General features: G+C 42.1%; 4 protein-coding genes across 14 annotated transcripts in view; 3 read left to right on the top strand and 1 right to left on the bottom strand.

Moving 5' to 3' along the window:
* The first annotated feature begins 29,884 nt into the window (after positions 1-29,884).
* On the top strand, positions 29,885-42,570 carry sgsm3 (small G protein signaling modulator 3). 4 transcript variants are annotated; one of them, XM_068579574.1, is made up of 22 exons: positions 29,885-30,080; positions 33,029-33,119; positions 33,410-33,495; positions 33,723-33,786; positions 34,974-35,185; positions 35,380-35,487; positions 35,615-35,758; positions 35,934-36,129; positions 36,368-36,513; positions 36,916-37,149; positions 37,273-37,455; positions 37,624-37,779; positions 38,064-38,118; positions 38,222-38,271; positions 38,435-38,587; positions 38,683-38,753; positions 39,566-39,614; positions 39,849-39,934; positions 40,061-40,183; positions 40,487-40,547; positions 40,647-40,726; positions 41,015-42,570. In XM_068579574.1, exons 2-21 carry the CDS (start codon positions 33,113-33,115, stop codon positions 40,716-40,718), a joined length of 2,256 nt encoding a protein of 751 aa, XP_068435675.1. In that variant the 5' UTR covers positions 29,885-30,080; positions 33,029-33,112; the 3' UTR covers positions 40,719-40,726; positions 41,015-42,570. The 4 variants fall into 4 exon arrangements, 3 of the variants coding, with proteins under 3 accessions (XP_068435675.1, XP_068435676.1, XP_068435674.1); XM_068579575.1 differs by having other exon boundaries at positions 40,647-40,730; XM_068579573.1 differs by lacking the exon at positions 40,647-40,726 and having other exon boundaries at positions 29,886-30,080.
* Positions 42,571-42,667: 97 nt separating this feature from the next.
* Positions 42,668-50,973, bottom strand: gtpbp1 (GTP binding protein 1). 4 transcript variants are annotated; one of them, XM_068579578.1, is made up of 14 exons: positions 50,590-50,973; positions 48,586-48,697; positions 48,257-48,437; positions 47,896-48,079; positions 47,229-47,393; positions 46,995-47,118; positions 46,738-46,852; positions 46,506-46,650; positions 46,185-46,367; positions 45,756-45,891; positions 44,863-45,041; positions 44,215-44,316; positions 43,893-43,943; positions 42,668-43,727 (listed from the first exon to the last, which is right to left on the bottom strand). In XM_068579578.1, the coding sequence occupies exons 1-14, from the start codon at positions 50,782-50,784 to the stop codon at positions 43,614-43,616; spliced, it is 1,986 nt and encodes a 661-aa protein (XP_068435679.1). In that variant the 5' UTR covers positions 50,785-50,973; the 3' UTR covers positions 42,668-43,613. The 4 variants fall into 4 exon arrangements, with proteins under 4 accessions (XP_068435679.1, XP_068435680.1, XP_068435677.1 ...); XM_068579576.1 differs by having other exon boundaries at positions 42,669-43,727; positions 44,215-44,376; positions 50,590-50,971; XM_068579579.1 differs by lacking the exon at positions 43,893-43,943 and having other exon boundaries at positions 50,590-50,972.
* Positions 50,974-53,758: 2,785 nt separating this feature from the next.
* Positions 53,759-57,533, top strand: LOC137787244 (beta-galactoside-binding lectin-like). The gene is made up of 4 exons (XM_068579580.1): positions 53,759-53,874; positions 56,118-56,197; positions 56,627-56,798; positions 56,945-57,533. Exons 1-4 carry the CDS (start codon positions 53,866-53,868, stop codon positions 57,089-57,091), a joined length of 408 nt encoding a protein of 135 aa, XP_068435681.1. The 5' UTR covers positions 53,759-53,865; the 3' UTR covers positions 57,092-57,533.
* Positions 57,534-70,279: 12,746 nt separating this feature from the next.
* The window catches only part of cacna1ia (calcium voltage-gated channel subunit alpha1 Ia), a 135,929-nt gene continuing 134,800 nt past the window's right edge, over positions 70,280-71,408 (top strand). For all 5 annotated transcript variants that reach the window (XM_068578811.1, XM_068578810.1, XM_068578808.1 and 2 more), the window contains exon 1: positions 70,280-71,236. The gene's annotated coding sequence lies outside the window, so the exon portion shown is untranslated. The remainder of the gene's footprint in view (positions 71,237-71,408) is intronic.

Here is a 71,408-nt window from a genome sequence, read left to right as displayed (position 1 = left end):
AAAGGGTCGCTTCTCCCCGGTGGTGTCTATGGCACGGCATTTAAAAAAAAAGTAATTTAGAGAATTTCACAGTAGTATCTCTTCAGAAATATGGAGATTGTTACTTTGGACTCTCCAGAGAACACAAGGTCTTCAGTTCTTCCTACTGAATAAATAGTCGTTATGAAAACTGGTGTATGTGAAGCACCCACACACCCAACCTCGTGGTGCGAGGGCACCCCCTCCTCACAACATTTATATTCAATCACAAATAAGTTTATTCACTACTAAATTCCTCAAAATGCTCTGAGACTTTCACTTCAACCAAAACAGTTTTTAATGTTGATGAAAATACTGGAAGCCTTCACCAAAACGATGAAAAACTTGGAACAATCGTTAAATATAAATCTTTGTGTCTGTTAGCACTCCTGTGAAGTTTGCCAATACACACAGAAACAAAAGAGCTCAAGCTGTTTGTTGTCACCGTCCCCAAAATAACAGAAGTGACAGGGAGCCGCATGTGTCCTGTGGATTTAAAAAAAGACTAAATTGAAAACTATCTGCTCTGGAACTAAAAAGCTGCAGGGAGTCGAGTCTAAAAGTTCAATTTTGTTTCTTCAAGGAGGAAATATGAGGTGGTTTGAATTAAAAACAGAGCTTTTTATGATTCTCACACGCAGCAAAATCATTACATTTTGAAAGGAACAATCATTTAATGTAATGGCTTCCATGTAACAATAGCACAATCAATACGGTGTGCAGAATAGTAATCGTGCTCATAAGCCATAAAACACTGCATGGGTCCAGAAGAAGAGACACTTAATGTTTTATGTGGGTTAAATAAGTATAAATCATATACATCTTTGTATGAATGATGTTTGGAGGTATATTATAATGGAAGAGACAACATAGGGAGAGGACGGCATGCTCTCTCAGCTCAAAGAAACTGTGAATACCAACCTATGTAAACAAGGCAGGAGGTGTATGCACAAAAAGTAAGCAAAAAAAAAGCCAAAAGTCACACAAAAAAAGAGTTATTAATAATTCATGATATCCATTGCTCTTTCCCTGCCGAGCTTCTCTCTATTTTGAGTCTCAAATGGTTCCGTACAAAAGTTGAGAAGATGGAGATTTGAAGAAGAAATGTGTAAGTAAACTTGCAACTTTGCAACATTTCATTTTGTTTTCAGTGCTCCCTTCAAAGACCATTTCACCACAGAGGGGTAATAGCTATTAATTTTGGTTTATTTACTTATTTTCTTCAAAGAATCTCACATTTAAATGGGTTGCGTAATTCACAAGAAAGACGTCTCTCAAAGGAACAGGCCTACCGCTTTGTTTTTCTGCTGCTTTAATGTTTAATGGTGACAGTTTCCAGAGCATGGCCACCAACCGGATAACAGAATTGTGCACAGAGAATTACTCGTCAATGCAATTCAAAATGATGCAAGCAACCTGTGAACTGAGTACATTTTTGGGGTAGGTTGTGTGGAAAATGTTCACTGCCTTGAACTACCTCTTCGAGAGAGAGCAGCGAAGGCTCTGTGGTGACAGCTGGGAGAAGAACATGAGCAGGGTCCTTGCTCCCAGGCTTACTGGCTATGTCAGCAACCTTGACTGATGAGAGGCGCCCTCACACAACTGTCTGAACTCTCATTGAAGATTCAGAGTGCTATCACCTTTTCTCCTGCTCCCACATCCATCATGAGGAAATGTCAGAGGTATATATGCAAATAGAAGGAGAGCAAGTTTCACCCACGCTACCAAATAAATGATGTAGTACAGCAAATTGCAGTACGGCAATACTAATAAATCTAAAAAAAAGTCGCTGGTCTCACCATAGTCTCTGTTTAAATAGAGTGATGAGAGAGGGAGAAGACACAAACATCACACTTGGGTCATTGCAATCAGCCGTTGCAGCATTCAATTGTGTTAATATTTGTAAAAGAGGATAAATGGATATCATGGTTAACATTTTTTAAATAATGGGATTGGAGCTGTTCCCAGATTTCCCCCACTTACACCTGCCTAAAGAGCTTCACAAACACTTTTACCTGGCTGGTCACTGGCTCATAACGTCACTTCACTCTTCTGCTTCGCTGTCACTTTCCATGAAAGGAAAACGCCCACATCCCGGACAATAAATTGGCAAATCTCGGTACGCTTTAAATACCTTGCGGAACATCAATAATGTGTTTAATCGGCGAGCGCAAGAGTCTTCTCGACAACGTGCAGAAGAAGGGGAAAATCGTTTAGAGGCGGGCGAGTGGAGAGTGAACAAGAGGCATTAACGGCACAATGTACTTCATCTTACTCAACTCTGCTTAAGGTGGAATAAGATGCTGGAAAATGATAAGTAACCATTGCACTATTATTTTCTCTGAAGTAGAAGTACATTGTATGTAGTATTCAGCATTGTACTTTTTAAATGCTCTGGAAGCCTTTTGGGTAAGATGACTTGAAACAGCAGCTGAATGTGGGGCCCTTTTATGTTGGGGCCCCAGGCAGTTGCTTACCTTGCCTAATGGTGTTTTTTCCCAGTGGACCAGAGAGTATTTCACTGGTGTTTCTGACAATGAGTAGCTGTGACTTGGAGGTGTGACTCATACATGTTATGTCAGGTGTATTTCAGAGGAAGAGGAAGTGACAAGTGTGAGGTTGCTTATATAATGGATTAAATGTGTTGCTTTTTTTTAAAAAATACATTAATTCACATTTTCTATCTATATATTAAATGCGTCCAAAATAGACAATGTGCATTTTTCTAGCAGTGCATGAAGCCTAAACGCATCGTCTGGTGTCGCACGATCAGCATCAGCAGTCACATCGCTTCAATATAATTTGAGAACAGGCTCTGTAATTGTACTATTTTACACCAATAAAGAGGTCATAATTTTAAATTGTAGCATTTTTACCTGTTAGAGCTGGGTTAAGACATGGCTTAGCAGTGCCTTCACCTTAAATGCTGCAGGTCACACAGCTACACATAGTTCAAACTGCACTACTCCTCCTTTGCTGTATGAGGGTAGATTAAAAGGAGGCCTATCTAGCGCTGACGCTCTTTCTGTCGAGCAAACAAATGCAGCACTGGCAGCGACTGCTGGTAAGGATTTAAAAGCCTTCCATGGCACCATGTAATTACTCTGAATATTACGTGTCATCCTAACTCCGGCATTAAAAGCACGTCAGGAATTACCCTGTGCAGTTATAAAACTATTAAGGCTCATTTGAATGTCTCTTTATCCCACCGTGCCACCCTCTTTTACTTTTTTAAACCTCCCCTATCTCGTAATCCTTTCTTATCTCTCTTTAGGTCATCACTCATTGCATGGTTTTCTTTTGTACATTTGGCTGTTGAGCAAAGTTCATCTTCTGGGGAAACCAAGCCATCAGTTGTTACGGTGTGAAATATCTCGACATCTACCAGCTGGATTTACACAACATTTTGTGCAGACATTCACGGTTCCAAAGAAATCCTTTTTTTTCTATTCATCTCGCTCTATCATCAGGTCAAAGTGTTATTTATCATTGTGTATCCACAAGTGTCAGGTTTTTTTGTGTGGATGTAATAGCAAAGTATAGGAAAATGTTGACGTGTTCCCACTCTGAGAAAAGTATTCACTTGTATTTACTATAACTGCAATAGTAGGAGACACGACTGTGAATGGAATAGACTCACAAATGCTGCTCGAGGTCAACAGCTTCTTCACATTGCAATAACATTAGCATCATCACTGTGAGAATGCTGATTTAGCTCAAGGCAGTGCAGCGCCTACAACCTCGCAGAGTCGCTCGTCTGGCCGTTTAAAGACTCTTCAGCCTCGGTCATGCTTTCTGGTCAGAGGTGAGCTGACGTGGATTCGTGAGGAGGAAACGTTTGGGTCTTTTGCTCTTTTTGTCTGCTTCTCCTTGCCGCAAACCAATATTCTTTCAAACTGAAGAGGGCAACATATCGGGGAAGTCACGTCTATTGCATGGTTCCAGCATGTTTTCCTCCCATCTGCATCAGTGGAAGCCGCCGTACAGGACACGCTGCCAATCGGAGTGTCTGATAATGGGATGTCACTTTGGCTGTGCGGACCCTCGCGGATTTGTCGAGCATAAATGGGTCATTATTCATGTTTCAATCTCGGCAGTGTCAACCCTGCCTGGCTGGGTCCTTGCTCTGCCCCTCTCTCTTTCATATGTGACCTAACATTATACCATTTCTCTGTTTTTAAACGGGTGTGGAAACTCCCTGAGGGAATCGGAGCCCAGTGAACCAATACGTAATGTACTCTAACTTAACATTATATCTTCCTGTTTTTCAATGCAAACAATTACATGTGCATTACACACACCTCCAAGTAAATAACCATCAACATGGTTTTTTTTCCCTCTAATCTGTGAATATCTAGCACATGATAAACGCTCCAGGTGGGTGTTGTTTTTCTATAATAATAATAGCTGTAAGGTCGAACATACAAGAAGAAATTATACAAATAAAAACTGTACAATAACAGATAACAGCGAGACTAAATGGCCAATGCCTAGGCAACAATCCTTGCTCCACACAGCTGTGCCATTGCATTCATACTAATTGCAAAAAGCAAGAATAGCAACTTTAATAATATGGCTTTACACCATCTTAAAGATAATTGTCCTGTAGTTGTATTGTAATTAGCCCTGGTAATCACACAATAGTCCTGCTGCTGCTGGCAACAGTGCAACAAAGGTATTAGCTGTGCAGAGGCAGTGGTGCTTGAATATAAATATGTCGTAAATTGGAGCTGAGGTGCCACACAACATCACACAAATGAACGCCACTCACTCACATTGCTCCTCCAACCAATCAGGCTCATTAAAAACCTGTTGGAAGGCTCCTCTGCATTTTTTATGTAGAGTGAGCATTCAGGATTCTGCCAGATGTTTTATTTAATGTGCTTGAATATAAATGGCATGTAATGAATGTTGAATGTGTTTTTGGATGTATTTGCCCCATTGATTATGCGAGAGTAATGTGTGTGTGCTCTTTGCTACATTGGATTCAGTCCAGTGTGTATATGCACGTGTGTTTGCATCTGTGTTTGTGACAGGATCACAGATAAGAGGGCAGAGAAAGAATGTAGTAGGGCATGAGGCTGTTTACTGCGTGTGTGTGTGTGTGTGTGTGTGTGTGTGTGTGTGTGTGTGTGTGTGTGTGTGTGTGTGTGTGTGTGTGTGTGTGTGTGTGTGTGTGTGTGTGCCTGCTTGTGTTTCTGTGTCAGATTTTCACTCGAGTTGGCTGCTTTTCAAATTGTGAACTGCTGCACAGGTTTTAGCATTCGTAATGAGCCATTACGAATGCTAAAACTATTGCTGTAGTACGGCAACGGCAAATGCAGTTATAACATTTTTGGATAAAAAAAAATCTCTTTTACCCTTCACCTCTTTTTCCCTATTCGCTCATGATAGTTAATGGTGCGTATTATCTACGTGCTTTTTACTGTTTGCCAACTTCTAAATGATTTGACAGGTGAAAACTCGACAAAGAAGACTATCGAGCCGTCTAATTGCTGTTCAGCAAAATTGAACTGTGGTTCTGACCAATGTCTGCATTGACTTTGGCGATCAGGGGCAGGCTGACCTAACCTGACACACAAGATCGTTTGTGACACCGAAGCATCTGAGAATCCGTCGTTGGAAACTGTTTGAAAAAGGGCAGGCACTTTAAAAAATAAATACTTCTCAGGTGATTGGATGAACTACGTGTCAATCAATGTCACAATCGGTGGATGAACACAAATGTCTTCAGTGTTTGTTCTATACCCTCAAGTTCTGAAAGAATGGAGGCTCTTGTATGTCTCAGGATGTAAGGGTCAAACGGCAAGACGTATACAATCTAACTTTAATGCAAGGGATCCGAGTCTGCCTCAATCACAAACCTGGAATGCAATCCTGCCAAAACCTTATAGTTGTCTCACCATAACCCTGGTTTTAAAACCAATCTGGAGTTATGCGTCTTTGCAGCTTTCAGTCTGAATGTATTCGTAATAGAGTCGTGCTGCTCCACCAACACTGGGATGAAAACAGAAAAACTCCCATGTGAGCAGTAGAGTACACAGCAGAGTCGTAGTACAGGATGGAAGAGAGGGGGACGCCGGTATGATTCAGCAGGCTGCATGTGGGTGTGTGTGCGTGTGGTTGGAGTGGCGATCCGTCAGATTCTGAGGCCACATAACGGCAGTCACTCTCTGTGAATGCCAACACAGTCGCTTTATCTGTAGCTATGAAATATGAGCGAGCGGATAGAAAAACCCACATACACAAACAAATATCAGGAACTCAGAGCTGCTAACTCGAGCTTAGCGGTGTCCGACCTCAGCTCAGCCACTAAGCAACCCAGGCTTATGAACACCGGGCCCGAAGTAATAACCAAAAGCTATTCACATACCCAGGAGCTTTGCTTGAAGCAGCAGCAGCAGCTGTTGTTGTTACAGCTCTGCACTTGGAGGCCATTAGCAAAGGTGAGCCTGTAATTGTACCTGTGAGATCCTGAACAATTAATGGAATCTCAACACTGGCTCGTACAAAGAAAACACAAGATCAATACTACGTAGCTGAACACATGTACGCACTAGCATTTCATATGACAACCTCTTTGATGAACAGAGACCACATTGCAGCCAGCGTTCAGCAGATTTCTTCACTTCAGTGCTTTTCATGTAAAACCCCTTGGGCAGATTGTCACGCCATACTGTAATAATATAATGCATATTAAAAGTCATTTCAGCCACGAGCAGGAAGTAATGATTTGGGCATTAGTCTCTTTGCCACCAGGGAGCTACAAGCAGTAATGTAGTGTGTGGAAACTTAAGTAACCTCAGCTCAGAGTCAGTGGTACCTGAACGGCGTTGAGGTTTTATTCACAGTGTTTCTCTTCATGTTTTATGTTCTGCTAAGCAGTATTAGTTGGGATTGTGCCGGGGTGGAGGTAGAAACCTCAAAGATGGACATCATCAAACCCAAGCATGTAATACCAAACCTTTTTTTATGGGTAACACTAATGGGTAACAATTTACATGACTTATTTGGATGAAATAAAACTTTAACCAAAAAACCTGCTGAGATGATTATGAAAACTGTCAAGATACACTTAGTAGAGTCCTGTAATATGAAATATGTTCAGGATCAAAGCATCATTACTGAGTCTCTATGTGTAAGCACTTCTAAACAATATACTTATTGGTCTTTGTGCAGAGATAAATGTTTCAACATTACAGCAATACTTTTAGACCAGCTTTGCTGGGTCGTGATCAATCTTCTTTGAATTTGCCTTTGAAACACTTTTACTATTTTTGATCAGTTCTCCAGACGTACACAACAATGACAAGAAGATGATTCATTCCAAATCTCCCAATATAGAACATCAGCTGTAATCTGCTTTATTTGTTATCAACCTTCGAGTTTTAAAAATAAAATCATTGTCATCAGTCAGGGACTTTCTTGTGACAGTAAAGTGTCTTTTTCTCTCTCTGCTATAATTACATATCCAGTCAACACATTTCACCTCTGACCCTACAGTGATGCACTGACAATAATCACCAAAATCCTCCTGACTCCAGTAACATCTCAAACACTGAAGTAGTTTTCATTCTAAAATAAGTGTAGTTTCATAAAATATCCCATAATGCAAATTCTGGATTACACAGTCACAGCCTATTTGTGTAATTGTGCTTTTAAATCTCTCTTTAAAAAGTATTTCGGAGCAAGCCTGCTCAGGAGTGTATAACATGCTTTAACAGAATGGAAAACCATTTAAACAGAGGGGAAATTTTTTTTGCATTTTAATTTAAATGCTGATTTGCATTCAAATCTGTTCCCAAAAAGTGTTTCCTTTCCTTTTACACACTGTACTATTATGAGTCGACTTTATTGGAATTTAATTTTATTATTTTCATCCATTTTTTCGTGTGCAGTCAAGTAAACTAATACACTGACAACACACCAACACTGCCACATCCTCTGAGATCCTTTGGTGCCGTGTGCTCTGATCTGATACCATTAATCCCACACGGGTTATCGTTGGTGAAACATCCTCCAGCGAAGGGCTCAATTACATTGTTCGAGTGTGTGTGTGTGTGTGTGTGTGTGTGTGTGTGTGTGTGTGTGTGTGCGTGTGTTTACTTTAGCTTCTTTAACTGTGTGAATGCATGTGTGTTCACATTTAATTAAGTTGACTTTGTGTCAGCATTACTTTTAGTTCACGTGTGTGATATCCAGAGTTTATGGTCTCTATGGAATAGCCATGATGTGCAGGAAGAAATTGGCTTTGGACAGTTGATTTCAGTTCTCTAAGCTCCTTTAGTCACGTTGATGCAGCTACGGAATACAAATAAAGGTAACAGGGATCTATTTACTGTAGCTGCAGTATATACGATGGCTGTGCTGCAAGATTCATTTATGGCGTGTCAGGAATTGAAGGTTTAATGTCTTTGCTGCTCGTGTGGTTTATTGTTTTTCTGGATTGTGTGTGTGTGTGTGTGTGTGTGTGTGTGTGTGTGTGTGTGTGTGTGTGTGTGTGTGTGTGTGTGTCTGCAGTAACGTGCAGCTGCTTAGCTGAGTCATGCTGCTTACAGGCCATACCTATAGTAACAAGCATTTGAAGACAAAAGTCTCCTCTCCATCAGGATTTGGCTCCAGAAACACTGCTGGAATTTCTCAAGCTTTCTCAAGCTGGATAATGGGTTGTACATTTCACATCAGAGGATTATATTCAGACACACAGACACATAACAAAAAACATTTTCCACATTGTTGAACATCTGGAATAACTCCAATCCTACATTCTACCTGTGTAAAAACAATGAAATTTAATTTAATTTAAATTTGTGGGAACTTCACGTCTTGAAGGTGCAATGTGTAAGATCTGACCTGAGTTTTGGTTTAAACGTAAAAAAAAATTAAAAAAAGTTATGTTAATACATTTAATGTTAATACAGTCAATGCATTTGAAGTTAATAAAACCTATCTATGTATTTATTATGTTGCAGAGATATCTGAAATGAGTACGCTAGCCACTGCCCGTCCTGTCTTGTAACACTTACTTGTACCTGTAGAGGTGATATTAACTCACTATAACTTCCTAGGGACGACTTCTGCCTCACCCGTTGAGCTGCAACAGCAGTAAGTTCTCTGATCCGAGTCCGGGGTCAGATCCCCAGCGCTGAGCTTTGTGCTGGCTGAAGTTGCTACAGCCATTAACTGAAGGTCCATCTCCCCGAGCTGCCGCTCACTCTCGCCCTGTCGTAGTAGTCTCTTGGCATTGGGGAGGACAAAACTAAATTTTTTATTGTACAAACGTACACAAAGCGTGCAGTTCCTAAACTCGTGGCACCGCAGTGGCTGTTTTTCTTTATACCATAGTCTTGCTAAAACTGAGCTGCGCAAGCTTTAATGTGAACTAGTGGCCGGCGCCACACATGAAAATGTTGGTTTGTACTGCTCTTGGTTATTGTTTAGTATTTTTTTTTAACAAAAACTGATGACTCTAAACTTAGTTTGTGCTCTGTAGAGGTGACATGCTGCAGCGTTTGGAGCATTTGGTCAGGATTTTGTGTAGTTGTGTTATGCAGCCGTCTATTTGGCGTCACATGGGCTGATTTAACCTCTCTGCTGTTCCCTGTTGCATCGTGACTAACCTTTACCTCTCTCCCCCTGCCTGGAGAACTGACCTTCCCAGAAGGCTGTGCACCATCAGCCCATCGCCAGGCCTGTCATGCTCCACTTGGAGCTCATCACGCTATGGACCCCAGCTGACAGGCTGTCATGGCCGCAGACCTTGCTGTCCTCTTAGTGGGACATGAAGGTGTTAAAAAAACAAAAACGTCTGTTAACATTAAATCCTTCCTTTTTATTATGAATAGAACGATAAATCAGGAAACCAAGGTGCATTCATACACACTTTATTCAATTAAGTGGGACGTAATAAGTTTTTCTGTGAATTAATTTGATATCTCATTTTTAGATATTTTAACCCACTAAAGTGTTAGATTTTCTTAATATTTTTTTTACGATGTTTAAAAAAAAAAAATCAAATATCAAAAGGAATACGTCCTCCAGAAATTACTTCCTGAGACTTCAAAACATGTAATCACTGTCTTTTATAACTTGCAAATTACTTCAGTTTTGGAACATTTCAATGATGACTTTTTGATGACTTCACTGTCGATGTTTAAATCATTTTGGCAAAGGTTTCTCACGAGTGCCAACTAGGGTTTTGGTGACGTCCTTGCTCGGTGGCAGATTAGAAGATAAAAATGTCCCTCGTTCGTAAAACACCTTTCACCCTATCAGGCCTAAGGCTGCAGTACATGTATATAATGTTCTCGAGGTTCTACCAGCGAAAAAACATAAAAATTTCAGGGAGGAATAACCTCTCAGAGTGCCCACATAAATATTTAATGTGCTCTATTTCTCCATGCGAGGCCTCCAGTGTGTGTGTGTGTGTGTGCGTGTGTGTGTGTGTGTGTGTGTGTGAGAGAGACGTGCAGACTGTAATTATACCTCGCCGCTGCAAAAGCACCAATAGAGGAAGAGAGGGAAGGAGCGTGAGGAAGAGGATGAAAGAGAGGGCAGAGTGGGGGGGGGAGAAAAAAGTCAGACTACTCAGAAAAACATGATTATGATAATTTACGCTGTTGAAGGGGCATTCTAAAGGTTTCAACTCCCTTGCACTGTAATTAGGTGGAAGCACACGTGCACCCGTGGTTGTATGTACGTGCACACACACACACGCACACACACACAGATGGATCCGCACACCAATATGAGGCTGTCTCGGTCTCCTGCTGTTGCCGTGACTTGCACGCCTGCGATGAAAATCTATAGATGACGTTAGAAAAAACACACATTTTAAGAAGTCAGAGGACACACTGTTACACATAGCTGTGTCAAAGGGAGCGCAGTCTGTGCACAGGGATGCCATCCAGCTAGATTATTTGTTTTGAATTGAATGTTTGAGAGTTATACTGTTCCACACAGGGTCACAAGCGTCATCATGTATGTCGGGCTGACGATAGATTAGCTCAAGGTAAACATACGTGTTAATGTTACGTGCTAATGTCGAGGCAGAACAGTAATTAGGTCAAGAGAAAAAGACACAAAGAACGAGGAATTCTTCGTTAGCACATTAAAGCACTGTGTGTTTTAATCCACGGGACTGTTATGACCTGAGGTTATTCCCACCACGCATTCCCATGGAGGTGAAAGATGAGACAATCCTCGCTGGCACAGGAACATGCAGTCCACAGAATGTGCTGACTTGGATAATACATGTTGGTTTTAAAATTATGGAGATGTTTAGGATATAATTGCATGACACTACATTTGATCAGGTCTAAATTACTTGCAAAGATTTGTCAGAAAGTAAAACCAACACAGGTAATGATATTTGACCATAAATTGTCCTTTTCTTCATTTACTTCTGCCGCTGCAGATGTATCTGCTTGGATCAATAAGCTGCTTTAATGGGGAGGGATACAATGACAAGATAAAGAATAGGAAATATAAAATGGGATTTGTGTGGATAGAGCCAAGAGACATGAAAGGGACACAAGGTTGCCTAACTGTCAAACGTTAACTCCTGTGGGTAATTTCTTCCTCCCTCTTATCTCCGTCACCCCGACGCTCCTTCATTTATCTTAAGATAAGCATTTCCTGAAAGACAATTTACCACTTGAGTGGTTTCTCTTCAGTTATAAGAAGAGGGCAGAAGTTGAAGATCAAGGAAGGATTATGAGAATGTTGGTTTCTTATTCTCTCATGGTTATTAATATAATATGTAGGTATACCTGTGACAAGTGGAGTTCAAACAAGGTATTTTCTAGTTGAGAATCCCACAAAAGAATTTGAGATTCATCCTGTGCTTTTGTTTGTGCCACTAATGGGCAGCAGAAACAAGTTGTGAGAACAACGTTGACATATTATCACCTTTTTAAGTTGCTGATCTACTCATCCAGCCGATACGAAGCAGCGTTTTAGGTCTTTATCAACTTAACTCAAACAAAATTCTAGCTGCTATACATTTCACTGTGTTCACCAGCTAAGTCAAGTTTGCCTGTCTGCTGTTTGGTGCTGAGCAGGTAGTGTAGCGTAGTTTTATAAGAACCTTTTGCTGAACATAGCTGCTTGCTGGGGCCAAAAACAATGTTATAAGAGCAGTGAGAGTGAACCTAAATACATAATTCTTAATTTACTCAGGTGACTTGGTCGCTGCATCGCTAACTCACTGAGATATACTATATATATTTTCCCATGGAAGTCATCCTCCGTGTTGGAAAGTTTAAAAGGGCCTGAGGGTTGGATGGAGTTGGCTGAAGAGCAGCCAAGAAGGTATGTCACCAGTATATATGTTTCAAAGATCAAGCAGTGGCCTGGGAATAGCTCACATTTTCACTGCCACCATCGTATAGGTATGAGATGCCAGCCATTTGATTTTCAAATGAATATAGAGCAATATTTCTGACTGGTGGACTCGGCCAGATGCTTGTTTGCTGGTGTTATATTACATATGACAGGAGAAGCTGATGACGGACTCCTGGGATCCAAACTGTCACTTTTATGACAGGTGCAAGCTAAAATGGAATGAATATAACAATGTAGGAGTGGCAAATAAGATCCATTTTTTAGTAACAAGGAGGCTATATTTTGTATAAAAAAAAAATAATAAAAAAAAGTAGCAGTATGTGAGCAGTCAATGATGGCAAGCATGGAAACAGCCCTCAAGGATGAAACAGACTCTTTTAAACTCCTGCAGTGTACATCACCCTATTCAGGAGGCCAATTATTGAAAAAATGTAGAACAATTAACTTTTAAGCTACTACAGTCCTTTTCAAGGCGAGAGCGATGCTGATGAGGGAAAACAATATCCAGTGAGGTTCAGCCACGCATCCTAAGAAGCTCTGAGAAATAAATCTAACAAATGCAACCGCAATTCAACGATGTATTTATGTCATGGGAATTAATGAACTATTGTCAGAAAGCAATATGTTCACTGCTATTTTATAGAAGTCTATAAGAGTACCTGATTACGTGGATCAATGCAGAATACTGGTCCTAGTACTTCAATTCATCCTTGCCCATTGTGACTATTAGAAGCGCAAGCCCCAACATACCAGACTAAGAACATTATTTTAGATATATTAACTATCAATACATTTAAAGGAAGCTTCTGAAGTGACATTACTAACTTTTAAGTGTAAAAAATGACCTCTTTTTTAACCATAAAAATCTCCACATATTTTCCCTATAGCAAACATGTATTTCCTCAAAGAACACTTTGTATAAAGTATAACATATTTTATATTGTGTAAACTGTCCTCATGCAGTAATATGTTATATGTTATAATATGTTATGTGATATCTGGTTCCACAGCACCTCTCTCTCACATGAGGAATGACTTCTGTGGAAGATACAATGGTAAAATCATTTCCGGAAACCAGTTACTGGACGATAGTCAGCCAGCAGCATATCAAGGAAAAGAAATGAGTCGGAAATGAGATGGGAATAAATTGAGGGCCGTAAATGAACGGGGCCATGAGTGAGAAAAGAGGTGGAGAGGCAGAAGGAGAGAGTGCCCTGAGTGCTCTTTTAAATGTAACCTCTGTGGCTCGGTGCAGTAGAGGGCAGAATAATGCTGCAAGATATATGAAGACTGATGGTGTGTGAAGTATGCAGCGAGCACAGACCAGACAACATGTCAAACAACAAAATGACAGAATCAAACACTCCCCTGGTTTGGTATGTGTATGGTTCAGTCTATGGCGATCACCACTATCCACTCAGTAGAATGATCCACCACTGGTGACGGCCATGTCTATAATGCCTTATTAAATGCTCATAGCACTGTATAATCATATTTGTAAGCACTCATAGATTTTCATAATGCTTTATAACCATAATCATAACACATTATGAAGCATTTGGGCATCATAAAAAGTGCAGCCAATATGTCTCCTTTGATTCTTCGCCCACTGTTCAAAGCCTGCGTATTTTAAATTTGCAGCAACGATTTCACCGCATTCATTCTAACTGGAAAAGCGATCTGCCCTCCATTCAAAGCGCCATCAGTCACCTGCTGTGTGATGTCCTTGGCAATCACAGTGTGCTTCGTCAATCTTTGTCATCAATATGGCAACCACATTGTGAACAGAAATATAGAGCAAGTGGAAACACAGCAAACCCGCAGCATGCGTGTTGTATGAATAACCCACATGCAGTATTCAATACCTGATAGTTGGAGTCAACATGTGCACGCATAGATAATAGAATTATGCAAGCAAAAGCAAACTGTGCTATTGTTTGTCAAGTCACACATCCCATCACGTACAGAATACACTCAGGATAAGTGTCTGCCGTGTCCCTACTGGGTCAAGGTGTCTGACAAGAGCCTCCAAAGACGTTCTTAGTTTTGCAGGACACATGTCATGTGGACACTCTGGCGCACACACACACACACAAACGGCACACCGCAGGACAGAAGGATCAGTCATGGACTCCCCAGAGCATGTCTGTGTTGTAGCGAATGCATTGCGACAGGGAACCTGACTCACCACTGCACCCGAGGGAGCTCGGCATCAGCGACGAGCCCATGCAGCCGAGCGCTCACAGCACCAACTCTCCTTTTGGAGAGGAAACAGCACCCGATGCGCAGTCATCCTACGACTGTCAGCGTCAATTACGGTGACTTTTTCAAATCATCTTTATGCTTCAATTCATCTTGCTGAACTGGAGGTGAATTGTCATCATCAGTTATGGTCTCCGGGGTCTGAGGGAAAGTGCGCCACATAATATCAGGTTTCTTTGATGGCAGTGAGTAAAAGTCAGAATATTGCGTTACTCTACATTAATAATTGTGATGGTAATACGTCCCTCTGCGGCCTAATGTCAGATGAAACAATTAACAGTGTTTGTTGGGCCTATCCTGTCACTTGAGTGTCACACGTGTCAAATGTAATGGGATCAGTTTTGCATGTTAGAGCAGCGATGTTCTCCATGGCTTTTCCTTCTCTGTCCTGTGGGAGCAGCGAATCCCGAGAGAAGTTCTTTCAAAGGCATGCCAGTTTCAAAGGCATTTTGTAAATCTGTTACGTTGCGCTATGCAGATCATCCCCCGCCTCACACTCAGAAACTTTACATATTGACTTAAGTTTGAAACCAGAAAGTTTCCTGTGACATTTCTGTGTAATAAGGAAACATTTCTGGAGGCCGTATGAACTAAACCATCATCAATATTTTGCATTAAAACAATAGAAGTACTTTGTGTCCATGTTTGTGTACATTGACATTGTCAGGAACAAAGCAATGCTTGATATGATGATTAAAAAAGTGAAAAGCTTTTTTTCTTGAAACAGCTAAGTGAACCCAGATGAAACGTTTGTATATCAGATCACTGGTAGAAATCGATTCGACCTATTTCCCAAATTTGGCAAAATGTATTGAATAAAGTGTTGCACTCCTTGTATATGCACACTCACCGTCTTCATCTCAGCCTTCCCCTTTCCTTAAGTGCTCTCTTGATGTCGATAGCCTGAGCAATCATTATTACGAATTCATATGGACATAGTTGAATAAAACTCTATTGATATTACATCGATTTTATTATCACGATATGGAAATGAAAGGAGACAGCTGTCACCGAGCCTCGTGACACACAAATGGCTGCCGGTCTCCCTAACTCTTTCTATAAGCACTGTGTATTAACTATATGTCAAGCCTATCTCGAATGGACATTCTTTGTTAAGTCACAGGTTTAATCAGCTGTGTGGCATCCTTCTTCAGAATGGCAGACAAATTAGTTTGCACCTTCAAAACATTCCTCTTTACCAGCAGCTGCTCAGTCGCATCCCATACTGTCATACCGAAAGGGAGTTTGGAAGAAGTCTGCAGAGATCCTGATCTTTGACCCCTTCCTGAATACAACCTCGAGCATATGGTACAATCCCTGCCAATGCCTTATTCTATCTAAACTGAACTGGTCCAGACGTCATTATGTTGGCCGGCAGACTGCTCGTCCAACAATGGAAGTCAGCTCTTGCATCATCAATCACAGACTGACATAGTCTGCTCGCCAGCGTGGCGACATATGAACGGATACCCTTCTCACTGCTGGACAGGAGAGAAAGATACATGGGCACCATTTCTTCTCTACATTAATGGCCTTTGAAGCCTGTGGCTTAAACCCTTTCCATGCACACACACACACACACACACACACACACACACACACGCACACGCCTTTTATATCTTCTGTGATCTGTGATCTTTTAAGCACACGCCCATGCTACCTGTTTTTCTACTGCAGCTAGCATTTTCTTTAATTACGCTATCATCCTCCTCTTTCTCATGCTCGCTTTTTTTCTTTCTTTTTTTTTACCTCTTTTTCTTTGTCTTCCACTAAGGGACTCACTCCTCTTCCCTTGCGTTCTATCTTCGCTCATTGCATCTTCACTTGCTCATCTCTCCCCTCATCTCTCATCTCTCTTCTGTTCTGGCGGTCAATGGCGAACAGGATTCAGAGCCTTAATTACACCCCAGAGGAGCCTCCTCCTCGTCTCTCCTCATTCTCTTATCGCTGCACCCTCATCCTCTTTTGCTTTGTTCTTCTTCACTCCCTTCCGCCTTTGCCTAGCTGCTCTTTTTGCATAATCACTCTCTTTCTTTTGCTTTTAGTCTCTTGACTTGCCACGGAGCCATGCATTGATGCATTTGCACTTCTCTTGCTCATAATGTAGCTTCAACTCTCTGCTTGAGGTCATGACTATATTATTCAGCCCACTCAGGCTGTCCGAGACCATCTCCCCAACGCTTTTATAAAAAAAATCCACCATGAATATGCAGTCAGATCTTCATGTCAGGAATAAACATGAAGGAATAAACCCTCTTCATGTGGTTTTCACAGGTGTTCAGTGACAATAGTCAGATTTCTGAAGTTTTCTTTATTGCTTCCCTTCGATAGAGAGGTCAAAGTTCAGAATCGGCTCAATAACACTTCTCACTCATGTTTGCTATCAAAACTATCAAGGTCAGCTGAAGTTCTCCTTACACCCCTGTCCTGCCAGGGTCATCTACCGAATACCATTCATAAACTATTCATAATCCCAAACCGGGTAAGACTGAGTGTGAAACTGAAACGGTTTATAAACAAACAACATTGGGCTGTTGAAACCCCTTTATGATGTCACATTTGGCTAATGTTGTATTCCGTTTTTGTTTTTCTCGTCAACACTGTGATTGCGTTTGAAGGCAGCAGGAAAATATGCCATTAATTGAGCCAGACTTGTGATTGATGTGTTTTTAATTAGTCGACTGCCTCGCCTGTTACTCTATTCTGCCAGGGCACGTCAATGTCAAGGTAACAACATGAATGGTGTGTTGAGAATTCATTCTTTTAAACTGGTACTGTCATGAACTGAGGTTCCAGCACTCCCAATGGTAATCAGACTGTTGTCGATTTTTAGCTTTCATGGCAGCGGTCATAAATTCCCTTTTAAGAGGCACAACCTATTCCCACGCTGTTTTTTACTGCAATTTTTAAATTGCATTATCACCGATCAATAATTGTGTTTTATCTGTGATTTTAAAACTGAAGAAACATGAAAATCGGATTAAAAAGTGGAACTTTGATGAGATAAAATACCATTTGTGCCGATGCATTTGCACAGCACAGACCTGTGTTAGGGATAGACGTTCACGGTTTCAGACATTTCAGACAGGTGAGGTTGTTAATAGAGGCTTCTCTGCCAACTAATGTCCATCCATAGCTGCTCCTGCTGGCCAACAATCTGTTTTATGGCACCGTGACTTGTTTTGTCCTGTGCAGAGTGTCAGCATCCTGAAAGTGGCACCAGCAGCAGAGAATCATATGTCAGCAGTGTATTCTTTGTTGTTGTTCATGCCATTTAAGTTTAGCTTTGCACAGACTATAATCACAATGAACTATTACTGCAGCTCACCGTAATTGGTAACACATTAAAGTAATGTGAGTGAAAGAGAAACAGCAGATAATTAATGAATCGTTAATGAGTATTTCCTTAATAACTCTGATTCGAGGACTATAAAGTAGATAATGATGAGTTACTCGAGAACAGACCGGGACATAATCGTAAATCATCAGCGTAATTTACATTGTAAGTGTTGACACTTCATTGTTTTATGGAAGAATAAAAACACACTAACATGTTCCAGTCTCCCAATGCTCAGATGTTTTTATTAATTTCCACTCTGGCTCATTTATTTTTCACCACATTCTGCAAGTACAAAAATGTCGTTTTCCAATATTGTAATCCAGAATATTAAACAGACTGACTTAGAAATTCCTTTTGCTCCAACAAGACAAATTCATCTTAACTCCTCTTGCATCTATATAAAGTACATTCCCACATAACTTTATTAGAGTACCACAAGGACAACGAAGCAGACTTGATCTATGCAAAACATTTCACAGGGCTCTAGCACTGGCATGCAGAAAAATGAATGTTCTGGGCATGAATTATGGCATTATTCATATCCATGTCTTGCTGCTTCAGCACTCCGATTCCAAAGTGAAGCTAGCCAGTGAAAGACAGCCTTAAATTTCATTACTTCATAGCTGGTACCAGCCCCTCACCAGGGTGATGACTCATGGTGAAAATAGATAAATCAAAAACATTGTGTGTGTGTGTGCGTGTGTGTGTGTGCGCGCGCGTGTGTGTGGGTGTCCGTGTGCGTGTGTGTGTGTGTGTGCCTCCTGGCTCTCGCTGTGCACCATTCACAGTCTTTGTGTGCAGCAGGGAGGGGAGCCAGCGGAGCGTAGCATTGCACTGCCCTGCTTGTTATCAGGTGGAGAAGAGGGATAGAAAGCAGGCAGACGGGACTAGTGAGAAGGGGGAGAGCGGTGAGCAGAGCTCGAGGAAAATGAGGGAGAAGGGCACGGATGACCGAAGAGACAGAAAGGGAAAGGATGGGGTCAGCGGGCCTGGACAAACGACTGGCAGAGAGAAGGGAGGCAGACAGAGTGGCACTTGAATCCGTGCTGATATGAGACACACTATGAGAGGATTGACGTCGATGAAGATGGAGGGAAATGTGAGGAAGAGGAGGGAAGGAAATATTAGATGAGTTACAGGGGATTTAGTGTTGGAAAGAACAGTGACAGCTGTGTTATTAACTTCCTGAAATATGAATTGGCACAAACACTGAAAAACACACCAAGCTGCACAGCAAAGATAGCAAGTTACTTAAAGTCACAGATTAGTATGTAAAAAGAATAGAGCACACCAGAAAATGATTAATTAATGAAGCTTGCTATTAATCATTATGGAACGATGCACACATGCTCAGGAAACGCAGATATTGTGGATTGGGAATAATGGGCACGTTTGAGGGATAAATATGAAGCACAAATCTCTCACAAAAAGTCCCTTTAGAGATTTTGAGAAAAGTTCATGCAGAGGACAAATCACTTGAATGTTCAACAGTCCTGAACTGGCAGGAGACAACAGGCTGAAGTGTGAGAACGCAGAACAGTGCAGAGGTCAAATGTCTGCAGTCATCAGATCAGTGTATATTCTTCACTGCAAAACTGAATATCTTGTCCCATCTGTACTGTCCACCGTCAGCAAACAGTCAGCAGTGTCACATGTGCTTCGAGTGACCAGAGTGCATGTGTCATCTCATGCTGCCGCTGATATACATCCAATGTTTTCCTTCTCTTTTTTTTTTTAACACCCATACCCACGCACACACAGAGCGTAAATGCACACACACACAAATGTCAGCACATATCAAAGGGAAGAAGAAGAAGAGTATTTGTGTCCCCCTGATACTCTAATCCCTGTGGCGCCATGTTTGTAAAGTGTTTACAAGGAAAGGGGATAACAAGGCAACACGCTGAGCCACCAAATGTGATCAGGGGCCATGTAAGACTTTAAGGCTACATCCACACTACTACGCTTTTTTTTTTGAAGCGCATCCTTTGCTACGTTTACGCCATGACGTCCACACTAGTGTCACTAGCCGGAGCTTTGGAGCCCCGAACACGACGGAGTGCGGAGTTTGGAGACAGGCCTGTGCTAACTGGCACAACCGCAGACCTTTGAAAACGATGACGTGTTTGCTCCTTGATTGAGTCTCATCAGTCACGACGTGTCCTTCCCTGAGTCGTCGTACCGCCGGAAGAAACAAATAACAACAGCCTTGATTAATTGACTTGTATTGGTTAATTCAATGTGGGGAGGGGGCAAGCTGTTTTTGAGCGATTAGTGGGCGGCGTGTCCAGCTTGTCCAGCCAAGGTGGGCCCGTGGGCTCTTGATCAAATCCTCCATGGACAAACAATTGGCCAAGGGATATTATATTTATACTGCGAAAGAAAAATGTGTCTTTTTCAGGAATCATCTTTATCCGGTGAGAGTGGGGTTTTTTTGCGTGTAGATATGTAGCACGTCTGTCTCTCTGAGTGTAACTGTACGTGTGTGTGCCACACATACTTAACTTATTTATTAAAATAAAACTTTTAATATTTAATTTCCTGTGCTGAAGCTTCAAGGAGGAGTGAGGTGAAAGGAGTATCTTAAATATTTGATCAAAACCAGGTAGCACATATGAAAAAAGACGGCTTTTGGCTGCTTGAAAAACAGAGCAGAAAGTCAAAATATTACACCGTGCTCCCTTTCGACACTGCACTTTAAATTATGATTTCATATTAGCACCCCGCCGGGCTTTGAATGGCTTTTATAGCCAAAGCCAGTGGTGATTTTCTCAGGAGAAAATGCGGCACAATGATTACATTCACTACATGAGCCCCGTTGATCGTTGTTAGCGCTTGAGTTGGGAAACTAATTATATTCACCCCATGTAATGCAGGCGATGAGAAGCTTTTCCAGCCGGTCTCAGTGATGTCATGTACAAATCCATGCAGAGGGTCACCAACTGACTAAGCAGGGAAAGTATCTGAACCCTACGCTCATAATCGAGCTCATAACAAACGTTGATACTAAAACAATCAGGCATGTAGCTCGTGCTCACATCAAGCTGATAACCAGCTGATCACCAGTCGACTCAATGGTACACCTCACGGACATGTGCGCCACAATATGCACTTAATCATATTCATGAAGGGGCCGCTCGCATCGGGAGAATGAATAAATAAAGCCCTTCAGCATTCATTAGTTAACATGCACAGACCAACTGAAAGCCGGCTTTCAGAAAGGAGCAAAATCTCTGCTTGACTTGTCGCTCTTCTGGTATTCTTTGCATTTGAGGCGGCTGAGGAAAAGAAAAGTGTTTGTATAAAAAAAGCAACAGCACACACAGAGGGGGAGTAAGGTAGACATCACTGCACTTTATCTATGCATGGATAATAGTTGTTTACTGCTATAGCACTGCTCTGGATGTTGTATATTGCTCCTTTTAAATGAATGCTTGTTTCTTGTGTGTAGTTGTGTTGGTTTCTTATTTAGCAATCATTCGTTAACAGACCACTCACCATCTCACAGCAGTACATGAACCATTAACCCAAAGCTCCTTGCCATGTAGCTTTTACACACATACACAAGTGCATATGGACACACACACACACACACACACACACACACACACACACACACACACACACACACACACACACACACATACACACACACACAGAAATCCTGAAGAGAAAGGATGGCTGGAAGCTGAAGGAGAATGAAGGACGTGTTGTAGATTAAAAAAGGGTTGAGTTGATGCAACTAAAAAGTGAAATGGTCTTTCTCCTTTTTACTCTTTGTGGTTTTAGTGATTGCATAACATCACAAATACATGAAGGTTGTTTGAGTATTATTTTTTATATTTGTCTCCTGCTCCATTGCCACCTCTGTTGCCTCCTCGTCTTCCTGAGATTTGCGTGTGAATGCGTGTCATCTGTTTCCAACACAGGAAGTGTATGCATGTATGCTGAGGGGGATGTTTGGAGGGCTGTATCTGCAGCTGTACACACATGCCCTCAAGCACACATCTGTCAGTGAATGTGTACACCAAGATCTATAGGCATACTTGTGTCTGTTTATCTGTGTTTTCGTCTATTTCTACCTACAGTACATTTTGAGTTATTGGAGGCGTTGGTGTTGCTTTTTTGGTTCAGATACTAACATATTTTAGCGAAGTCTCTTGGTGACATTTCAGGCGGTAGCTGCATCTCAATAGTACCCAGCATTTCACTGAATGCGAGGTAGAAACATGTCTCTTGTGTTTTTTTTGTATTTTTTATGAATTAGTGATTCCTGTTGGTATTCTTAATAAATGGCTGTGATCTATGAGCATTTGCAGTTAAACTGTGGAGGCTTTTTGTAATCAGGAGGAGAAAGGTTGAGTGTCCTTTTTACTTGAGGTCGTGATCTTTCTCCTGCACTCCCACTCATTCCTACTTATATATTCACATAACCATGACCGCTTGTACTCTAGATATACAGGCTACGCTTTCTCTGCTGGCCTGAACAGAATCACAAATTTACAGCTATTTTATATTCACATTTTCTTTAATATAATTAAAAGTTAGATATATTTTATAATATAATGGTTTTTTTTTACAAATGCACTACATGTAATATAATTATTTGTGGGGGCTGAACAGTATCATATTTATGTATACAATGTCAGACAGCAGGCCTAGGTAGAAAATGCACGGCCCGCCACTGTTTACAGGAACACAAAGGTGATGTCACTTGCATACTCTTCCTCTCTCGACTCACACTCCAAAATACCTCCATGCAAATACATCCTCCCTCCACACGTTCACACTTTATTTTTTTAACACCATGCACAAACACACACAAAGACCCCACAGCATTTATCAGCAGCCAGAGTGTTGACAGAAAGTAAACAGCACTCTCTCTATCAACCGATGTGTATCAGGGCTACTGGGACCCCATTCATTCCCATTATCAGTGATTAGTATCACTGAGTTCTCCTCCTGCTCCTGATTCTCATCTGCGCTAACAGGCCAAAAGATCTCTATCAGTACCTACTGCTAAAGCTAGGAACAATCATATTCCCATCTTTTAGCGTTTAATTAGTCAATTAATCGCAGTAAGAGAGTGAGGTGGATTGAGTGACGTTGCTTTTGAAATAGGAAAATATTGCCTGTTTGGCTGCACACCCTTTTTGCGCATATTGTTGCCGTTAGTATCTAGATTATTCCTCATAGTAAGAGTACATAAATACAATACAACAAATACAAGAAAGAATGACTGTATGACTGCAAGTCAAGCTCAAGCATCAGAGGATTGTGTTCAAACCTTGAACCGTAGTCCAGACCTCACATACATAGAGGTACATAAATGTTTATTATATGACTTTATGAGGAGGAATTTGTGGTCCAGTGTCACGAGGACCCTCTGACATGTGGACAGTAGGAGCCGGGGATTGAACCGTAGTCGACTATCCGCTATATCCCCTGAGCCACAGCCGCCCTGTAGTGACGTGAGAGTGAGACATTGACCATGGGACCGGCCTATCGGATCATACATGAATAACTTTTAGAGGCGGAGATGGATATTCATGCTTTTTCGTGACATGCTCCCTCACATGCACCTCACAATGTTGCATGCATGTACATCAAAGAATAAAACATGGACTCGTCTTGTCTTTTTATGCATGAATGTTAAAATCAGGCTTTTACAAGTCAATAAATATTCTTGTTTGATGCAAGTGCAACGTCTAGTGCAACAATTGTCAACACCAGACATCATTCAGAGTCATCAGAAGGGCTCAGGTAGATTAGGCAGACTGACACAGTGATTATCCCTGACGCAGTGTGATAAGGGGAAAGCAACAAATAGAAAAATATGGGAAGATTTATATTAAAAAAGTGTTTGCTTGTGTGGACAGGTAAGGAGGAAGGGTCTATATGTATTACAGTCATAGATTACACTATAATATATTTGTATTACCATCTATTTACAGTATGTAAGATACGTAACTGACTCTAACCAATAACCATCATGTAAATATTTTTTGTTGAGACACCAGCAACAAAAACACAATGACAACAGACCATCTGTTGGTTCCAATTGCATCACCACACACACAGACACACACACACACACACACACCTACACACCCACCCACACACACATGCATGCACGCACGCACACACACACACACACACACACACACACACACAGAGAAAGATGTGCATTAAGTAATCTTAACATATAACAACTTTATTGACCGATAATCCTTACGTTTTCATGATCCTCCTGCTCTTTACCCATTAAGGCTTTAAATCAAGCTTGCTTTACCAACCGCATGCATCTTTACAGCTATTATTGTCGAGGCAGAGGAGCCCATGTGTGTTTATTATTATTATTATTATTATTATTATTATTATTGTTGTTGTTATTATTATTATTATTATTATTATTATAAGTGTGATATAAGTAAGCATATGGATAGAGGGCACACTGCTCTTTTATCCTCTTTGGCAGCACTTAGTGACAAATATAAACCACAAAGATGTGCACACACACACACACACACACACAGAAATGTTTAGACATAAGTCGTGATCTCTATTCCACTCTTTCCCCCCATCTGGGACCTTTACTGTCTCCCGAGTCTGTTCCTCTCTCTTCCTTTTCCTCTCTGTAACAGAGACTAATGGGAGAGGTAAGGACAAGCTACAGTATGGGCCATTTCAAACTATCTTAACACATTATTACATTAGCATATTTATGAGCTTATTGTTGTTTCAGTTCAATCAAGGTTTCCCTTTTTTTTCAGACCACAAGTGATCAAGATTTTTCTTGATCTAAGAAATCAGGGTCACTGGCACCAAACCTGTTTGACAGTTCTTGTTGTGTAGTGTTGGACCTTGTTGATTTTCACATCCATACACGGACATCAGCTCCAAAATTAGGTTGGACAGGTAGGGATAATGATACACTTTATGTGGCCGTTTCCATTTTCACAGCTCAGACCACCAGTGACCTGAAATTGATAAAGTATCAAGCAGCAGGTTAATAATACATACAACTACATACAACGACATATAAGCTGAAGAATGGCAACAAGTGTGGCTGAGTGTGGCAGCCGTTGTAAACTGCAGAGCAGGAGCTCAACGGTTCATGGAAGGAAAAGTAGTAAAGCAGACTGTAAAATAAAACTGTCACTTTCAAGCCAAATATCTGAATCTTCGTGTTGTATCAAATGAAAATGTGAAAACTTATTCTGTAACACGAAAGTTATGTTGAGTTTCCCGTGATGCCGGTATCACATGGTAATGATTGTGGGCTGTGTGGCAGACAAATCCCTTGAAGCCAATATATAATATTTTCCTCTGGCAGAATGCTGGTTTACAAAGAGCCGTAAGGACCCCTCCCTCTTCTCCCCACAAAAAAACCCTGCAACTGTTACACTCCACCATGAATTTTTATTACACTCTCAATTCACTGCTCCATAAATGCACAGCATGAAAACACCATAATGCTAAACAGCAGCATGCAAGCTCAGCTACAAGACGAAGTAATTCACAATTATTGAGCAACACTGGCTCCCAAAGTGAGAGATAGATGGATTTAATTTCATATATACAATGATTTGCTCAATTGTATTGCTTACATTCATAAGGAAGTGAACAAATAAGTCAAAGTACTTCATATCTATAATCCCAGTTCCCCCTACATGACTGGAGTATTGACATATACTGTTGAATGACATAGATTGAAAAATGTGAACACTAACCTTCTAGTTTGTAATGGATTGTGATCAGCACTATTTTTAGACATCCATCAGCTGTGAGTTATTCTGAACTGGCACAAACTCAAACACATACACACACACACAGAGACACTGTAACACACATAGCGAGGTGTCCAAGGTTTAACAAGCGTTACATTCATGGTCATGAATACAAGATTGGAGGGAGCATGTTGGATGATTTATGTCATACGTCAATCACGAAGACAAAGAAACACCGACCCCCCCTCACTCCTGATAAATGGTCACAGCAGATGGACAGAATTAAATGACATAATTGTTGTGCAAACAGCATATCTCTATTATTTAAGTACAATGTCTATATTGTATATAGTGTCTGATCCCTGTAGGGGCAGGCGGGAGCTCAGTGAGGGGAATATTTTGTCCTTCAATTTGAAAATTGACTGTTTGATCCCCATCTCCTGTCCGCATGTCAAAGTGTCCTTCAGTATCTATATGTGTGTACTGTACCTGCATATGGCTGCTCTAATAAAATGGACATTCATAGATACCACAATGTAGGTCTGTTGTTATATTGCAGAATATAGATTTGCTTTTATAGCACTAACCCAGTGTTTATTGCAGTGATGCCTTAATGCAAGTCCTTTTTATGCGGCAGTGAAAGTAGCATCTACAATTTCTTCTGTGGCTTTATGATTACTATCTCTCCCTCTTTGGCTGTGCATTTCGTATCTCACATTGTAAATCCAGCTCCTGCTTCCCTCCCCTTCAATCGCATATTCACTATGTTTATCCCTCTGGACCTCTAAATCTCTCACCTCCTTTTCGTCACATCAACCCCTCAGTGTGTGAATGTGTTTGGATGCTCATTTCTCAGAAGACTTGACCTCAGTAAATGATGAAACAAGCTTAAACAGAAAGGATGTAGGACTTGTATATGTGCATTAAATATGTCATGGTACTCAAGAGACTCCTGTCGTAATACTTTCTTCCTCATGTTTCCTATGACCCAGAAGTAAGAAACTGAAAATATGGTATTTAATATAATTTTCTTCACCCGGTATAGATCTTTTTCTTGTGAAATTGGTAACACAAAAGCACATTTGCCCTTCTTTTTCTTTGTCCCATGCACGTGCTCTACCCCACATACAGTATAGATTGAACAACACAGAGTCATAAATTCAAAGAGCAGCCACTCCCATCACAACGCCCAAGAGAAATCAGTTGCCAGTGTGACGCGTAGCCTCAGAGCCCCTGCCCTTTACCTTCAATCCTCCTCATCACAGGAGAGATCCTCTGAGACTGGGGGAACAGCTGCGTGAGCGCCCCATGATACAGCTCAAGAGACCGAGCCTGACTTAGCCTGGCCTTATATGCATGAATTATGTTTAAATGATCCCAAAGGCAGAGGCCACGTCGTGCAGGTTGCACAAACCCGTGAGCTCTGTGTTGTGCCTATGGGGGGCATTTCTGTACAGGAGACACGCAGACTTAAATCACAATTAGCTAAATTACTTCCATTTAGTACAAATTGTGACTCACAGTAATAACATCCCGGTCCCCCATTGTGATTGTATTATGAATGCTGGAAAAACACAGCACACACAGTAGTACTACATAAGAGAACGCATGCATACACATACATGAATACGCATGAGCAACATCGATTAATGTTGGCATACAAGCATCTTTTTTACACGCATCAACAAATGCTTACACGCATGCGCACACGTGGGCATAGACACGTTTAAATTTACAATGTGATTTACTTAAATACGGCCCACATACGGGGTTAATGGCAAACTGACTGACTTAATGCAACAGCGCCATCTCCTGTCCTGACGGGGAGCTGCAAGACTGCAGCAAATTGACTTTGTGTGAACAAGTGGTCCTCTCTGTTTCTTTTCTTCTCTCATCTCCCCGATGGTAAACTGCTGATTCACCTGGATCTATAATCTCTTTCATCTGATCCAATGAGCCTGCCAATAACACGTGTGCATGTGTGCGTGCAAGCTTTTGTACTGACTTAAAAAAACAAAAAACAACAACACCCACACAAGCGTGAGCCAGAGGTTTTCTCTTGCTTCAGGAACAATATCGCTCTCCTCCTTCTACTTTTCAAATCAGTTTTCCATTCATGTCTCTTTACTCCTCACCTGGTCGTGCCCTTTATTTTCTTGTGGCTCTCACACACACACACACACACACACACACACACACACACACACACACACACACGCACACACACATACCTTCGTGGTTGAGTCTCTCGCTCATTCTCCAATATTTATATTCACTCACACATCCCTTAACGCATCTTTTTTTTCTCTCCATCCCTCTTCAACGTATCCTGCCGTGCCCCCCTGCTCGTTTCTCAAGCTCTGTCTGTCTCCTTATCCCTTCTTGGCTCACACTCCTCTCTCTCTCTCTCTCTCTCTATCTCTCTCTCTCTCTCTCTATCTCTCTCGCTCTCTCTCTCTTTCTCTCTCTCTTTCTCTCTCTGACGTCATAGCAACCGCAGTGTGAGATCCAGGGCTTGCTAAACCGTGCCCATCATTCTGTCAAACATGACGAAGACAGCCAGACAGATGAGCCCCAGAGGAGTTGGCGTAAGGGGGAAGAGGTGGCAGAAAGTGACTCAACCACACCCGCGTTGCCGGAACATTTAGGGTGAATCCATTATTGGGGCTATTTGGCCGGCAAGCTGTGGGCAAGGGCGGCTTTAGGGCGGCAGCATTTCTAATGATGTGACTCACTCTGGCATAGTGCAGCAAACTGTGCATGCGAGCAATGCAAGAGGGTGAGAAAGAACAGAGCAGCGTCATGCTGATGTTCCACAGGGCAGAGGCAGAGGGGAAGGGGTGACAACGAAGAGAGGGATTGAGGGAAGGGCATGCAAGGCAAAAGTGGTTTTAGAGAAAAGGACATAATAAGTTTTCAGTGTACAGTATACGTGTGTCAGTCAAAAGACGAACGCAGAAGGCAATTACTGAGGGATGAACTGTTGCGTATAAGAGCAATAAGTAAAACTACTTTGACACTAAGTGTTTTGCATTTTAAAAAGATTATCGACTCGTCTGTCAGGAAGCTATGCAACATGTGTTATGTCTCCCACACACACACGCAGACACATTTATTTATTCTTCAGAAATTAAAGTGTTGTAAAGCATTAAAGGAGAATATATTTTCATTTGGTTTTAATGCCCTTGTCTGACTTCCACTAACTGACGTGAGATAAGAGAGTTTTGTCCCTTGAGGCCAATTTGGACTACAGGAGCAGACCAGCTTATAAATTATAATGTTTAATCTTCGGTGTGTGTTCGTGGGTGAGATTGATGGTGAAAGTGAAATATGGAGGCTTGTGTGGGAGCTGCAATAATGGAACTTACAATATACTGTTATCTTGATTTCAATGGTGAGCTATAACGAATGTGAACATGTGGAATAGCTTTTGTGTACTCATTGCACTAGACTAGAGACATCTTGTGGAGCAATCGTGTAAAAGTATTTTCATTCAACCTTCAGTGAAACCCTTTCAGAGGGAATTTAAGGTTTATATCTAAAGGAAAATAATGAATAGGAGGAATATCTGTCTTCATTATGATTACAAAATATTCAAGATGCTTCTATTGAATTTTTCCACTTCTGTCAGTTATATCCATAAACCACATTATTTTTTATTTAAATTTATAGGATAGTCTACCAATGATCTTAGAGTTAAGAGAATAATTAATGAAATATTTAGAACTTAAAGTCTTGTCTAATGACTATAACTTATATTATTAAATTATTATTGTAACGTTATTGGTGCATCATACTTCCAAGTAAAATAGAGCATAAAACAGCAGTGATGCATACTTTTTATAATTGTTTTCATTGCCAGTTTATCAGGGACACATCCTCTTAAAAAGAGGATTTGTCTAAATGGCAAGCGTGTCATTTAAAATAACAAATACACAACACAACACGGCGGTCCATGCAGGTCCATGCAGGTGTTATGTTCTATAACTGTCCGATGGTTATTGCATCTCATGTTATGATTGGTAGGCTACCAGGAAATCGTGAGTGCTTCTGTTTTTTTGTACTGAATGAATGAGGAAACTAATGAATGAATGGAGCAGAAAAAAATAACGTCGTGTGTCTACGTCATCTCTCCGCGGAGGGATATTTTCCGTGAAAAGTGTAGTTCCGGGATATGGAACTACTTCTCAGGATGGAAAGGGAAAACCTTAAAGGGTGTAAGGATACAACGGAGACTCGCGTCGCTAGCAGGTGCACATACGTAGCGACATCGCAAATACGAGACGAGGCTGATGGCATAGCATATGGCGTTTCCCCTTCTCCAACGACGGAAGACGCGTTCGCCATAAACCAATTCCTTGTGCCTTCACGAGAATAATGTCACGGTGAGTTATGCTAGCAGGATACATAATCGTGTCATCACGTTAAACTGTTAAGCTGACTAGCTAAAAGCAAAATGTAGCATGTTTGGCTAATAGTTGACAACTCGGCGTGAATAACATCCCAACGTCTCCGAGACGGATGTTAGGAGTTATGTCCGTTTGTAGACGCTCGTTAGTGTGCAACTGTCACATTTTAACGGCTGCTCATTGTATCGTCTTTCCCTTGCTCTGACGTCAGCAGGGGGTTTGACGTAACGTTAATGTAGCCGACGTTAACTTAATATTGTACATTTCCAAAGGGCAGTAATAATGATGCACAGCAAGTTTGATTTGTGTGTGTGGTGCACATCTTTTAGCCTTTCAGCATAGCTTCTTTGTCAACTGACTGTTTAAATACACAGCTCAGTTTACATTAAACCCTTTTCATGTTGCACCGTGACATGTGATATGCTGAGTATAACCACGAATATGCAAAATCTAGATCGGTCACTTGCAAAATGTCGTCTTGTGAACGGTTAAGAATAAAGCTGTTGTTTGCAGACGTATCCGCTTTAAAATACGATGATACGTTACTCCTCTTCCCCGCATAAGTGTTTACCGAGTCTGAATGAATGGATGGATGGATGTGACGCGCGTGTGTAAAAGGGAGACACACGGAAAGACCCGTCTGCCAAAGCGTCCACACTGTCTATCAATATTCAGCCAAAGCTGATCTTGGCGGCGCACGAGCCTGTAAATGCTCCGACATACATGGCCGAATAGTGGGCGTATGCACGAGCGGGGAACATGAGTCACCATTGTTTTGGTCACTGGGAGGAACAAGTGTGTGAGGGGAGGGGGTGTCTGGAGGGCATTCCAACAGGGCAGCACAAACTCAGTTATCAAGGTAAAAATAAGGACTCTACAGATTTTGAAAAGGAAGTACTTTTTGCCGTGCACACTCACGTGCCCTGTCTGTACAGCAGGATGTTACTCTTTGCTTTATTTGCAACAGGGTGTTGACCACTGTGTGCAAACACAGGTGATCTCAGCCGCACCTCAATAATGGAGAATATCTTCTTGTGTTCTGAGTGAAATTGGGACAAAAAACGTCCTATTGTGGACCCAGCCAAGTTCTTTGCTTGCTAAGTCATCAAAAGTTATTTGGTTTCTTCTTCAGATTTTGCAGTGGTTGCTGTCTCTTCAGTACCTCTGGCTGAATCTGGCAATTGTGGGGAAATGTTTTAAGGCAATGAAAAGTACTGGGTTTTTAAATCGTTTTGACAACTAAACCAACGGATACTGGACTTTTGATTTCAATACTAATATTTTAATATAATGATTTGGATAAAATGCATCAGCTTATAGTTTATTTTACAGTTACTTCAGGGTAACTTCAACCACAGTAACAGATCAAACTCACAACCAGCTAATTGCCATTAGATTGTAAACAACGATGTTGTATACATTTTTCAGATTTACTCAATTTTTTTGCATTACCAAACACTTCGTATAAATCTGACGATAAGGATTCAAAATTGGAATTTTTTTTTTTTAATTGATTGTTAAGTTGATACAATTTACATAAAAAAGAAAGGCCATTACAGTTTAATGGTGATTTTCTGTAATTTAAATATTGTAGTTTGACCAGCAGTTGGTTAAAAACTCACAAAATATTCAGCGCTGGTATACCTTCACACTAGAAAAGAAAAGCAGCATATTCACATACATTTGACAGGCTAGAACAATCATTAGTTTGGCATTTCTTTTATAAAAAATATTTCAACTATTAATCGACCCTCAAAACAGTTGCTGAAATCATTAACTTATTCAACTGAGGTTCCAGGTACAACTTTTGCTTCCATCTGCAGCCAAATTTTGTGCTTGGATTGTCAACACAAACACTTTGCAGGGGGGCCGGGTCGTGTTGGTTTTCTTGGCAGGTGAGACTGAACTGTTTGTGTTCTTGTAAGGAAGTCGCTCCAAAATCCCAGTACTCCCCTGAGCTACACACAGAGCTCGCCTGAAAGTACTTGGCCATCCTCCAGACCTCAAATTGATTTCTCATCTCTCTTAAGTCCTAAATCCCTGTTCAGATTGCTGCAAGCCTGCTGCTGGAATGAATCATCTTGGCAGGGTGTTTGCATGCTGGAGAGCCTCTTCTGCAGGTTACGGTTAATGTGCAGTTGTGTTTGCCCGTGTGTGGTTTGACAGTGAATGCACTCCAAGTAGTGTACCCTCTTAGGATAATTAATATGAAGGCAAGATGTTATGACCTTTTTGTTGGCATCCCTTATAATAATAGATATTTACTACCTAATAATTAGGGGATTTGTTGTTTGCCCAAAACACTGTTGGACAGCAGCACACTGGTTGTGGGTATTTTGGGTCTACTCTTCTTGGCTGACTTCCAGTTGTATTATATGATTATGTAGCACATGTGTATAACACTCCAAGTTATTAAATGGTCATTTAAGTTCACAGGCCAATAGGCTGAGCTGAAATGGCTTGAATGAACAATATTTTCACAGAATGTTTGTTTGTTTTGCTGCAGGACTTAGACAAATAGAGCATGAACACACACAAACGGTACGTCAGATAATTGGCTTCTGGTGAGGACAGCAGTCATATAGCCATGAGAAGAGAGACCAGAATGTCTCTCTGTATCTTCTCCTCTCATTTTTTATGTCAAGCTTCTGACTTTCTTCCTTGAGTAATGCTTGAAGAAGAAACATTGCGTTTTTAATAGGAGATTTGACTCCCTGTAAAAGGCACTTTAACAGGCAGGTTTCCAGAAGGTACTTTGTTATAGGATTTCAGACATTGTCTATAGATTAGTATATTTCATTCTGCCTCGGATGGATTACCATAGCAACAACTAAGTCCACCATATTCTTGACGCTGACTAACCAGATGTCATATTTTGATTGCACTTGCCCACCAACTACTTCTTCTCTTTGTCTTTTTTACAGAGTGGGTGCTGTCTGCTGACAACGTTTCTCCAAAAGTGACTGTGATATTTGCCAAAAGAAGCCATTCACTCTACTACCAACACAATGTCGGGTAAAGATTTGAATGAATTTGGTGCGAAAGGCTTTTAATTTGAAGATGGGTTTCTGAAAATGCATTTAATGTCCTCAAATACACTCTGACTTTGGATTGCTGATGACATTAATCATTTATATTTAAACGTATTAAATGATATCACACAAATTAATGTCTTAGTCTTTTCTTTATTTTGATATCTCATTTGTGGTTCAATTGGCTTTAATATTGTCAAAATTCCTTAAAAGTATTTATTCTATGTTCTGTTTAATGAGTCGTTCTGATGTATGAACCTGTCTCTGTTTTAGGTACCTACACACCAGCCCCTGGTGGGCCGTTTTCTGCTCTCACTCCAAGCATGTGGCCCCAGGACATTTTGGCCAAGTACCATCAAGTAAGAATGTGATTTTATTCAATTGAATAAACTCTTATGAAGATTTACACAGAGTATAACTATTTTGAAGCGCTACATGAGATTTGTTTTCATTTGACACTGACATCTAGTCCGTTAACTGACGATGAAGATGACCAGAAAAGCTGCTGTGGCCGTTCTCAGCACTGCCTTTCACAGTTTTTGTTTCCTCTACTTATGAAATGAATGTTATCTGTTTCCTTCTTCAGAAAGAGCCTTCAGAACAGCCTGAAACCCAATATGATGAGTTTGGCTTCAAAGTGGACACTGAAGGTAATGTGCTCACTCACATTAACACGTACTTGCCCATTTCACACTTTTCCTCTTTGATGAAGTTTCTGAATCCTTGTCAAGAAACACAAATGGTAATCTCCGTATTCGGTCACAGTGGCTGCATTAAGCAGACAAATGAAGGGCATGTGATCTCAGTTATGACTGCAGCTTTTTGTTCCAGGCCTGTTCTAGTGTAGTGGTTTGGGAAGCTGTTTTCTGTGCTTAGATTAGCAAAATCTGATGCACAAAGAGGGAATGTTTGAGGGAATAACAACATGAGATATGCTAACTCAGCTTCTCACAGATTGAAGCCATTACTTTTCTCATGTAAGGACTATGGCCGTTAGTAGTTTTTGTTGATTATGTTTAAATATGCCAAATTGCAATTTTATGGGTTATTGTTGTTCGGACGATTAAGCTATCTAATATGTGCAAACCTCAATTAGACAACAGACCGACAGAATATTCAGGTCTACTGTAGCCTGAAGTGAGACAGCGAGAGCTGTTAAAAATCCTCATCCGTGACGCCAAGCATGCAGAAGCAGCCTCCTTTTGTTGCTGAGCAGTTAGGAACGTTACTGGAGTGAACACAGGCGCCGAACGGCACTGATGACAGATATTCCACAGGATACACCAACATCTTTCTACCATTGTTTTACTCACCTTGTTAGAAACGTCAACTGTCGTCGGATGTTTTCCACAGTTCTAAACAAAACATTGATTTTGGACCCGTCAACATTTTTTTTAAAGATTATTTCAGAGTTGTAGTATTTCTTTTTTAGGAGAAGTAATACTTTTAATTGGCACTTTTTTGTAAAAGTTGATGTGAATGTTTTTTTGTTTTTCAAATTATTCGTCAACATCAAAAGGTTATCAGTATAATCTTTAACATGCAAATATAACAAACAAACTGTCAGCTGCTGGCTGGACAATGTGTGTCTCCACTTGAGGGAGTTCTATTTTTGTCTTTGTTATTCAACCACTTGTCTCTTATCCAGACACCTTACCCCTCACTCGCCTCCTTCCACTTTACTTCCATGTCCCCTTTCATAATTCGTTACACAACAATTGTGCTTTTCACATACCTCAATTTAAGAGGTGGAAGGGATTCTACTTGTGTTAATATTTCGATTTCCAAAGAAACCCAACCACTACTAATCCTGCTGTATTGCGCTCTTCTCACTCAGACGACGTGAAGCCCAGGTCCTGGCTGGGCACTGAAGGCTCACCCCAGCGTGAAGACCCCCAGCAGCGATTGCGCTGGCAAGCCCACCTGGAGTTCACCCACAACCACACAGTTGGTGACCTGACCTGGGAGCTCATTGAGCCGGTCCTCCAACGCTCTGAGCGTCTGCGTTCCCTCGTGCTAGGTGGCATTCCGCACAGCATGAGGCCACAGGTAAATGGACTTGCTCAGCATGGGAGAACTGTTTGTGTCCTTCATTAGAAGTGGTACACATTGGGCTAAAATACTGCCCACAATAGCCAGTCAATTTTGTATGTTTATTGTCATTTTTGTATGCTTATTGTCACTAGAATGCTACAGTTGCCTTTAAATCACAAATGGTGCAGTTAAGATATTTTGTGTGTTAGCTATGGATGCGTCTGGCTGGAGCGCTGCAGAAGAAGAGGACCTCTGAGATCTCTTACAGAGAAATCATCAAGAACAGTTCTAATGATGACACCAGCGCCGCCAAACAGGTAAAATCAAATAGGATGCAGATGGATACAGACAGATGAGGGTGATGGATTTATTTTTCTCTCGTGATGTTTTTTTTTTTTTTTTAACCATAATGTGATTGTCCCTTGTTAAACCTCTTTCCTTCAGATAGAGAAAGACCTGTTGCGGACTATGCCCACCAATGCGTGTTTCTGTAGCATGACCAGTGTTGGAGTGCCGAGGCTGCGAAGGGTACTGAGAGGGCTGGCTTGGCTCTACCCAGACATTGGGTACTGCCAGGGCACCGGCATGGTGAGAACATGTGTTTATAGAACGTGTTGTCTCCACAAACAACCACATTACACCAGCCAGCACACTCTGTTCCTATAAATGCACTCACACTTGCAGTAGCCCCATCATCACATTTACAGTACACGCATCACCTTTTCATTGTGTCTTCCCAACACCCATGTCTTGATCTCCACAGGTGGTTTCCTGTCTGCTGCTCTTTCTTGAGGAGGAGGATGTGCTTTGGATGATGTGTGCTCTTATTGAAGACCTCCTTCCTCCAGCCTACTTCTCCTCCACTCTGCTGGGAGTCCAAACGGACCAAAGGGTTCTCCGCCAGCTCATTGTTCAGTACCTGCCGGCCCTCGACCGTCTTCTGCAGGAGCATGACATCGGTAAGGATGGGTATTATGAAAGATGGTGTGTGTGTGTGTGTGGGGTCAGAGGGGCAACACGGGGATTCAAAGAGCAAGAGATTATGCACAATCGTTCAGCTGTCTCCTGTTGATTAAATAAAATAATTATAAATTTAAACTGACAATTTTTTAACATCCCTTCAATCAACTGGTGTGCAGATTGAGTGTAAATGTATAGTGGGGATGTTATGTAACCTCCGCCTCCTTATTCATCCAGAGTTGTCGCTGATCACACTGCATTGGTTCCTGACATCATTTGCCAGTGTGGTGGACATCCGTCTGCTCCTTAGAATCTGGGACCTGCTCTTTTACCAGGGCTCACTGGTGCTCTTCCAGGTCACACTGGGCATGCTCAAAATCAAGGTATAAATCAAGTCTTAACCCCTTGATATAGTTCAGTAAGAGTTATTGTATTGTGTGCAATTACCTGATTGTTTTTTTTACTGATAATGATAGTTTATGTTTATCCCCAAGAAAAATCTATCATACTTGCCACTCAAAGAGCTTTACAACACATGCCAACATTTACCCTTTCACATGGATCCATTCATACACTGATGCCAGAGGCTGCAACTTGCTCTTCAGGTTTGTAACAGGAACCTTCGATTTCTAGACGACGGCTTAATCCCTGAGACATTCCACCAACAAACGCACTAATGTAGTTAGAAACCACCCCGCATCAAGTATTCACCGGCTCCTTCTTCTATTGACAAAACCTGTTTATGTTGAGTGTTAATCCTTGTGAAATGTACTCCCCAACTCCAGGAGGAAGAGCTTGTGTTATCAGAAAACTCGGCATCCATTTTCAATACTCTGTCGGACTTGCCAAGCCAGCTGAGAGATGGCCCCGTCGTTCTTGGGGAGGCTATGAGGTTATCAGGGACTCTGTCCCAGGAAACACTGGAGGCCCACCGGCACAAGCACCTAGCCTACATCCTAAATGAACAGGCACAGCTCAACAATGGAAATAACACAACACTCAACACCAATCTCAACAAGGTCAGTTGTTGTAGTCTTTTCAAAGTTATTGTGCTGAAATATCAATTGCATTATGTTTTGTGTCTTTTATTTCTTTGTTTTGATTAAAAAAAACAAATAGTTTATTTGTTTGTATGTGTTCAGGTGGTGAGGAGACAGTCCCTGCGCAGGAAGTCCACCCTGAGCTCCCTGCTGTTTGGGGAGGATGAGGCGGAGGCCCTAAAGTCCAAGAACATTAAGCAGACGGAGTTAGTGGCTGCCTTGCGAGAGGCCATAACCCGCACTGCAGAGCACTTCCACTGTCTGGACCCACGTCACTCCAGCACCGTGAGTTCACACACTGAAGCACAATAATGTGTTTTTTGTCCAGTTGTGGACTATGAGTCAACCAAAATAAGAGGAGCATTAAGGGAGGCCTTTCTTATTTTTGCTGCTGTGCCAAACCATCAATTGTGACTCAGTTTTGGCCTGACTTCTCCCATGCTGTCTTTCTAGGACCTGACTCCTGACTACTCCATGGAGAGCCACCAGCGAGATCACGAAAACTTTCTTGTGGTGTCTCGCAACCGGCGGAGACGGGGAAAGGCTTTGCTGGACTTTGAGCGTCATGATGACGATGAACTTGGCTTCAGGAAGAACGACATCATCACTGTAAGTCATGAATTGCACAGACGCACACACTGGCACACACTCAAACAAAACATTAGTCCTGCACTGTACATGTTAGAGATGCTCTGACATCATACAAATCCACATGTATGTGTACATTGTTCACCCACCACTCACAGAAATTAAGTATTTTCCCTGTTTTGGAGACCTGCATGGACATTTTATATGCTACAGATGCAGTCCTTTTACTGACTGTATACTTTTATGACCCGACCCGCCTGATGCCCGCAGATACCGCGGATATAACTGCCATCCCTCTCTTTCAGATCATCTCGCAGAAAGATGAACACTGTTGGGTTGGAGAGCTCAATGGCCTTAGAGGTGGGTGTGCTTTTTCTTTTTTATCAACAACACTCACTGTTGCCATCTGGATAATGGATTTCTCTTTAATATGTTTTAAGTTAGTTGTGGCTCTTTTTAACAGGTTGGTTCCCAGCTAAATTTGTGGAGATCCTCGATGAAAGAAGCAAAGAGGTATGGAGGCGGTTAATTATCAGCTTGATAAGACATGCGTTTATATGCTCAACAATCCTTTTAGATGTTTCTTCAATGACTTTGTCTACTTGTATTCCTCTTCTAGTTTCCTGATTATTGGTGTACTAAACTGTGACTTGATTTATTTGTGTGTCTGTTCCAGTACTCATTAGCAGGTGATGACTCTGTGACCGAGGCAGTGACGGACCTGGCTAGAGGCACGCTGTGTCCGGCCCTAAAGGCCATTTTTCAGCACGGCCTCAAGAAGCCATCAATACTGGGAGGCCCTTGTCATCCTTGGTTGTTCATAGAAGAGGTAGAAGAGCTTTTTTTAAATGGCACCATATTGCAGAGTTATTGTCTCAAATTAATCTGGAGTTAATCACGCTGTGTCTTCTTGTTTTTTGTTAGGCGGCCAGTAGAGAGGTAGAAAGGGACTTTAACTCTGTCTACTCCAGACTAGTGCTGTGTAAAACCTACAGGTAAAACTCATTGTGTCTTCATTTGTCTAACTTTTGTCCACATGAACATTTAACGTGTCTGCGGGGGATTATATTCACATGGCAGTGTTGAGGACTGGACCATCCATACCATCCACATGATGGCCTGGATTAACTTTAATTTGCAAGAAGTTGTGAAGAGGCTTAGATATTAACAGACCTGGGACCAGTTGCATGATGTTAGTTTAAAACTTGTTTTGGCCTTTAACAAGTCTGAGAGGTCAGGTTAGACTCGTCTGACATGTACGCTGCATAAACATTTTGACTGAAGACCTCTCCCCTGGCTGACCCTGTGGTTAGACCTTTGTTGCTATGGTAACAACCTCTTTGAAGGTCTTTTTGGCTAAATATTTCAACCGCTATTCCAATACTATCAGTTAACTATTTAGACTGTTTTTCCATGTCTCTTTTGGACTATTGTGCCATATCCTTCTAAAAAAATTTCGGAACATTTTTAACAGTGCTGACTGAATTTCTACATGTTTTACATTCCTTGTTGTTTTCTCCCATATTTGGTGGGGAGTCCCTGTAACATGCATTATTATTTTACCCATAATGCATTGCATGATAGGCTATTTAAGTCAGTCTTGCGTTTGTCAATCATGCAAGAAGCTTCATGCAATTATAGCTGCCTCCAAAGTTATATTTAGGCATTTTGCATGCAACTGGTCCTGGTTTAAAAAAAATGTAAAAAAAACTCAAACAAAATACATTTTCACTGTCTGTAGGAACTGAAATATGTTTTGACAGTGGAATGAGGAGTCCATTTTCAGCTTTTTCTCTCTCTTTACCAGGTTAGATGAAGATGGGAAAGTACTAACACCAGAGGAACTGCTATACAGAGTAAGTAAGAATTTACTCCATTAGGAAAACGTATTGCATATTTATTTTTATTTAGCTAAATGTTGACTGCAGTGCATTTATTCGTATTTTATGCACAAGAAGTTTGTCACAGTTTAAGCGTGTTTTTTTGTTTTAAGTATGTGTTTGTCATGGGAGGCCTCGTCATGTCTGTAGTTTCAGCCCGTAGAATGAATGTAAGCATGAAGTGTATGAGCGCCATCTGTCTCTTCCCAGGCGGTGCAGTCGGTCAACATGAGCCACGACACGGCACACGCTCAGATGGACGTCAAGTTTAGGTCTCTTGCCTGCGTCGGCCTTAAGTGAGTTCTTAAGACACGCACACACACACTCTAAATCCCAGGCTTAAAAATATGCAAACTCACAAATTATGCTTTCACACGAACGCCCTCAAACTGCTGGGTTTTAACGTGCGTGTCCGCCACCAGTGAGCAGGTGCTGCACCTATGGTTGGAGGTGTTGTGCTCCAGCATGGCTGCTGTAGAAAAATGGTATCATCCATGGTCGTTCCTCCGTAGTCCTGGATGGGTACAGATCAAGTGTGAGCTCAGGTAAGAAACACTTGACTGTTTTTGATTCTTTCCGTCTCAGTTTCAGATAACATTAAAATCTCAGCTAGTATTCAAAGTGGTTGCCTGTAGAAACTCGGAGCAAACAAACCAGGAATGGCTAAATAGGTGAAGCTGCCAATGACTCCTGAAAGGGGTTGGCAAGATTCACTGTGCTTCCACATTCACCACACATAATCTAGTTTTTAAAAGGGCATTAAGAACAAAAGTGAATTTAGATATGAATATGTACACGTGTTCTTACCAGTAAAACAAATGATGACCGCTCTACTGTTTACTCCTCAGGGTGCTATCAAAGTTTGCCTTCAGCCTCTCCCAAGATTGTGAGCTTCCTGACAAGAAAGAGGTGAGCCGAGGAGTTTACCCAGCATCCTCATAAAGAGAAGTAGAAAGCAAGTCTTACCAAGACAACAGCATTCAGGGGAGAAACATTTTGCTGTTTCAGAAATCCACTATTCTGAAAGCTGAAGTTATGGATGTGCTGGTTCAGCATCACCTCTTTAGTTGGGACTCCTAGGATACCTGGCACGTATGAGACCGGAGATGCTTTAGTATCGTCACTACTTACCAGTTTACTTACCTGCTGATTTTTAAAACTGATTCTTTTATAAAAGTGAGGGAATAAATTGTGTTAGTCTGTCATAGCGTGGCCTTGCTTCAAATTGATTCTGCTCATTCAGTACGGACTTTTAGTCCCTCTAGTTAATCAACCATTATCATCTCAAACAAAAACACTGTTTTAAATCATCTCTGGTGTGGTGCTGATTCTGTCTTATTTAGGTAAAAACTTTCCAAATGTTCTTTCTTTCCCAGGAGAAGGAGCAGAGACCGCTGAAAGAAGGGGTGCAGGATATGTTGGTGAAACATCATCTCTTCAGCTGGGACATTGACGGCTAGACACGCAGCAACACATGGCCGAATCCTACTCTGTCCTGCGTCTCTGTGTCTAGTTGATGTCTCCTTTCCTCATTTTTCACAGATTGTCAATTATAAATCCGACGCCATTGTCTGTTCCAGTACGTGACTACTCGCTCTCAGACTGTCACCCTCCAGCATTAGACAAAGGTCGGCCAGTTTGTATGTGCTGAAATGTGTGTGCATTCAAATGCATACGCTATTTTAATTCAGACCCAGTGTAGGAGGTTGCGCCATATGGTAAACTATACATACTGGTAGAAGACTCTAGTACAGAATAGTCTGTATCCATGTGACTGGAGCGCTCGGTGTGTCCTCAAGGAAGTATTGTTTCTGTACTCGCTGTTTTGGCCATTCAGCTCACTGAGGGCATGTTTTCTGCAGGAGTGAGACGTTCAGCTGTTCTCTTGCATCTGCTGTCTGTAAAATACAGCAGCAGGTTATTCCCACGACAACCGCCGGTCCTAAATGCCACGTTGCCCTGTAAATTCCCAGATAATAAGACCAAAACAGAACATTCCTAAACATGGAGCTGTAAAGTTACAAATTATTTTTTGAGAGGAACGCTACTTACCTCGGTATCATTAATTCCACAAATCTATTTCATTAAATACTGATGTTGCACATGCCAAGTAAAGCCTTTTTGAATTGTAGTACAAGACTATGGGTATGTGTGCTACCTTAACAGTGGTGGTGAACAGTCTGCCCTTGTACGACATAATGTAAATAAAGCAGATAAATACTTTCAGTGTTTCAATCTATAGTAAATAAATGTTGCATATAATAGTTTTTGTACATAAAGTAAAAATATTTTGCGTGTGACTAAATGTGCCGTTGCAGGTTAAAACATATTCAACATGGAACTTTTATAGTTCTTACTCGAAACACTGAATTCCAAACTGACCTTTTTAGTTCTGACTTCAAGCTGCTCATGCAAAAGAAAACAAGGAATTTTCTGTTTATTTAGTCAAATTGTTGACCGTTGTTGATAATGGTGGACTGCTAGTGGAGACTTGAAGGTCGATACGCTGATTTAAGTTGTGAAACATGTCCTGTGTATCACAAATATATATACATACATGCATACATACATACACACACTTTTTGTTTTCTTGTTTTTGGACACTTTGCTGAAGGCAAACATTTTGTTGTCATTCCTGCTGAGCTAATGAGACCTTTCAGGTGTTGCGCTTGAAATTGTGATCTCAGTTGAGAAATTCTTTGGATTTTATGTTTATCTGTCACTTCCCCATGTGCAGAAACACAATCTACATGGTTTTACATGATCGTAGCCATTGTGAATCACATAATGATTATCAAATGTACAAGAATATTCTGTCTATCCAGAGACAAAAGTTGCCACTTTCTAGCTGTAAGATATCAGATGGAAATGGAGCTTGAATCAGTTCCAGTACATTGGAGAAAAAGAACACTATAAACATGCTGCAAACCCATCTGTTCTCCTGTTAAATTATTTAAGTTAAAGTATTTGTAACAAATAAAATATACAGAAATAAGATGTAATTTGAGAAAAATGCACATAAAAAAATATAGAATCACCGTGGAAAAGTTCAGTAAAGCCTGTTTATTAATGGTCAGTTTTTAGCGGCAAAGTGTGTTTTTAAAATGTCACAAGTTAACAGCAACAGGTTACAAGTAGCACTGCAAGTACTGCATGTCTTATAATCATGAGCAACTATTGGAGTGACTAATGTGCTGTATTTGTTTGTAATAACACTTCCTGTATACGGTTTGTAACATGGCTGACTGATGGTGGAAGCATGATGGATACTGCTGAATCTAAAGAGTGCAAGTGAGAGCAGGTTGAAAGAAATCTGAGTGAACATTCTGTATGGATGCCAAATAAATAACTGACAATTATAAAATGCAACCGCTTATATTTTCCATATATTTATAATTCAAAATCACTATGTACCTTCTGCTACATTCATTTATTATTTGCATATATTTTGTACAATTGAATCTTTCCAGTCGGAGCACAACTAACATCTAATTTACATATGTAGTATAAATAGTACATTTAATTGTTTTTCACTGCAAATACTTGGAATGCATTGGGGGAGCTGCTCGTATTGGTACTGGATTCTTGTTTTGGGTTTAGCCTCCCTCCCTTCCACTGACATTGAGCCAGAGGAGTAGATTTCATAGACACATCAAATATGCATGAAATAAAATAAATTATCCTTAATGAGGCCAACCTCAAACCACATTTCTTTCCATCATCCAGACCATTTCAAAAGAGTAAAAGGCAGCCAACGTTAAAATGCATTAAAGTATTTTGGTTTGGGACGCACATCCTTGTGTTCCCTTTTTTTAAAAATAAAATCATAAATAAAATGTAGGACCTGGTGTGAGAAGGCAAGGAGTGATACGACTAAGGAGTGTCTTGCTCCAAACATCTCTATCCTTCAGGGTTTGTGGAATGAAGACACTTGGTGGGATGATGACAGAGCGAGAGGTTCGCAAGGGACGCCGTTTAAGAACCTCCGATTCCTGAGGAAGGAGCCGCTGTGGAGTTGGTGCTGCTGTTCTGGCTTTTTCCTTTGTGCCTCTGGCCGCCCCTCCTCCTCCCACCTCCTCCAGACTTTGGCTGTCAGGGAGAGATAACAAGAACACTTGACAAGGCACCTTCAAGACCAGAAAACATTCAGTTGAAATGTATCACGCTATGAACTCCACTGTCTTGCTGAGTAAAACACAACCCCTCCTTTCAGGTCCTCCACTTGTCTTGTTCCTTTGACTTGACCCATTTTACCTTGTTCTCTTTGTTGCCCTCTTTTATCTGAGGCTCCTCCTCTCCCTCTCCCTTAGGAGGCCAGCCACGCAAGCAAAGGAAGGACGGAGAAGAGAGAGTGAAGGAGTGAAGTGACGGTTAAAGTTTAGGATGAAAGAAGACAAAGCAGGATGTATCGAGTGGGGAATATGATGTAGCCAGACACAAGGGAGGAGGACCGAGCAGTTAACAAGTTAGAAAAGAGCAGCGATGTTAGCACACAGGAAAATCAAAAGAAACAAGAAAACACGGGCGCATTAAATAGCACTTCATAAAGTAACTTTTTTATTGACGGGTGTCTTACCGTTTGCGTTGCGTTCGAGCCCGCCGACTGCGCTGTTGCTGCTACCTCATCAGCGGCTGCCGGGGTGCCGTCCTCTTTTCGCGGCGGTGCCTTCTTTGTAGACTGCATTTTGATTTGTGGAGGTTTAGAATTGGATGGTAAATTATTGGTAGATTGCAACAGCTGAAAAGAATGGAGTCAGTATTTGAGTCCGAGCAAGATGGAAAGAGAATCAGCTACTTATGATTTTTTTTTATTTTTTAATGCTCATTAAAACAGCAAATTCCACATTTCTGAACCCCTATCTGGCTAAGCTAAGTATCACAAGGGAGTAGGGTTGTTTGCAGGGTCTTTGATTTAATTTCTTTACGACAACTATTTGTAATTTTTACAAGGACTTTGCTCTTAAACAAGGAATATGTTATTTTTCTACTCTTAAACGCAGAGTGAAAATATCTTGTGTGCAAATGGAATTTCTTAGTTAAATAAAATGAATAATCCTTGAAAATGGAGCCTTCCTGCTATTGTCTGCTTTTACCCCGTGGAAATTGTCCATCCAGAAAATTATTCTGTTTAATAATTTGGGCTTAAGGCACTGGCAAATCATTGTAATGGGGGAAATTACATATATTTGAACTACTACAGTTAGTTCTGCCAGAAGGCTGTTACCTTAGTGATGGTGCCCACGGCCTTGGTGCGTCCCTCCCTGAACACCAGCCTCTGGTCGCAGTGCAGGTACTCGGGGGTCTTGATGAAGCGGAAGTGGACTGAAGCCTTGTCCCCTGTCCGTAAGCAGTCTCTGTTCATAGACAAGATGGTGGCGGTCTGCCTTATGCTGCCACAGTGGACTGAGTGGTGGGTAAGGAAACAATCTACATTAGTCAATGCCGCAAGGGGAACAATGTCCAAAACACACACATGCATCTATTGCTAAAAGGAACATTTGCTGATTTTCAACATCATCTTTCATAGTTGGGTCGACAGTGTGAAAAACGCCTGCAGCTGTTAATGATCTCCTCGGCGTGGCTGGAGCTCAGGTGAGAAATCTGTTGTTCTTCCGCTTCCCAGTGACTCACTTGGTATAAGGAAGAACTACAGAGTGCTGGTCTCAGCGTCAGTAAGTAGATAGTTGTTATGGACAAGGATGATTTTTACACCGTTTTAGCTGAGTCAGATATTTAGCCAGAAAGAGGCTGGAAGATATAGTCGGTGCAGACCCCGGTCTGAGCTGCCGAGAGCAGTAATGAATGTAAAGAGTGTAAGTGTAAGGTTTGCTTTCGCTGATGACAACTCAAAGAAAGAGAGAGAGAGAGCTGTGTGAGCGTTTCTATGCATGAAGGTTATACTATCTTTTTAATAAAAAGGAGTGAAAGCCGCCAACGAGAGAAATGTGGGAGAAAACCGCCCTTTCACATTTAATTTGTTTCGACTGAGTTGCTGATTGTAGGAACGGTTGAAAAACTAAGCAAGTCGTGTTTGGCGAGTATTCAGTTTGAATGAAGTGTGTTTTATGGCGAGTCAAGGACGCAATGAAGCCTCGCTATTGTGTCACTGGCACCCACCCATGGCTTGGTATCGGGGGGATATCGTAGTCGGGTGATGCAGGACCAGGATCTCAGCCTCAAACTCCCAAGTGGCCTGCGGGCACAACCTCGGGGAAACCATCACCATGCCTTTTCGTATGGACGAACGCTTGATCTACACAAAGAGTTGTGCGATGGGAGGGTTGAAGATGACAGAAGACACGGACAAGGGAACAAATAAAAATGTTTTTTTTAACACTGTGTTATCATTTCTCAAGATTATATGAAAGCATCTTTGGAGTGTAATAAGAAAGAAGTGAAGGCAATAAACATAGTGACCAATGCTGGTGATACACAACCTTCCCCCGAAAAACATGAATACTCTACAATGGTTTGAGCGGCAAAACAAAAAAGGCAGTTCCAAACGTCCCCACTAGATGCTGCTGTGGACGCTTTTTCCCTCCCTACCTTTTTGAGGGAAAACGAGGCGGTTTGGCCCCCTCTGACCTCCTTCACAGGCATTCTCTTGCGGTGGATGGATTTGACAGCGATGGGGATGAAGCTGCCCAAGGGGTCTGGGCCTAGTAGCATTGTGTCATTCAGACGTATGTGTCCCCGTAAGGTTGTTCCTGATACTACTGTTCCCACTCCCTGAGACATAAACAGAACACAACCGGTTGTCTGGATAGCATTCTGTGTGAGGTTTGTACCTGTGGCAGGATATACCTCACTTATATAAAGCACACAGTAAAAAGCATTTAGAGCTCAAAGTTTGTCTCTGGACCGTACCGGTACGGAGTAAGTGTCGTCTATCTGAAACTCAGCAGGCTGGTCGTCGCGGTACGACGTCCTGGAGGAGAGCAGGTTGAGAAACATCTTGAGCAGGTCCATGTTCTCTCCAGACACATTGGAGATCTGGAAGATGGGACACATCCTGGAGGGAAGGGGGGTTGAAACACAAACAGGTTACAAAGGATTATCTTACAGCTGACTCTGAATCTGGCTGGGACAGACTTGGTACCTCTCCGAACTGAAGTTCGAAGCTGTGACGATGACGTCGTCTTTGTTCTGTACCAGGACCGGGATTTTCCTACATCCGGGGGACTTCAGTAACCTCTGGAGCAGCTTCAATGTCTCTGGTATGAGCAAAGCAAGACCACAAGATATAAAATGACCAATTACAACAAATGGGGCAAAATCAGAGACGCATACGGGAAATGATAACAGCATATTGAGGCTCCTCCTATTGTTGCTATTGTATTAGTACAGAGTTATTACCTTGCAGGATGTTGGCTGGACACATGTCTATCTTGGTCACCACGACAAACACAGGCACGTTCAGGGCTAAGGCCAGGCCCAGGTGCTCTTTGGTCATCCCTACGATACCTGCATTACTGCCCACCTGGCCAGGCAGGCAGGAAGAAAAATCTTTCTTCATATCTTATTCAAAGAAACAGGTAAACCTTCATCGCACATAGTGGACACGGTAGACAAAACACCCCTGCTTCTCACCATGAGCATGCAGAAGTCAGGCAGGTGTCCGGTCATCCCAAACACAGTGGTCTTGAGGTATTTCTCATGGCCAGCCAGGTCGATGAAGGTAATGACCTTGGAGGACTTCTCACATATTTTGGTCCAGTCCAGGCTTCCTCCATGACTATCCGGTTTGTTTACCACCTTGGGCCGGACATACAGGGGCGGAGTTATGGCTACATCATTCAGTCTCACGTGCTGCTTCCCAAAAAGGTCAAAGCCAGGGGTGCTATTCGATGAATGTTACTTTCACACTCAAACAGAAAGCATTCCTTTGTTTGTCATCTCGCTCCCGGTTGTTGTATTAATCACTATAAAGGCCAAATAACCAGTAAACCCAGTGCTGTCCAAAAGCTACCGAGCAAGAGCTCTAACTTATGATGTATTCACAGTGCTATTATATGACATATTAATTAGCTAGTGCACTTGGTCACCTTCCATTCACTTCTCTTTTCCCCGGATGCAATCCTCTACGTTCTTGTTACCTTTGCTCCTTTGTCTCTTCCAAAGATAAATCTGCTCCTCCTACTCTTACGTTCTATATTTTACTCAGAATGTCAATGCATTTATGAACCTGGTCGTGTGGCACTGAGCTCAATCATATAAGTAACATGCTTCTCTGCTCTGTCTCCTCTCACGCTCTCACCTGTCCCTCCTGGTCAAAGCCCAGGATATCGTTGCCCACACTGCTGGTCCTGCCACTCTCCATCTCGTGTTTGTGTCTGAAGAGCTTTTGGCGGGCAAAGCCCCTCCCATTGTCCAGCTCTCCGTGCGTTAACACTCCCAGCAGAGTACTCTTACCAGCATCCACGTTACCCACGACTGCAACCCTAAAGGAGAGAGGAGGATTCAAATATCACCAAACAGTACTTTCTGCCACGTCTCATGAACGAATGGAAGACCAATGTAGTGAAAAAGAAAATAACTACAATCATAGCAATTAGGTAATGTGATTGTTACTTGATAATAATCATAAGACCGTTTCATTGTAATCTCTGACCACTCACCTGACCTCTAGAAAGTCAAGCTCACCCACACGTCGGCGGATCAGATAGTCGCGAACCAAACCGGCGGCCTCATTACGCTCTCGGAGAGTAATAAGGTCGGCATCCACTTGTTCACACATGGAACGCACTGTTGCTGCCGAGGCCTCCATGTCCTTCTCATCCAGACCCCAGTCACTACCGTCTGTGACGGAGCGATGGACGCCGGTGGGGGGAGGGGTGGGGAGAGAGGTGGTGGACAAGAGGTAAATAAATAAACTAACATGGTTTTGTAAAGTGCTTTGGAACAAATTGACTGAAAACTAGGGCGAGAAGTGTCTGTGTTTTCTCACCTGAGCCCATCCCGACCACATAGATGGTCTCTCCACAGCCCTCTTCCATTCTGTCTCGTAGCTGGCGAAGTAACGAGTCATACTGCTCTCCATTTGGGCTAACAAGTGCCAGCTATTGGGTTTGTCCATGTGGGAAGGAAACCGATAGAAAATGTGCTATTAGTGGCTGTTCTACAGTAAATGTATGATTTTACTGATTTATGCATGATTCAAAACAAGTCCTTTCTTCAACAAGTTACAATTAGTGACAGTTAAAAAGTTGTTGGTGATAGCACCAGATGTGGTTGCTTTCATGAGACACAGCGACTGAACTTCAAAGTTAGCAACACTTGGGGGCAGTTTTCCCTCAGTTCAGACAACTCTCATGTTCAAAATATATGCCGCAGCAGAAAGTAGGCTAAACCTTGAGGGGGTGGGAAGTTCAAAAGCTGCTCTTCACACACAAACACAGCTGTCTCTCTTCCCATGAAACACCTCGAGGTTCCATGCAAACCAAGTGCTGTGGCCCTACGAAGATTAAAGGAGCGAAATAAAAAATTCAAAACACATCAATCGCGTTTCAAATGGTTCTCAATGCGGCGATGGCTGATCTAACGGGGGTGCAGCTATAACAGTGCTAACAACAGCAACAGTGCTGGCAGAGCTAACAGTGTTGGTGGGTGACAGGGGGAAGGGCGATATGCTTCCACGATGACACCGTCCTGCTGTATGAGAGCAGAGCAGCAGCGATGAGGCAGATGGGAGAAGTTTGTCTTCAGGGATTTCTGTTAGAAAATGTCTAGTTTGACCGAAACCATAATATTTTCCTAAATCTAACCAAGTAGGTTTGTGTCCTAAACTTAAGGAGATTCTTTGCAGAAAGTCCTCAACATTTTGGATTTAGAATGACCCTCAATTTTCGAGAAACAGTCAAAAAAAGAAGAAAATAAGTTTGAAATGAATCAATAATGCTTCAGTCTCAACGCTGCAGTGGTGTGCTGTGAGTTTCATATTTCATACACAAAAATCACTCCCATTTTTAATTTTCTGGTTTTGGTTTTGAGTCACCACTATCTTCACTTTAATGCGCTACAAATTCAACAAAAGATTTGAATTGGTTTTGTCAGTATTGCCTTATTGAATGGAGGGGAAAAAATGACCTTCCTGTTGTGAAAGTGTTGCTAAAATGTAAACATTGTAAAGTTAATTGAAGCACATCAAGCACAACATGATTCGAGTAGTATTGTGACAGAAGATCAAAGTATTACTACACAGCTCATCATCAACCAATACATTTGACAGGAGCCAAAGGTGAAGGAGGGACTGCCTTCCTGATGCAAACCCATGAAAGGTGTAATGTGATACTTCCTGTTAGAGGTTCACATCAGTGTAAAACTTCTCGTTTGACAGATCTGAATACTTAATTAAATAGTTACTTGTATCAGTTAAACATGCAGACTAATGTTTTTTTCTTTGTTATTGATCATACAGACAGTATTGCTGCTCGGGGTCCAGTAGGCTGACCTCACCATTATCTCGTTGCCTTTTATTACATCAGCCTGTGTGTGCGTGCGTGCGTGTGTGTGTTGCGTGAACGAACCATGTCGGTTTGTTTGACAACAAAGTCTGCCATGTTGCGCTGCCTGTCTTTTCAGACAGCAGCAGTGTCACCATACGGTCAGCGGGCTGCACATTGTTGCCTCAGGCGGTTCCGTGTGTTTCACACCGAGAAGCAACCAGAACGTGACCGTTGAAGCGTCAGTTGGGGCGAGCGTTAGCCACGACTAGCTCCTTTAACGTCAGCCAAAGCAGTACCATGAGCAGAAACAGCTGTGTCTTGTGTTGTTTTGTTTTTTTTGTAACATGTTAGTCATTGGTTACATTCCAGCGTAGTGCAACGCATGTTTAGTAATTACATCGCTATAAACCGCGCAAGAAACGCGTATCTTTGCTGTCGTTCATTCATTCTCGGGAGCAGCTAGCGTCCACTGACGTTAGCTTGGCAGGGCCTCGCGCTGTATATACCTTGTTGGTGAAGTCGACCCCGCGGTCCTCGAGCTCGCCGTTGAACATGTCCCCGTCATCGAAACACTCGTCCTCGGTGTCGTCCAGGCATCCTCCCCGGTCCGGAGCAAATATACTGGCTGGGACTAAAGCGTCGGCCAGCGCCATGGAGCCCGGGCTTAAACCTGGCTCGTGCGCCGCTGCTATGGATGCCATCCTTATGCCAGCCTTGCAGTAATAAATGTCAACGCTGTTGTGATGATGTCTGCTGGCAGCAAAACACGCGCACACGCTGGAGAGTCCACCGCGAGCTGTTACGTGAAATACACGGTCTGTCAGCTACGGGCAGGTAAGGCAGCGTTATGTCAAACGTTACACCTCACTTGTGCTGACATCTACAGCAACGTGCCGCTTATTTATGTATGTTCACGTTCATGTCGGTTAAAAGTAAATTGACTCCACTTTATCAATATTGATAAAAAAAAGAGTGAGTCAGCATGTGTACATGCCTTCTTTACTTCCATTTCACCAATGGTGTTCAAGTAAATGTGAATATATTAGCAGTGGACCAATAGCAGTGAGGGGGTTGTACATCTAATTACATGGTGGACCACGCCCTCGTTAAGCAACAGGATTTGTACAATGGTGCAATCAGAGTGTAATATTTATGTACTAGTTTTTATGTAATGATTACAATTTGAAGAATGTTCAATGTTTGCATTCATTGAAAAATACATTCCACTGTTCGTGAAGCACTCTCTTGGCCCTGTAAAAGTTTGTTCTGATAAACTGGCCTGTTTCATAGTCCATAAAAGATCAAATAGTTTGACATGAGTTAACAATTAAAACACTTCACGTTTTTGTTTTTGAAATAAAAGGTATTATCCTTACACTATACCACAGACAATGCCTATGAGCAATAAGAAAGAAAACACCATCAGAAAACAGCCCTTAAATGGAGTACATTTTGATTTTCTTTAAGTAGCTATAAGACCTGTCGATCCTGTATGAGTGTGACGTCAATCAAGTTTGTTTACGAGGTCAAATTACATATTACATTGGTATTACATTGATTACACAGGGTTGCATCAGGGAGGGAGTCATCTTAGTTCATCTTTGACTACTGTCAGTGTGTGTCTGCCTCTAACTAGCTGTGTAGTATAATTTGATTACTTCTGTGAATATAATTTATAAAAATATGTTCTACTCTGCTTTTTACCATTAATATTTATTATTATTAGTGAACTAAAAGTCACAGCACCACTCTCATATAAAGTAAATAGTTTCCTTAATACTAGCCATAAGCCAATGACATGAATGTTTCACCCTTTTCTACAATAGGAAAGAGCATTTGACCCATTTGAATTTCATACTGGGAAATACTTTTGAATTAATTTCTATAAATAAATGTGTTTTTATCAAGATTTAATTAAATGTGATTCCCCAAATACTTTTCAGTCAATGTAATTTTAACATCCTGCTAATACTAATTAAAGTAAGAGTGAAAACTCCTTGAACATCTCCCGGACAGCACTCAAACATACAGCTCAGCCCTAATCCAAATGTCTTATTATTATAATCAGAGTATCTACAACAGATTTCTCGGTGACATTGTTCCTTACATATTGTGTTAAGGCCTAAATTGTGTGATCTGTATTTTTCAACTTTCAGCAGCACATTTGAAGGTTATAACAAAGTCTGTTGCAGCCTTCCTCTTGTGAAGTGTGAAAGCTGGATAATCATGACTGAACATACTGTTGATTGAGATGTTTTAAGGAAAAATTGCACAATATCAGCTATGTTTCAGCCATCAAATCCATGTTGTGTTGCAGTCCCCCACTGTGACCACCAGAGGGCAGGAAACACTCGTGTTTTTAAATACACTCAGGTCAACTGTCCACTTCACCTGAGGTCAAAGCAGACCCCATCTCAACTAAAATAGAAAGGTGTGTGTGTGTGTGTGTGTGTGTGTGTGTGTGTGTGTGTGTGTGTGTGTGTGTGTGTGTGTGTGTGTGTGTGTGTGCACCACCAAGTGTGTAGGTGGAGAAAGCAACTTCATACATATTGCTATATACAGCAATAAACAATGATTGTCATACAAGTGTGTGTGTGTGTGTGTGTGTGTGTGTGTGTGTGTGTGTGTGTGTGTGTGTGTGTGTGTGTGTGTGTGTGTGCGTGTGTGTGTGTGTGTGTGTTCCTCTGTTCATGTGAAAGGTCTCTTTGTGATTAGATCTGCTGACTGTCTTAAGACTGGGTCTTGGGGTAACTCCTGATGCAGCCATGTAACTTAAGCTGTACTATCTGGTGGATGTTTGCTGAGTAACGGTTAGAGGGAGCTTGTTTGTCAGTGAGCATAATGTACAAGCAGACGTGTTGTCAGTAGTCAGCAGGTCAGCAGTGTGTTAACCAGCAAACCTAATTTATGAAGACTTCATTCCCCTCAGATTCTTCTCACAGACGTGTAGAGGGAAAAGTGCAACCACATACATAATGTGTGTGTGTGTGTGTGTGTGTGTGTGTGTGTGTGTGTGTGTGTGTGTGTGTGTGTGTGTGTGTGTGTGCGTGCATGCGTGCATGTGCGCCAAAGACATACTTCATTTTTAATGTTTACAAGAAGCATTAAACCCTTGAGGTGACCAAACTCATTCATTAAGCTATAAGTAAAGCCCCTTGTGACTTCTAAGTGGCATTATGCTGTATCACACTGCAGTGTCAGTGCGTGTGGCTCATTCCCTCATTGAGTCACAGCAACTGGATGTCAGCTGATGAAAGTATTGCCTTTTGCTGGCTGTGAGTCAGCGATTCAGATCGTTTGGCCACTTTCACTCGACACTGAAGCTGCAACAGACCGCTCTCAAATGCTTCAATTTGATCCTACTGTAAGCTATATACAGTCAGTGCACATTAAAGCTATTGGCTGTGCCAAATATTTAGTTGTCTCCCTAGCAACACATACATTTCTATTTTAGTCCGTCACTCTCGTTGCCCCCTCACAGTCAGACTCCACACCACCAGGTTACAAAGTAACAATCTGATGTTAACAAATCCCTAATCACGCTCACTTCACCAAGGTCTGCCATCCCTTGTTAAGCACTGAAATAGTTATTTGCAGACTATAACAACTCTTTGACGTCATTGGCCGGTGTTCTCTGGTGGGCTGATTGTATTCGATGCTTCAAATGTCACTCAGGCTGAAGGAGCCGCCCACACTGCATATATCCTGAGAGGGTGCAGTGAGTCAAGTCCCTGCAACTCTCACTTTTTCTCAACCCGACTTGAGTGACTACACCAGCAAAGATGAGTAAAGTAAGTAACATTTTAAAACTACTACTGTGCACTGCTTTTCTTTCTGATAATCTTGTAATTTAGATAGACAAGAGCTGTCATTTCTTATTTTAAAAGTGGCCCTGCCAGCTGCCTGAGATCACCTAGTAGGTCATTAAATCTGAACCAGCCGAACTCTGCTTTAACTGAACCATCGTTTTAGCTGCTTTTTTTTTTCTTTTGAGAGGTCTGGGCTTCTTAGATTGCCTTTTATGGTCAAAGTATTCTCGACAGAGCACACATAAATGTCCATTAGTCGCCAAATGCAAGCAGCCAATGCATTGAAAATAAGCCAGCTGTTTAAGTCGGTACATTCTTCCTGCAAGACGTGTATTACACTGGAGCAGAAACCGCTTTCTAACATTTGTCCATTTCAGTTCAATCATCTCTGTCTCAGCTGAACACAGCCAGCAATGCATTCTGGTCTCTTTGGAGTCGTAAACTCAGTAGATTACAATACGGCCCTGTATCATTCTGGCTTTTTGCTGGTTACAGTGATTGGAAAGGGCACGGCGACGCGGGGGCAGCGGCTTTAAATCACATTAAAGGATATAATGAAATAACGTCATCATGTGGAGTCTCGAATTGATGCTGCCACGCTGTAATTCACTAGTTTACTTCTTGGAGTGAAAAAGGCAGCTGTTTTTTTTTTTTCTTCATGTGAGTCTATCAGGGAGTGTCTCTGACACTGAAAAGGTCTATTTAATATTTGCAAAATAGAAAATTCCAGCAGGGTTATTTTAGAGTTAAATAATTCATAATGCTTTCATTTGCTAATGTGTTTTTTATAGTTGTGTTTCTAGTCAGTAGGTAGTCAGATTCAGTGAGAAGTTTAATGAATTGGCATCTCTTATAGAATGCAACATTGATATTCCTCTCGACAGCGGTGTATGGGAGATATGCAGGCCGACTGCCAGCTTCTGCTCAGCCACACACGGCTCAAGCCCCAGTGCCATGTGTCACACATTTAACAGTTGGACTCCAATATGGAAAGAATGTCGAGCCCATGTCATTCTATCCCCCCATCTTCCTCTTCATTTCATGCTATGCTTGATCATTCATTCACAGGTTTTTGGTTTTACTCCAGATATAGTCTCTCAAGTTCTGCCAGAATCAACAAACCGCCAGCAACGTATATACACCAGACCACGGATCATTCAAAGTGACGTTCAGGTTAACAATATCCCTAAAAGTCATTGGGAAACTATGCCACTGTCCGTCCAATTCCTTTGCAAGTTTGTCTGCCAGGACCGTGTGAATCATTCTGACCCTGAACTCTATCAACTAAATAAACTGCTTTTAAAGTTGCTTTTAGCTTCACTGTAATTAACATTGTTTGAATTAGCAAAGATATTTTTTTTTTCCCTGACAGCTGCAGTGAGTCACACAAGTTGTTAAAATTCTTGCTGTCCCCCGGAAAGTAGGCTAAGATCAACCTCTGAAAGGCGGGGCCCAGTGGTTAAATGCAATTATATCTAATAAAAATTACAATTAATTTGTTTTAAATATTGATGAATATATAAATAAATATTATGAAATTATTTTCTGTTAATTAGATGATACAAGATACATGATTGTAAAACGCTAAGAGCTTCAGGCTGTTTCTACTCTGCTCGGAATCAGATGTCATCCAATCCCTCAGAAACTTCTTTAACTAAATTGACGAAAATGTAAACCCACAAAGTGCTGCTATATTTGTACCTGTTGCCCCGGCGACAGTTAACAGTTCCTCAAACACATAGTTTGTCAGAGTGACAAAATGTAAAACAGTGGTTACCAGATAATAGATTGCTCAAGTAGAGTTTCCACACAGTATTCCCCTGCCACATGTACAGCAGCAACCGAGCTCAGACTTTCTGCTGTGCTCAGCCGTTTTTTCCATATTGCACATAGGAAAATGTTACTCAGTTTAACGGTCGTCCCCTATCCTTTTTCAACATTTTTAGCCTCTGCCAAACATCTGTGTATAGAGGGAAAAGACCATGGCAACAGTAGGACAGGAAAGAGCTGGGATCTTTTACCAGTTGGCTGATGGGAGTATAATTGAAAACACATGTTGCATTAGTTCTAAGGTTGAAGTGAGGATTGGAGACTTGGCTGTAGCTACTGCCGGTGCGGTTTATTGCCTGCAGCTACGATGATAAATGGATGTATAAAAATCCAGTGGTATTTCCACACAATAATGTACTGTGTGACTATCCTCCCCCTGTTTTTTTTTTGCACAGGGTATGACCATAAAGAACATGTCCTTCAAGGTCGGACAGACCCTGACCCTTGTTGGAGTCCCCAAGCCCGATGCCACAAAGTAAGTAAAAGTAACAGAAGTGGCTGAGGCCGATGACTCTTCTTCCTCCATTCTTCTTCTTCTTCTTCTTCTTCTTCTTCTTCTTCTTCTTCTTCTTCTTCTTCTTCTTCTTCTTCTTCTTCTTCTGTACATCTTTCTCCATGTGAAATGCTGGGACTGAACTCAACATGAGGGCCAATCTTTTCTGTATAAACTCACAAACAAAGCCGGAGGTGGAATCTGTAATCGGTTACAATCAGAGCACCTATAAACTTCCCCTCAATGTGGGCTTGATGAAGATAATAGTTAGCAGATGAAAAAAAGCACCCATGCAACTGCTGAGGTCGTCCCAGTAGTGTGTGCACTCTGTGTCCTCTTTCACACTCGAAATATATAAGCAGCCATTTCAAAAAAAAGTTATACTTCTGTTTTTGTTTCTTCGTGCCATAGTTTTGCTCTGAATATTGGCCCCAATGAGAAGGACATCACGATGCACATCAACCCTCGTTTCAACGCCCACGGAGACGAGAACGCCGTGGTCTGCAACTCTTACCAGAATGGCAGCTGGTGTGAGGAGTACCGCGAGGGAGGCTTTCCTTTCCGCCAGGGAGAGGAGTTTAAGGTGATAGCTGTGTGTGTGTGTGTGTGTGTGTGTGTGTGTGTGTGTGTGTGTGTGTGTGTGCGTGCACTCTAGCATCTTTTTAAAACAATCATACAATGATTATTCCTCTTTTTCACTCTGTCTCTTGCTCCCGTCCCACCGTCCAGATCGTCATTGCATTCACCGCGACAGAGTTCCAGGTGACTTTATCGGATGGCTCTATCATCCACTTCCCCAACCGCATGGGGGCAGAGAAGTATTCGCACATCAGCTTCGACGGCGAGGTTCGCATCACGGCCTTCGAGATTAAGTAAACCTCCACCCTCCCTGGAATTTTGGATTCAAATTCACGTTTTTCTTTTTCAATTAGTTTAGCATCAGGTCACCTGGGCTTTTGAGGTGTCACATGCCATGTGGTTTTAGTCGTGCCTTACTTGCTTATCACACAATGCTCTATGCAAGAACTTAGCAGACCAATGGTGGACAGATAAGACAGACAGTCAAGTCATGATCCTCACTTGTACACAAAGAAACACACACAGTAAACATTGTAAGTAGTTCATGTTATCTGGCTGTTACTTGCTTTCCAGTTGGCAGTGTTTAGTTGAGAAGTTCTACTTAAGATGTGATCCACTGTTCTTTAAAGGTGCTTTGAAATTCAGCATGCTTTCTTGTTTTCCCTCCCAGACATTCCAGATTCATAACTGAGAGTAATTATTGCCTTTACAACATGTATTAAAGCACGGCCTTGATGAACATGGACTCGTGTGACTCCTTAAACTTGTGAAGCGAGCACATTATCCCTCAACGAGCCCCTATGTTGCCCGACAAAAATACAATAAATAAATTTGTGAAACACAGACATTGGTGCACTCATTCAAGATCACTGTAGTGAAACCTTCACAGCAATTACTCAAAGATTCAGTAAGGCCTAATCTCCCCTTCCTTGTTTCCGTAAATCCTTTTTTTCATGTACCTCACAAAAGTCGAATAAATAAAAATAAATATAAAAAACCCCCCACATAATTAGCCATGTTAGCCAGTAGATGGCGACGCTGCTATATTTATGCAATATACTGGAAAATGTTTGGGGAAATATTTCAGTCACACGATTGAAGTGACAAATCATTTCACATGGTGGAATTCACAGAGGAATTGTTTGTGCAAGCACAAATTGTCAGACCACGTTTTCTACCATCAGCTGGTGTGATTCCACATGGACCTGTCTCATTCATTTTTGACTATCTTAAAATGGCATAGATATACAACATTAAATGAACCCCGAATGACTTCCTGTGATGATGAGGAAGCGGGTTGGAAAGATCACTGCAGACCCCTCACACCCTGGACACAAGCTGTTCCAGCTCCTCTCCTCCGGTAGGCGCTACAGAGCAATGTACGCCAACACCACCAGACACAAGAACAGCTTCTTCCTACTGGCCATCACTCTGATGAACAAGTCAACAAATTAACCAAACACTTCCACCTGCACTATCTGCACTTTCTGGACCATTACTGTTTTTCTGATTTCTTAATGCCTTTTTTTTGTCGTCTTTTATATTTATCTTTTGTAAATGTACAAAGAGCAAAGAAAATTCCATGTAGGTGAAAATTTACATGGCCATTAAAGCTGATTCTGATCCATCGCAAGACTCTGACGAAGGAGAAAGTGAAGTGATATTAAACAAAAATCCTCCAATCTGACAGTCCTGTCTATCGCTGGCTGACCAGCACAGTGTGTCCGACATGCATGGGAGGGCACAGAGATGGACATGGAAATCAGATCAAGGCATACATCTCTGCAGGCGTTTCCAACAGACACTTGTTATATATGTGTGTGCTCGCGTGCGTGTTTGAGAGACTCGTAAGTATTATCATAATCTAATCTGATGTAACAGATGGCAATGTGTGTTAGGCTGATTTTAGGAGAGATGGATTGAGAGGAGAAGGTGAAAAAAAAACGGTTCCCATGATCTGATCCTTCCAGACAAAGACTGTAGGAATCATGCAGGATGACCTTTCCTTTCTTCTGTTTGTCAGGACCCATTAACAGCTGTGACACGTGAGTGTGTCTGTGGCTCTGATGCATATGGTCAGTGTGTGTGTGTGTGTGTGTGTGTGTGTGTGTGTGTGTGTGTGTGTGTGTGTGTGTGTGGTAATCAGTGCTCTAAAGTTACCTGACAGTGCCAAAGGTGCTCTCTCTGAAGGAGGAGGAAGAGGAGGAGATTTGGTTGCCATGATGACCACAGTTCGGACCCTCTCCTCTTTTCTTATTCTCCACCCCTTGTATCTCTTTCTGTCTCACTTATGCACACTTCCTCCCTCCTCTTATTCTCTTCTCTTTGCCTCAATTCTTCGAACCTGTTCCTTTTCCTCCGTCTTCCCCTGCTGATTATTTTTTTCCTCCTCTTCCTCCCTTCTTCTGACGACTCGTCTCTCGTATTCAGTCATTCCTCAGCTGTACACCCGTCCCCCTCCTCTCACACTCTTAATTGGAAATAACTAATTTTAACACTTCCTCTCTTCATTATTTTGCAGCAGACGAGATCAATATCCAGGGCTGCGTTAGCGTACCAGTGTGTTTGTGCTCGTTCTGCATCCACTCAGATCATTTGAGCAAGGCTCGATACTTACCTCTACCCCTGACTCCTTTGTTCACTGGGCTCATACTGATAATAAAACAAATAGTAGGTTGTGTGTGTGTGTGAACCAGTGAATGTCAAAGGAGGAGGGAGGGAGGAGGGGGGGGGGGGAGACACAAACCTATGCTCCACTGTTTCACATGCTCACATGGGCTCCGTCCTACTGTGATTAAGTGTGTGTGCGCTGTTTGTTTCGACACTGTGGTGCTTGTGTGAAGGACAACCCTCCAGCCCTTCCGCACACATCCAATCAATCACACGAGGGCTTTGATTAACACATTCAAATCAACTGGATCATAGGCCCCGGAGAAACACACACACACATGTGTATACATGTGTGTGATTTCAGCAGGCAGACAGCAAGGGTATGCTGTGCTGTCAGTTCTCTAAGTCTATTTTATGTGACGAGCACTGCGGATGTTCAACACATGTGTTTCCTTTACCTGTGCCATGTCACTTATTCCGTGTGTGTGTGAATACATGTGCTGAAATGTTTTGGAATGGAATGATTCACCTCAGCTTACATAAAACCTTTGTCTATATTTAGCGCCAGCATGACTCTAGATTTCTGCACCGAAGCTATCAGCCACACATTGAGATGTGCGTGGGCCCGCCCTGAGCTGACTGCGGTCCTGGATTCATGTTCTGCGTGCCTGCCTCGACGAAGGCTTGTTTTTTTTTTCTTCATCTCAGCAACATAATGAATACATAACCTGTTGGGTACAGCGTAGTGAAAGTGTGACCCTGGGGAGTTTGGATAAAGATGGGTGTTTATACGTGTAAAGAAACCACGGAATGGAAACAAAGATGCAAAAGACAACAGCTGTGCAGAAGAAGACACACATGTGGGTGGGATTGCATGAGTTGTCCCCGAAGAGAACTGGAAATCAAGTCCCGAACAGAAAGGCAAGCAGTAAAACCGACAATAACAAAAGACTAATAAGGTGAATTAAATGTGAGTTCCTTGTGTGTGGGTGGAGGTGGAGAAGGGCTCATGATCTGATACATAGGTCTGCAGAGATGTCGGTTTATTAAGACGAGAATGCGTAGTAAGGTGGTGGATTATTATAATGTGCAACATACAATTAAACGAAGAGAGGTTGTAAAGAGAGTGGCAAACAACCGTATAAAACAAATTTTGTGGGTTATAAAAAAGAAAAATTGTCAAATTAGCTGAATGCTTGTACAATCTTCGCAGAGCAACTTTCATTGTACTCAGGGATTGAGTTGACTGCACCTGATGAATTCAGAATAAATTAGTCCCAATTATTTGCATAGCACTTTAGTATGACATTGATAGTTACACTTTTTATTCTTCCATTTAATGTGAATGGGAGCGTGGGGGGTACAGGGCTTACAGTTAGTGAACAGGGAAAAAGCACAACAATACCATAAAAGTAAGGAGGATGTCATTCATGTAAGAGAAGGTCAAAAATACCAGCTTATTCATGAGGCTTGAACTCCCCTGAAGTGCGTTAGTGCTCGCTGCCATCACTGTAAGTAGTGTGACGAGTCCAAACGCCTTTGCACAAATCAAACACACCCATGAAGGTGTACGCTAGCTAACGGAATGCTAACGTGCGCATGGTGGATGTTTTAGCTTCTTACAGGCGTGTGTGAATACGTCAAGGCAGTGACAGCGTGCGGACTGGTTGTACTGGGACAGAGACACCGTGTGGACTTATTCCACTGGGCTTTGAAAATGGACGAGCAGAGAAGTCTGACCTGGATAACACTAAGGAGGACTTCCGTTTGCCCAAAACTCGTCACAGGAAGCCATTCAGACAGGCGAGTAAAGCAACAGGTGTTTTGTTAATTGCAACTGAACTCAGCCGTTTTGTGTGTTGTTGCTCTTTTTTCTTTTGGAAGTGCGAGTCTGTGTGCAGCAGGTGTGGAGTTTATATCATCACGTCTCTTGGTGGTACTTTATTCGGTTGTTAAAGTGGCATGTTTTATTCATGTTGCTTACAAATATTGCAGCCGCCGTCCTGTGCACGTACTTTATTGTCTAGTTGGACTCGTTTATGTGTAGCTGACAATCAGCTACACATAAACTAGCACCTGCTGCAAAGGTCCTGTCTCCAAAAAAGGGATGCACTGTCGGTTTGAACATGAGCACAGGTCTTTCTCAAATCTACTGTTCTACTGCATCATTATGCATGTTTCTTTCGGGGTTTGTTTTCAGAAATATGTTCTACTTATTATCACAATGAATTTTCTGATGAAGAATTTTCTGCTCGGTGCACTTCTTCACCTGCACCTTGATATTCAAAATGGCACGACTGGCATTGATATTCTCAGGTTGTGCACTGCGGCTGCTCAAACCTGAGCTGAGCTGTGACCCTGACACAAAGCTGGATTCTCAGACAAGAAATACCACATACAATGTCTATCTCCAAATATCTGTCAGACTGAGAGGGCTCTCCATTAAAGGCCTTTTACTGTGTTCTAGTAGCGGTTGCTGTTTACTTTAAATTACATTATTTAAGGTTTTGTCCAAATGAGAACATAAAAAAAACATTTCATGTTCTTCTTTAGTTGATTCTGTGTTTGTGAGGAATGCAACGTATAGTCAGTACACACAGGTGAAAGCTCAAGGGAGCTTCACACGTCATCCCAGACAAACCGCAGAAGGGCGCTGACAGCTTGGAGAGTACACTGTCACTAACCTGCCCTATGATAGTTACAGTGTGTGTGTGTGGGGGTGTGTGTGCACAGCGTGTATGCACAGCAGCACAGGTGACCTTTTACTCTCAGTAAGCCCTTTCAAACATCAAGTGTCAGTCCCTGGCTCTACTGCACATATCTGGGTCACATTTGAAGGCTAATGTCATCAAACCTGTGTGAGTGAAACAGGTGAGACACATGAAGGATCAATTTCAATTGGGGGCTGCGTTTACATCATCGCTGAGCGTAATCTGTGAATCTGTGAATCTCATTTAAAATAAAAAGTGTTATGTGTGACTGAGACGGCGAGGGCGATTGCCTTAATTGCCTCTGAACCAGATTTGTAATGCACCTCACACACGCTGTGTAAAAGTCACTCACGTTGTTTACTTGAGTTGTCTCTTTGGCTGGAATAAAGCTCATCGCTGTAGTGGCGCTAATAACAATGTGATTTCCGTGACTGAAAACCCTCAACCTATAAAGCACACAAACATCCGGATGGTTTGATGCTGCAGGCTAAACTGAGAATATGTGAATGCCGAACGTATCCGAAAGCTGATCCGTATTACTTGTTGAGTTCCATTATTTTACAACTCTTTTGACATTGCAGGGTGAAGGTGAATGTCTGCTCTTGTTTTTCTCAATTCCAACCTTCAGGGTTGTGTTAGAGCTGGCTGCTCAGCCCAATCCCTGCAGGTTTATACTGTAAACACAGCGATAGTGCATTTTGCATTTGCGCTTTCGCTTCCGATGATTAACTTTTCTTATAGGTACTAGTTTTTCCATCGTGCATTGACTTATCTGCCAGTGTCCCCTGTTTATGCCTGAGGCACATTTACTCATTTTACAAAGTCACTTTGGATAAATGTGTTCACTAAATCCTTAAATTGAAAATTGAATTTGGGTCAGAGAGCGCAGGATAGAAATAATGGTTTTCTAAGTCAAGCCTCCATTACAATACATTGATCTACCTTTATGTGCAAACCAATGGGACCATAGATTTACTTTCTAGAAAGCAATGAGTCATATTCAGGATGCACCATCAGAATTTAAATGCCAAGTTCACCCTCAAACTGAATTATCATTTAATGGCCCCATAAACTTGGACCGCAGAGTCTCAATGCTATATTTCTGACCGTCTCCTGATAGCAGTGAATTAAACTATGTATCTATTATAGTGTCCAACATAAAACTGTTGATGCTGATGAGAGCTACATTTATCAGTGCTTTTTTAACATTGGGAGTTTTGATGTCTCCTTAACATCAAATAAACTGTGGGCTAAATAGTGGGAGTTTCGATGATTCATATTTGAAAAGAACCAACACACTCCTCATCCAGGGAAAACAAGTTATCCTCATTCTAACAGTTCAGGAATAAAAGAAGATGCCTCCATGTGCTTTTTTGTGTGCCTTCAGACGTCGTTAGAACAGAGCTGTCAAATGAAACATTGTTCTAAATGACACAACTACGATGACGGATCTGACAAGAAACGCATTGTGATTGTGGGTGTGCGTCAGTGATAAATTAAGCAAAGGAAACCATAAGCTGCATCGTCGGTGTTAATCCAGACAGCCCCCTTGTTGGTGTCGACTGTAAACGCCGTCAAACTTTCAAACCCAGAGTTCTTTGACGTCCTCTCGCCCGTCTGTTTATTCCAACGTTGGCTCCGTTCACCTCTGGGCTCACATGAAGATGCTTTTCTTATTGCCTCCAAGTTGCTTTCATTCGTTTAAGTCGCTTCCATCCTCTTGTAGTACTACATTCACCGGAGCCTGTGGGTATTTAGGTGCACGCTCGCCGAGAGTGTGACAGACTTCGGTGTTCCTGTGAAGCAAGCTGTGAGAAATTTCTATCGAGTACGTGAGGAAACTAAGGTTTTACTCGTGCTACTTTTTCAAAGACTTGATTCTCTGGATCAGTGGTTCTCAACCTTTTGTACCTGTGGAATATTTTTTAAGTACTCCCAAATTTATGCTAATTATATATATATATATTTATTTATTTATTTATTTAGTACCCCAATTTGAGAACTGCTGCTCTAGATCACTCATTCCAATAGATGGGTCAGCACTGACAGGAGGGTTATACATTTCATTATGGACGCAGACTTTCTTCTATCGTCTTTAATATTGGTATCTGCAGAACACCTTTGAGTTACATCAGGGAGACTGAATGTTCGTATTGTTCTAAAAAAGTGTTCCTGACTACTTTCTGTTTGATAATTCGAAGTGATGTGCAATGGCAGTAAAATAGTCAAATGGAACATTCTTTTATGCACAAATTTGCTCTTCTCATGATTTATAGATAAGGCTTATTGTGAATTGGGTCACTGTGGTTTGCCATTTTCAAAAAAGTGGGTCCCCGGGAAAAAAGTTTGGGAAACAAGGCTATAAATGTGTATTCTTCATTTCATTCTCTCTCTGGGTTGACATGTACTTAAAACAAGATTATATGTATATCCTCCTCTTTCAATAGTTTATATTTGGTCAGGACCTGTCTTTGTGTATTATTTCCAACAGAATGGACACACACAGCTATTTGATAATTATGTTTTAAGTCCAGGTAGCAAGGATGACTTTTTTTTTTTATATGTTCCCCAAATGTATCCCCCCTCCCTCCCCTCCTGAACTCATCTCTCCCTTTATCCGCTCTGTTGCCTTGTTGTCGCCACCTCCTTTCTCTCCCTCACCCTCCATACCGCCGTCTCTGAAGAAATGTGCCCCATAATCTCTTCCCTCTTTCTCAGGTATGCGTGCACTCGACCTCTCAGGTAAGGTGAGTCAGGTGTGACGACATGGTCAAGAGCTGCTCGAGTTAAACGTCACACACAGACAAATCCCCCCCACCCTCTTTGGCTACTTGTTCAGATAGGAGTTCTCATATCTTGCCTGGCTCTCGCTCCCGCACCGCGGGGCCGTGCTGTGGTCTCCTTCCTGCCTCGGTCCACTGTGTGTGCGTACACGTGCGCGCGTGTGCGTGTGCTTGTTCATGTGTGTGTTCAGGGCCCTGCACTGCTCAAATGATATGCAAGCTGTCAATTTGAATCAGTGTGTCCTGGCGCTCCGCTCACCCACACAGTATCGTAATATTGGGGCATCTGAACACACACACACACACACACACACACATGCACAGTTTTGCTGAGAAATATCGAGGATGAAATGATATTGTGTGTGTTTGTTCTTTGGCTATCAGGACACTGGATCATGTTTTACAGGTGCGGGCAGATAAATCTTGCTGCTCCTTTTTTTGTATACTTTCCCCTCATTCTCATCTATTCTATTTCTTTTTTTTTTTTCATGTCCCAACCGAACGACCCTCCCGCCCCCCATCCCCCGCTACTCCCTACTCCCACCTTTTCCCGCCTCCATCCTCAAACCACAGTGGTCTCCGCTGTGCTCCACTTGCTACTTTTCTTGCATGTCTCTCTGAATGTTGGGATCGATAAGAGCCAACTGCGTAATAGAATTAGGCTCTAATGGAAAGTACAAACTAGCTTTCTATTTACTAAATCCCTCCAGGGGGGTTCTGGGTAGGTAAAGAGCAGACTGTGAAATGAGACTTCAGTCGAAGATATGTGTGCACGGTTTTCATGTGTACGGTTGTGTGAGTGTGTGTACATGTTTGTCCGTGAGGGGAAGGGAGATACTGAAAATTGACTGGAAATCAAGTTAAATTGGTTTAAGTTCTACGGCTTCTGCCTTAACGTCAGGTACATGGATTTTTCCACAAGTGATGATTTTTGCCGAGGACAGCAAGAGATTAGAGAGCATTTCTGTGTGTTTTTGTGAAATGCAAAATGCCTCCAAAATAACGTATCCAGACTTTAGGGATTTCTAGTAAAAGACAATATGTTAAACTGTAGTAAACGCAGGTAACAGGCATGTTAATGCAACAGGCTGTTCAATAAAAGACAATATACAACTACATAATGTAATGAAATATTAATGAAACAAACCACTTAAAACACTCACGTTATTAGGATCCAGCTGGAGCCTGATAGGAAGCAATTAAAATGATGCAATTAAATATATTGTTTGTTTCTTTGAACAGAAAAGCTTGCTGTTAAAGAACAAAACTAACAGCATACAGTTAAACTAACAATTTATCAATCGTCTTTCCATTTTCCTTTATCCTAAACTTGCTCATCTCACCTTTTGTATGTTGTCTTCTTTAATCCTCTCCTCTTAATTCTGTACTTTTCCTGTCATCAACACCTCTTTTCTCTCTCTCTCTCTCTCTCTCTCTCTCTCTCTCTCTCTCTCTCTCTCTCTCTCTCTCTCTCTCTCTCTCTCTCTCTCTCTCTCTCCTTTTACCCTTCGTTCCTCTCTGCCAGTAATTTTCTCAAGTGACATTGAAAGAGTAACATGAGCCTCAGCATGGCCTAGACATGACTGATGTGAAACACACCGACATTCAAGGGCTTATCCACTAAAGGGTGAACACTTGTCCAGTCAACTGGGACTCTGAATGTTTCATAAGAACATGGAGGAGGAGGGGGGGGGGGTCATATGCCTGAGTGTGTGTGTGTGTGTGTGTGTGTGTGTGTGTGTGTGTGTGTGTGTGTGTGTGTGTGTGCAGAGAGAGTGCCAAACACGTTAGACATGAAAGATACATGTCATGTCACACAAGATTACATAGCGATAGGTGTAGTTTACATGCTCACAACTAAACACTACGGTTGGTTGCAAAGAACCGAGATTGTCATCAAGCCAAAGTTGAGGCTTCAAAACAACAGTCCTCAAACCAATGGGTGACGTCACCGTGCCAATAGACCACTTCCTGTGTACGGTCTGTGGTGAATACCTGCATGGTCACATAGATGGTGAGTGTGTGGTTGGAGCCCGTGGTACTAATCACTTTCCTCCACATCCCTGCATGCTTCAGGGACTCCCCCCTTGTCTTTCTCCACAGAGGGAGAACAAAGTTTCACACATAGACACAGCCACTAACGAACACACAAACACACACACACACACGCACTTTGGGATGTAGCCAATCTCTTCCCAGCAGCCCCTGAGGCTGTGTACAACTGACATCTCAGGAGAAACCCACTTTATCAATGTGTTCATCCGAACTGACATATCATGATTTAAACAAGGTTTTGCATGTTTTATTTGTCCTGGCAGAGTCTAAAAACACATTTTACCTCAAAGCAAACCACCTGCGCTGTATTATTACTGCAGAAGTCTAGAGTTTGGGATTCAAAGTCAATGGGCCATAAGCCCAGGAGGGGTTTAAGTGAGTCTAAATCACTTTACATTAAGGTTAAGCATACATGATCGCTGTTAAAGGCTTCAGTTACAATCATAATGCAATGAGCATTTGGATGCCAAAAACGACGCCAGAAAACGTCTGTACTGTCTCCCAGTAAGTGTCAATAGTTAGAGGATTTTGCTGAGTAATGTTTTTATTTGGCATCAATCCTCTGCACAACCGTGTGCCATATTTGCCTTATAAACATATATACTTATGGAAAAATGATGATCTTCACGACTGCTGTGAATGTTAAAAGCATCTGACGTTCACTTCAGCAGCTTGTACTAAAACTATAGAGAACCATGTTGTGTTGCTTCCGTCTCCACATTGACAGCCTTGTTGCTTTGCTCTGTGGCGATGCAAGTAGCTTGATATGATGTGACATGGTGTGCTATGATGTCATGCGATACAACACGGTGTTGACATTTTCCCTGGCACGTTGTTTTCAGACGTTGCCACACTGTTAGGTAACTCAAGCAGCATAGTGAGTACAGCAATGCCAAAGTGTCTCCTACCCAAACATTTTAGCAACCACCGAGTCGGTGACTTATCCAGTGTTGTTAATATCCAAACGAGATGAAAAAAAGAAGCGTCTTGGTCATTAAAACACAAAAAGGTACCTAGCGTTGTTATTTTTGGTTCTGCATGCTAATTGCCTGACCCAAGCATTGTGTTTCCTACCAACCTAAACAAAAGCCCACAGTCAGCAAATATCCCTCCACAGTTCCGACCATGCTCCCGAAACCTCAATTATTCACAACTTATGAATAACGCACTTTACCTCGAGCTGGCAAGTAGGGGTATTTTTGCACATGGCGTCTTGAATTAGTCATAACCACACAATGGCAAAACATACAATTTTCATGCCTGCAGCATTTTTTTGTGTGCGGGGTAAAAAAGTGCCATATTAAGTATTTTGCTGTCAATACATGCAGAGAGTGTCTAAAACTAACCGTGAGCTTCAGCTTCAAAGCTCGCTGCTTTCACTGCGACTGACCTGGCATGTGAAGGAATGTAGTCATGTTTAATTGATCTGAAATCTCTGCAGCCGCCCTCTTCGTATTGCGTGGTTCAGCATTTATTCCAATGAGTGAAAAACAATGAAACACATTTTGAGCGCTGAACACTTAAAGGGACAGTTCACTCCAATATTAATCTTACCTGTAGTGCTTATAAATGTAAAGATGTTTTTTTTTGGTGAGCTGCCTACATTTTGAGATACCGCCCATAGAGATGTCATGATCACAAGTCCTCGGGAGTCATGGAGGAGCTAATCGATCTGCTCACAACAAATCTGTGGATTATAACCGGATCATGATTTCTAGAAAGAGTTTTTCAAATGTATTTTTTTTTGGTTTGCTCAGAACAACACAATCAGGTAACATGAAGTCCATTTGTATTTAAGAGAAGGCTGACCTCTCTCAAGACGATATCTCCAAAACTAAGCAATTTGCACCAAAACAATCTAAACAGTACTGATTTTGGGTGGAACTGTCCCTTTAAGACATCCTGTAAACACTGACAATTAGCTGCTGCAGCCCCTTTTTAATCGCTCATTAATGCATGCCCAATTCGATGGGTGACATGAAATATAATAAGATGTGTCCCACCCATGACTTCATGAGGTTGCAGACATATTATAATGCTCATTAGTGAGGATCACTCGGGTCTATTTTTTTTCATCATTTAATTTCAGGGCTTGGAAGTATATATCAAGTTTGTCAGAAAGTTGACCAAGTGCTCTGACCCATCTGGAGGAGGTTTAGGCTGATTGATGGAGCGAGTGATGGCCGATACCCAATAATGTGAGTCATGAAAAACACAGTCTTCAGCACGCTGGACAGCGCTCGCTCATTAGCCGACCAAAGTGCGGAAAGAATACAAATACGGCACTGAATACACAGTGTGTGTGTGTGTGTGTGTGTGTGTGTGTGTGTGTGTGTGTGTGTGTGTGTGTGTGTGTGTGTGTGTGACCATGCCCTCTCGTCAACACATGATATACACTTAGCGCTCTCTCTCTCTCTCTCTCTCTCTCTCTCTCTCTCTCTCTCTCTCTCTCTCTCTCTCTCTCTCTCTCTCTCTCACCAGTACTTGACTCGACTTTCTCAAACGGACACGCTCTCTCATCATATGCCAAGGCTCATCATATGCCAATGCCTCATCGCCACCCAATTGCCAATACGATCCGCATGCAGTGCTCTTGGTCCGGTGCACGCGCCCCGTGGTGTGTGGATGGAAGTTGTCCATGCGTGAGTCTTTCGCTTCCACGCAGCGACGGTGCGTTCGCTTGTCCGATCTCATGAGGACATGAGACGTTCAGGGCAGGTCATCCACCGCTGCGTGCGTGTCTGGGCTGTTTGCGCGCGCGTACTTATGGCCACGTTTCACCCCCCCCCCCCCCCCCCTCCAGCGTCTCCAAATCACAATGCTGGTGTGAACTGATTATGAGGGTATAATAAGCACGCCTCATCAAATATTAAACCCGCCATACACTATTTTCCCTCAGACTGCCATTCCCGCACGCCACCAAACACACTCAGCGCGAAGAGAAGCAGCTCCTCTTCCTCACCCTCTCCCTGTCTAGTGTAACACTCAATTCAATTCAATTTAGGGAGTGATTTACTGCTGTAACCCGAGCACTGTCCAGATGGGACTAAATAAATCAGTGTTTGCTTTATAATGAGGAGCATGCCCCCAAATCAGCTGTGTGTTACTGTTCATTCAGGAGCTTATTGTTGCCCGTCTCCCAAATCTCTCTCTCTCTCTCTCTCTCTCTCTCTCTCTCTCTCTCTCTCTCTCTCTCTCTCTCTCTCTCTCTCTCTCACCTCAGAACTCTTCGCTGCTGAGAATTCAACCACCAGACGCGCCGGATATTAAATTAATACCCCCCCCCCCCCCCCTCTGCCCCACCACCACCACGGAGCGTTGGAATAATTGGAGAAGATCAACTTTTTTTTTTCTGAGCGTCTGATCTTTTTAAGTGGAGGACGTTTTTAAACACGATTTTATTTTCCACGCACGCATTAGTCAGAAGCCATCCTTGCCTGAGGTTCCGTGGGATGCGCTGGCTGCATGAAGAGGCTTGACAGAGGAGCCCATCCATCGCGCACTCCACCGGGAGGAGGACCGGGCGCGCGGTGAAGTGCAGCCTGTACTCGTAGAACATGTTGTGCGCGTGTGTGTGCGAGTCTGCAGGTGATTAACTGTTGCAATTTGGGCTTGAAAACAGGCACGCCTTTTGGATACAGCGTCTGGGAATAACGAGTTGAGCTCTGAGGTTGGTGTCGGAATGGTCTGAGGAGAAGTGGGATGTTCTTCGTGCCAATTTGGAAATGGAAAAAAAAGAAGATTCGTTGTTAGAACATGCTAGATCGGACAGATATTTGTCTCCAGCATAGTGGGATTTTTTTTATGCAGCGTGCTCAATCAACGTGAACGAAAAAAAGTGTTCCCAAATTCCTTAGCACATACAGCCTAAAGTGGAACTCAACGTATTGATTCTCTTTGACGTCTACTGGCTTGAAATGGTCGCTTTAGGAGCCTCTAAATAAACTTGGCGGGTGAAAAACACTGCGAATTATCGTCTTAATTTGCTTCTTGGCTTCCTGGAAATGTGAGTCTCGTAGAGACCAGTGCGCACCACACAGAGTCGCCAAGGCTGCAACGCGCAACCCAATTTTCCACCGGGGACCCGGGCTTTGCGCCGCAGCATCGCGACGACGTCCTCCTCGCTGTTTCTCGCCGTCATGCCTCCGTTCGCTCCGATTCCATAAATGGCCAGTGGATAGTGATCTTCCATGGTTCACACCGGCCAGGTGTCTCAGAGAAGGCGAGACCGCCGCTGTTTTGTTCAGTGAATCCTGGACACACCTTTTTTAATGTCAGTCAAGGTAAGTTTGGCCTATTTTCACTTCAAGTCTTTCACAGGAAAGCTGGCAGAGCGCGCAGAGAGGCGGATGTGTTGCCTGTTTATTAGACCTGTAGCCTCATGATCCGACAAGTGAGCTTCTTCTCTTTTTTTTCCTGCAAAAAACATCAAATGTTCTTAAAAAACAAGTGCAG

This window comes from Clinocottus analis, unplaced genomic scaffold (genome assembly GCF_023055335.1).
Source record: "Clinocottus analis isolate CAN_PGR_092001 unplaced genomic scaffold, fCliAna1.0.p SCAF_16, whole genome shotgun sequence".
In the NCBI taxonomy this organism is placed as follows: domain Eukaryota; kingdom Metazoa; phylum Chordata; class Actinopteri; order Perciformes; family Cottidae; genus Clinocottus; species Clinocottus analis.
Note: the sequence above shows the minus strand (reverse complement) of the source record. Positions and strands in the feature narration are given on the sequence as shown.

Excerpts from the sequence above, each read along its gene's own strand:
- sgsm3 (XM_068579573.1), top strand. Across the intron at positions 37,780-38,063 it reads GGAAGAACGACATCATCACT|ATCATCTCGCAGAAAGATGA; the intron begins GTAAGTCATGAA and ends CCTCTCTTTCAG. Across the intron at positions 39,935-40,060 it reads CTTGCCTGCGTCGGCCTTAA|TGAGCAGGTGCTGCACCTAT; the intron begins GTGAGTTCTTAA and ends GTCCGCCACCAG.
- gtpbp1 (XM_068579576.1), bottom strand. The coding sequence starts at position 50,784 with ATGGCATCCATAGCAGCGGCGCACGAGCCAGGTTTAAGCCCGGGCTCC. Across the intron at positions 48,698-50,589 it reads GGGTCGACTTCACCAACAAG|CTGGCACTTGTTAGCCCAAA; the intron begins GTATATACAGCG and ends CAAACCCAATAG. Across the intron at positions 44,377-44,862 it reads CCGTGGGCACCATCACTAAG|CTGTTGCAATCTACCAATAA; the intron begins GTAACAGCCTTC and ends CATTCTTTTCAG.
- LOC137787244 (XM_068579580.1), top strand. Across the intron at positions 56,198-56,626 it reads CCCAAGCCCGATGCCACAAA|TTTTGCTCTGAATATTGGCC; the intron begins GTAAGTAAAAGT and ends TTCGTGCCATAG. Across the intron at positions 56,799-56,944 it reads GCCAGGGAGAGGAGTTTAAG|ATCGTCATTGCATTCACCGC; the intron begins GTGATAGCTGTG and ends CCCACCGTCCAG.